Source organism: Capricornis sumatraensis, chromosome 4 (assembly GCF_032405125.1).
Source record: "Capricornis sumatraensis isolate serow.1 chromosome 4, serow.2, whole genome shotgun sequence".
NCBI classification, from domain to species: Eukaryota; Metazoa; Chordata; class Mammalia; order Artiodactyla; family Bovidae; genus Capricornis; species Capricornis sumatraensis.
This window is the reverse complement of record NC_091072.1, coordinates 164,105,655-164,176,347: the sequence shown is the minus strand read 5'-3', so window position 1 is coordinate 164,176,347 and position 70,693 is coordinate 164,105,655. Positions and strand designations below refer to the sequence as shown.

The following is a 70,693-nucleotide window of genomic DNA, read 5'->3' as shown; positions in this document are numbered from 1 at the left end:
AGGCCCTTTGTTGTACAGAATCCTGTGCTTTAATAAATCATGATGTTGTTAAGAAAAAAAAAAGCAAAGGAGAAAAGGAAATGTATAAGCATCTGAATGTAGAGTTCCAAAGAATAGCAGGAAGAGATAAGAAAGCCTTCCTCAGAGATCACTGCAAAGAAATAGAGGAAAACAATAGAATGGGAAAGACTAGAGATCTCTTCAAGAAAATTAGAGATACCAAGGGAAAATTTCATGCAAATATGTGCTCAATAAAGGGCAGAAATGTTATGGACTTAACAGAAGTAGAAGATATTAAGAAGAGGTGGCAAGAATACACAGACGTGTACAAAAATGATTTTCATGACCCGGATAATCACGATGGTGTGATCACTCACCTAAAGCCAGACATCCTGGAATGTGAAGTCAAGTGGGCCTTAGGAAGCATCACTACAAACAAAGCTAGAGGAGGTGATGGAATTCCAGTTGAGCTATTTCAAATTCTAAAAGATGATGCTATGAAAGTGCTGCACTCAATATGCCAGCAAATTTGGAAAACTCAGCAGTGGCCACAGGACTGGAAAAGGTCAGTTTTCATTCCAATCCCAAAGAAAGGCAATGCAAAATAATGTTTAAACTACTACACAATTGCACTCATCTCACACACTAGTAAAGTAATGCTCAAGATTCTCCAAGCCAGGCTTCAACAGTACTTGAACCATGAAATTCCCGATGTTCAAAAAGGCAGAGGAACCAGAGATCAAATTGCCAATATCTGCTAGATCATTGAAAAAGCAAGAGAGTTCCAGAAAAACATCTATTTCTGCTTTATTGACCATGCCAAACCCTTTGACTGAGTGGATCACCACAAACTGTGGAAAATTCTGAAAGAGGCAGGAATACCAGACCACGTGACCTGCCTCCTGAGAAATCTGTAGAAAGCAGGTCAGGAAGCAACAGTTAGAACTGGACATGGAACAACAGACTAGTTCAAATAGGAAAAGGAGTGCGTCAAGGCTGTATATTGTCACCCTGCTTATTTAACTTCTATGCAGTGTACATCATGAGAAACACTGAACTGGAAGAAGCACAAGCTGGAATCAAGACTGCCAGGAGAAATATCAATAACCTCAGATATGCAGATGACACCACCCTTATGGCAGAAAGTGAAGAGGAACTAAAAAGTCTCTTGATGAAAGTGAAAGAGGAGAGTGAAAAAGTTGGCTTAAAGCTCAACATTCAAACAACTAAGATCATGGCATCTGGTCCCATCCCTGCATGGCAAGTAGATGAGGAAACAGTGGCAGACTTTATTTCTGGGGCTCCAAAACCACTGCAGATGGTGACTGCAGCCATGAAATTAAAAGACGCTTGCACCTTGGAAGAAAAGTTATGACCAACTGAGCATATTAAAAAGCAGAGACATTACGTTGCCAACAAAGGCCCATCTTGTCAAAGCTATGGTTTTTCCAGTAGTCATGGATGGATGTGAGAGCTGGACTATAAAGAAAGCTGAGCACCAAAGAACTGATGCTTTTGAATGTGGTGTTGGAGAAGACTCTTGAGAGTCCCTTGGGCTGCAAGGAGATCCAACCAGTCCATCCTAAAGGAAATCAGTCCTGAATATTCATTGGAAGGACTGATGTTGAAGCTGAAACTCCAGTGCTTTGGCCACCTCATGCAAAGAACAGACTCCTTGGAAAAGACCCGGATGCTTTGAAAGTATCAAGGCAGGAGGAGAAGGGGACGACAGAAGACGAAACGGCTGGATGGCATCACTGACTGAATGGACATGAGTTTGGGTAAACTCTGGGAGTTGGTGATGGACTGGGAGGCCTGGTGTGCTGCAGTCCATGGGGTCTCAAAGAGTCAGACACGACTCAGCGACTGAACTAAAATGATGAAGAAATGCTGCCCCCCGTGGCCATTTTCCATACTAACAGCGTTAAAAGCTGTGCTGATGGACACTTCATATTCAGAAGGCCTGTGTGGTTGTCAGCTGCCCTCAAGAAATGTTCTAGGAGCGTTCATCGAAAAACAGGGCAGACATTCAAGAAGTCAGTTGCAAGAGGTTTCACTCATACCCTTTAAAAAAATCACAGGAAATGATGTCAGGCTTGCTAAATACTAGAGAAATCCAAATCAAAACTACAATGAGGTATTACCTCACACCGGTCAGAATGGCCACTGTCAAACACTCTACAAAGAACCAAGGGTGGAGAGTGTGGGGAGAAATGAGACCCCTCCTCCATGGATGCTGCAATGTCTACTGAGAACAGCCACCATGGAGACAGGGTGCATGCTACATCACTTCAGTTGTTTTTGGCTCTTCTCAACTCCGTGGACTGTAGCCTGCCAGGCTCCTCTGTCCATGGGATTCTCCAGGCAAGAATACTGGAGTGGGTTGCCATCCCCTCCTCCAGGGGATCTTCCTGACCTGGAGATCGAAGCCAGGTCTTCTGCACTGCGGGCAGATTCTTTACCATCTGAGCCACCAGGGAAGCCTGAACAGGCCTGTTTCCATAGATTAAAACTTCACCAGCTTTGCAGTTTGGAGAGACACTGCTCTGGAAACCTCCCTGGTGTTTTCCGTACTTTGGCAAGTAATACACCTTTCCTTCCCATGAGCCTTGGGTGGGTTGTATCTTCTGGTTCAACACCCCCCAAGAGGCAAACCCACTTTTCTGTTAACATCTCTCCATCCAGACTCCCAACCAGCACTCCTGACCCGCCTTGATAATAATTCTACAGTCAGTTGTCTTGCTTCCGATACACAGAAATCATGTTATTTTTCTGCGAGCAAAGCTGGGTAAGGGTCAGAAACAGTGTCCCCATTTTATCTCGTGGAGCCAGTAAGTGTCAGGCAAACTCTCCTCTGTGGATCCATTGTCCTCCAATTTGATGCCTCCTTTTATGGAAAACACAGGGCTTTGGGGGTTTATTTACAGTTCATTTCTGCAGCCTTTTAATACTTACATCGTGCTTAAGTCACTCAGTCATCTCTGTTTGCAAACCCATGAACTGTAGCTGGCCAGGATCCTCTGTCCATGGGGATTCTCCAGGCAAGAATAGTGGAGTGGGTCGCCATGCCCTCCTCCAGGGGATCTTCCCAACCCAGGGACTGAACCCAGGTCTCCCGCACTGCAGAAGGATTTTCCATCAGGGAAGCCCATACCTACATTAAATATACAGATTACTCATCAGTACTGCTTCAACAGCTGTGAGGTTAAAAATCCTCCAGGTTTTTCCTAATATACTTATTATTCCATGCGTTGCGTTTAAATCTTTTACCAATATGCTGTTTATCTTGTGTCTTGTCAGAATTTAATTACACAGTTTTCCCCTGATACTCATCACATACAGCTCTTGCCAAAACTGGGTTTTGGCACCACTGGGCCCAGGAGAAAGTTCGAGAGCAGGACTACAAGTTGGGTGGAGCCCAGGTTCTAGTTCAGGGAACTGGAAGGAAACATCCAGCCTCAGGACCCACTGCCCACGTGAGGCTCCAGGACTAAGACGCGACGCCTGAAAACAAGCAAAGAAAACGGCCAAGATGCGCCTGCGCGCTGGAGGCCTCTTGACAGACACGCGTGGAACGCAGAGCAGCCAATCCCCTAGCGGTGGGGCGGGGCCTTCTGCGTGCTCCCCGCTATCCCGGCGGCTATTGGCCGGACTGCTTCGGTGGCAACGCCGATTGGAGGCTTGCGCCTGCCAGGCCTGTAGAAGTCGGCTGCTCGCCCTTGGCTTCGCCACAGCCGCAGAGGACGGGACGAGGCTCGGCTAGAGGCTGCCCAGCTCCGAGCGCCGGAGGACAGCGGGGAGACCGACGGGAACGCACCCTGAGAAACCCTCATAAACCCTTAGCCTGACGACTTCCAATTCCAGGCTGGGAAGCCCCAAGTCCCGGCAACTTTGAGGAACCCGGGTCCTACCTGAAGGGAGCTCGTGTATAGTCAGCTTAGGCACTACAAGTCCCTTCACCCACAGAAACACTGAATCCCCTTGTGCTGCGATCCCCAAATACCTAGAGGAACCACAGTTCCCTTCAGCCTGAGGCACCCTAAAAATGGCACCTGCAGAGAGACCAAATTTCCTTAACCTCAGAGACCCTGAATACCTCAGCCTGGGAACTCTTAATCCCGTCCTCCTTAAGACCCCAACTGTCCTGCATGTTGGAAACCTAAAGCCCCTTAATGAGACCCCCCAATTTCCTCAGCCTCAAAGATCCCACGTTTTCTCAACCTGAGCATTCTACATCAGCCAAATGACTCCCCCAAACTCCTCTTTCTGAGGAACCCCAGTTCCTTCAGCCCGTGTGACCCAGATCTCCTCAAGCCGAGGGACTTGTCCCTTAGACGTGGAGCCCATGTTATGCCCAGATTTTCCCAGAGTATCCAGGCGGAGATCCCAATAATGCTTTTTGGAGAAATCCTCCCTCTCCTGCACTGGAACAGAGCCCTGACTTCAGCCTGACCCCAGTCCAGCAGTTGGGGGCTCCCGGGTCTCCTCCGGACTCCCTCCGCCACCCACAGACACGGCTCTCCCACTGCCTTTCCTCAGAGGGGCTGAATTGTAAGGGAGTCAAAGAAGCCAAATCTAGTTCACATCAGGCTGGTCTGTGACAGCTGGTCATCCCGCCCATCCCACCAGTACCCCCACCCTGACTTTCCCTGCACTTTCCTTCCCTGGACACTCCACCCAAGGAAAACAGACCTGGCTCTAGACAGTGGTCTGGGCTATCTTAGCATCTTCTTCTTCCACAGGCACCTTGGCCTTGAGGTGGTGGCATGGCCATCAGCTCCAACAGATGCCTGGAGGAGAGCACTGAGGGTGATACTGGGAGAACAGAGTGGAAGCCCATGGTGAGAGGCGGAGGTGGCAGAGCTGGGCTGTAAGCCGGCTCTACAGGAAGGACATGGAGCTGGTCCCTGAAGGACCACAGAATGCTTGCCTGCGCCACTGAGTAATCTCTGTGACATACACAGGATGGGCGAGCCTGGGCCTGTCTGAGATGGTGTGGTGGAGTCGGGTGGAACAGGACACTAGCATCGTCAACTGCTCTGTGTCCAGGGAGAGTTAGGAAAAGGCTCTGTTTTTGCTCAAAATTCTCCAAGCCAGGCTTCAACAATACATGAACTGTGAACTTCCAGATGTTCAAGCTGGTTTTAGAAAAGGCAGAGATCAAATTGCCAACATCTGCTGGATCATAGAAAAAGCAAGAAAGTTCCAGAAAAACATCTATTTTTGCTTTATTGACTATGCCAAAGCCTTTAACTGTGTGGATCACAATAAACTGTGGAAAATTCTGAAAGAGATGGGAATACCAGACCACCTGACCTACCTCCTGAGAAATCTGTAGAAAGCAGGTCAGGAAGCAACAGTTAGAACTGGACATGGAACAACAGACTGGTTCCAAATAGGAAAAGGAGTACATCAAGGCTGTATACTGTCACCCTGCTTATTTAACTTCTATGCAGAATACATCATGAGAAATGCTGGACTGGATGAAGCACAAGCTGGAATCAAGATTACTGGGAGAAATATCAATAACCTCAGATATGCAGATGACACCACCCTTATGGCAGAAAGTGAAGAAGAACAAATGAAAGTGATGAAAGTGAAAGAGGAGAGTGAAAAGTTGGCTTAAAACTCAACATTCAGACAACTAAGATCATGGCATCTGGTCCCATCACTTTATGGCAAATAGATGGAGAAACAATGGAAACAGTGGAACACTTTATTTTGGGGGCTCCAAAATCACTGCAGATGGTGACTGCAGCCATGAAATTAAAAGACACTTACTCCTTGGAAGGAAAGCTATGACCAACCTAGATAGCATATTAAAAAGCAGAGACATTACTTTGCCAACAAAGGTCCGTCTAGCCAAGGCTATGGTTTTTCCAGTAGTCATGGATGGATGTGAGAGTTGGACTATAACGAAAGCTGAGTGCCAGAGAAATGATGCTTTTGAACTGTGGTGTTGGAGAAGACTCTTGAGAGTCCCTTGGACTGCAAGGAGATCCAACCAGTCCATCCTAAAGGAGATCAGTCCCAAGTGATCATTGGAAGGACTGATGTTGAAGCCCCTGATGTGAAGAACTGACTCATTTGAAAAGACCCTGATGCTCAGAAAGATTGAGGACAGGAGGAGAAGGGACAACAGAGGATGAGATGATTGGATGGCATCACCGGCTCAATGGACATGGGTTTGGGTGGACTCTGGGAGTTGATGATGGACAGGGAGGCCTGGCATGCTGCGGTTCATGGGGTCGCAAAGAGTTGAACACAACTGAGCGACTGAACTGAACTGAACTTGCTCAGTTAAGCAGGACACAGTCGGGAGGGAAGTCTTCATCCCTGTCTCACGGAGACCATCCTGTAGCTTCAGGCTACTCCCTGCACACAAAGTGGAGGAGAAGGCCCAGTTCTAAGGTCTTACTTATGTTAGTAAGTCACTGAAGTCACTGATTTCCTTAGACCAAAGGTGCTTTCAATGACATTTCCATATACTTCTCCAAGGAAGAATGGGCAGAGATGGGATAATAGGGGGGAAGTCTGGTATAGGAATGTGAAAAGGAACTGTGGAGCGCTGATTGCTGTCGGTAACAGGAAGTGCTGGCTGCCTGTGAGCCTGGGAAACATGAAACAGGTCTGCAGCCTCAGTGTTAACTTGGCCCTCTCTTAGGTGGCTTCATCTGCTCATGGTTCCCTTTTATGTGGAGATGAACCTGGAGGAAATTTTCATTTTTTGCTGGGTATGCAGATTTCTACCCCTGGCTGCCTGCCAGCAAGAGGCTCCTGAGACGCCTCAAACTGGGGTTGGCGATGGGTGAGCTGGACACCGGGGACCCAAGACCCTGCAGCAGGTCAGTGCACTGTGGACAAGGGCCAGCCTCACTGAACGGTTAGGCCCTGTGCATCCAGGACACCCTCTCTGGACTCCAGGTGGAGGTGCTGCTGCCCCCAGCACCCACCTGGGTCTCAGGAGGTGGAAGAGAGACCGGGCTGTCCCTCCCACCTCCTGCCCAGAGAATGACAACAGCCAGTTCCCAAAAGTTGGAGCAGAGTGGCCAGAGTGAGTCTTGGGTCTCGCAGGTTCCCTGTGAAGAGGGCTTCACTTCTGACTGGATCCTTCTTGGATGGTTCTCTGTGTTGTCTTCACATCAGATCTCACAAGGACAAGGCAGTCAGCTGTTCACGGCGTCACTGGCCTCCTTATGGTGTGTTTATTTTGGGCAGGGACTCAGGGAGACAGGGTGGCTGGTGTGACCCTCCCCTGGACAAGAGAAGAGACCCCCTAGGTTGTGTCTCTTCCACCTCCTGATACCCAGGTGAGCACTGAGGGCAGCCCCTTCACCTGGGGTCCGGAGAGGGTGCTGAGTGGGCAGGGCCTAACTGTTCAGTGTGGCTCCAGGGGGCACTGGAAAGAGGAGCACTAACTCCTTTTCTACGTATTTCAGACAACCACTGAGTTCTTTTTGGTTTTTGATTTCAGATCTTTTTAACATGGTCCATTTTTGGAGTCTTTATTGATTTTGTTACATTATTGCTTCGATTTTATGCTTTCGTTTTTTTACCACAGGCATGTGGGATTGTTACCAAGTCAAGTTCGCTCTGCTTGCTGCACAATAGTCCAATAAATCAGAGGCGAGGTGCTGAGGCATGGAATACGACTTTACTTGGAAAGCTGCAGACCGAGAAGATGGCAGACTCATATCTTGAAGAAACCGTCTTGTTGGGGTCTGGATGCCAGTGTCCTTTATAGAGGTGAGGAAATAAAGTAAAAAGGCCATTCTTCTGGCAAATATCTCTTGGAATGGCCAGCCTTGGGAGGAGATGTGTCACTTCCTGTAGCCATCCACAGGTGGACAGGTCCTGAACAAAGGCAGAGGGGCAGGGTTTCCTGAGGCAGGCCATTATGTATGGACAGTATCCTCGTAGCAAACAAACCAACAAGAAGCAAAGGTTAAAGTAAAAGATTTAACTTTTAATAAATTTTTTAAAACATGGAGTCAGATTTTGTCCTTCCCTGTGACAATTCCCCACTCTCAGTGTCCATTCCTCAATCTATTGGAAGAAGGGGTGATGGGATTGTTCTAACTGCTCCATCAGTTGCGTCTTTGGGGGAGTGTCCACCATTGGTGCCAGTGTTCCAAATGTTGAGATTTGTCTTCTTTTGTTGTTCTTTGGAAAGTGTCTACTTCATATGTGTAGACATTAAAATATTTATAACCTAGGTGTTGAGAGTTAAGTTTTATTCACCGAGAATCTAAAAGGACTTCAAAACTGGAGGCACCATCTAAAAGTAAGGAATTTAGCACCTCTGTATGTATGGGAAGATACGAGAGTCATTGAAATTATTCCTTCTGATACATACCTCACCATTTGGGGCCAGTATCCTGTCTTCTCTTTCCCGAGTTTCCTCGGGGCTCACTGTGGGGTGTGGTTGTAGTCTGATGGCTGCTAGAGAGCAGGAGGGGGAACCTGGGTCCCCCCTGTGGTCATCTGAGCAAAGACAGTGAGCATGTCCTGTGATTCCAAACAAGCTTCCAGTGTTCAGGGTTCAGCGTTCAGCTTACAGGATCCAGAGCCACCAGCTCAGCCGCCATGCTCTGCACTCAGTTGCTATGTAGCTCTGAAACCTACACTGCTCTGAATGTGGCGTCCTGTCCAGCAAACTCTTGGTCACACCCTCCAAGCCCGACCCAGGCCCAGCCTGGCTGAGAGGGCCTGGCTGGGGACCTAGGCTCCCCCTCCTGCTCTCCCACATTCGCTTCAGTTCTGTGTGATATTAACTGTTTTTACAGCTGCATAATAATGTTGAACACACTACCTTGGTGCTGGCAGTCTTGGTCTTTTGTTATCCCACAGAGGTTCTGTGAAAACACACCAGAGGCTGGGCTGGAAGAGGAGGGGCAGGTCTGGTCTCTGCTGAGTACGGACGGTCTACTAGAAGGAGATCACAGCAGCAACCTCGCCTGCTGCTCATTGGCTTTTTGCCTGATCCATGTACCCTGCAATCAACTGTCCAGGTAAACCTGCTCCCTCCTCGCCACGCTCCTGCTGGTGAATTGGAATAATTACCAGGTAGCTCACCTGAGGAGTCTGCAGGAGCCTAAAGGATGGGGAACTGATCAGGAGCAAAGAGGGAATAAGCCCAGCCTGTATAAAATGATACTGTAAAGCAATGATTTCTAAACGCAAGTCCGGGGAAGCCCACATGTACTCTCCCCTTTTTCTTCGCTTTGAGTGTATGGTCTCCCTCTGTACACGATTCTGGCCCAGGCAGATGGGGTGAGACTCACAGGCCCCAGACCCCCACCTGGGGTCACACAGTCCCTTGGTCAGGACACCATGGCTGTGGTCAGCAGGCCCCCAGTGTGTAAACAAGCCAGGTCCATATGGTCAGAGCTGTGGTTTGTCCAGTAGGCATGTATGGATGTGAGAGTTGGGCCATAAAGAAGGCTGAGCACCGAAGAACTGATGCTTTTGAACTGTGGTGCTGGAGAAGACTCTCGAGAGTCCCTTGCACAGCTAGGAGATCAAACCAGTCCATCCTAAAGGAGATCAACTGTGAGTGTTCATTGGCGGGACTGACGCTAAAGCTGAAGCTCCAATACTTTGGCCACCTGATGGGAAAAGCTGACTCATTGGAAAAAGCCCTGATGCTGGGAAAGATTGAAGGCAGGAGGAGAAGGGGACGACAGAGGATGAGATGGTTGGATGGCGTCACCGACGCGATGGCCGTGACTTTGACAAACACCAGGAGATAATGGAGGACAGGGGAGCTTGGCGCGCTGCAGTCCATATGGTCACAAATAGTGGGACACGACTTAGAGCCTGACTGACAGCAAACAGGTAACGCACCTGAGGGTCTTGGTGAGCCCCAGGGGAGGTGAACGCACCATAGGGAAAGACCAAGAGCCCTGCCTCAGCACTGACCCCTGGGAGGGCCATGGAACCCCACGGTCACCCAGAGAAACCCACCTCAGCTTCAGACCCCAGATATCTGAGCATGGACTTCAGACATGGGCACGGAGTCTTCCAGGACCGAGGTGAGGCCAGGCCTCTGCCCAGGTCTCCGTGTCCTACTGCACAGAGAACCTGGCCAGGCGTGAGCATGCTCACTGTAGAAGCACAGGGGCTCACCTAAACATACTCAGTGTAGACAGGATGGAGAGGTCTGAGTCCACCATGTAGATAGAACCTGGCCAGGTTCAAAGTAGCTGAGGGCTGCGCTCCCAGGAGGCACAGGTCATTCCCCCAGGATCTCTCATCTTTGGACAGGGGCTCGGCCACGCGTGAGAATGAGGACCTACCTTCCTTGAAGAAGAAATCATCACTGGCTGCACACTTCACCCACATCAGGAAACAGAACACACGCTTTGTCACTAAACATTTCCCCAGGCAAAACAAAACTGTGACCAGGTTCTGCAGCCACGTGGTGGTCAGGGCCCGGGGAGAGCCGGGAACCTGGTGGAGCGCCGCCCACGGTCCTGCGGACTGACCGGAAGTGGCCCGGCGGCAGCGTTCCAGGCTCCCAGCGGGAGGCGCTGCCCGCATCACCCAGGCAGGACAGTCCTGCAGGGTCCATGGGAAGAGCAGGTCCGTCCATCCTGATGGTCAGTTAGGGGTGGAGTGCGCTCAGGTCCTGCTTCCCCACAGAGTGGGAGATGGGCCTTACACCTCCTAGGCTTCCGGTCAGGTGACTTCGTGCCGGGGCTGACGCCCACAGGGCACCGTGCTGCATCCAAGTGGAGAATGCGGGCAGATGCGGGGCATAGACGCCATCAGAGCAGAGCACCTGCCCACCTCGGGCCCCAAGCCCCCACCCCATGACCCATTACTGCACACACACACACTCCCACGCCGCACACATATGCGCTGTGCACCTACGCCGTGCAACATAAACAGCGCGTGTCCACCAACAGATGCACACACACGCACAGCACCCGCACGGGGAATAAAATGAACACCCTAAGTGCTCGTTCCTGAACACAAGTGATGCTCACGTGCGTTCTCCCCTTCTTCTGAGCTCTGATGGTTTCCAAACTAAAAACGTTTATAAAGTAGCTAATGGTGAATGACTCTCAAATCATGGGATTTTCTGACGTTATCCCACAAATAGTACAAGACGTGAGAGATGAATGTAGATATTCCCTGTGTCCCTCGACAGAAGAATGGACAAGCAGAACATGGTCCATCCACACAACGAGTGTTGTCCAGCCTGAAAGGAAGGCAGTTCTGCCACAGGCTGCAGCGTGGATGGGCCCTGAAGACATTATGCTCAGTGGCATAAGGCAGACACGGAAGAGCAAACGATGTCTGAGTCCGCTCATACAAGGCCCCTAGAGCGATCGGTTCCGAAGACACAGAAAGCAGGATGGTGGGTGCCAGGGGCTGAGGGAGGGGAATGGGGACTGAGTGTCTCGCGGGGACTGTCTGGGTTTTGCAAGGTAGAAGTAGCGACTGAACACCACCACACACAGGCATGCGCTGCAGCAGCATCCACAGCAGCTGAGACATGGAGGTAACCAGGATGTGCACGGACAGACGGATGAAGAAATCATATATGCACAGAAGGGATTATGGTTCAGCCATGAGAAAGTAATGCCGTCTGCAGGGGTGACCCAGAACTGGGACAATTACAGTAAGTGAAGCACTTCAGAAGGAGAAACTGGTACTAGTGAGCTATTTTGTAAAAGTGAAATACGCGCACAGTCAGGAAACAAACATGGTTACAGAAGGAGAGTGCTGGGTGGAAGGGATAAATTAGGAGGTTGGGATTCATCCATCCTCACAAATACATAGAGAATATAGAATCCACACGGACCTACTGTGCTGGGAGCCAGCACAAGGAGTCCCGCCCGTGGCAAAGGTCATGAGGTTAAGGGGTCCAACAGGCAAAGGCGAGTCGGGCCTTAAGGGAGCCTCGCTGAATTGTCTCGAGCATCTACCCCCAAAACCAGAGTCTGCCTGCCTTATTGTACTGTGCTTTCCACTCTCCTGACATAACAGGGGGCCATCCCCGACCACCTTCCTCTAAAAGGAATTAACTTAGAGCTCCAATTAACAGTCTCCCGCATATAAAAGGAGTGTCTCAGCTCAAACCCCTCTGATGGCTCTCTAACTTGCCTGACAGTTAGAGACTTCTACAACTTGTGATTGTTTACAGCCCCCCAACTGTGAGAGGCACAGGAAGCCTAAAACAAAGAGCCTTTCAAAGAGTTAAAAGTTATTAGAGTAGTGCTGGTGTAGGATTTCATTATTGGGCCAAAGCTCGTTGCTAAGTTCCCATATCTCTTACCCACTGTGCACCTGGGAGCACATTCATTAACATAGTTGGAATGTAAGAAAAACAAGTGTAGCCTGGAAACTGACCACGTCAGACTTTTGAGCTGATTGGTTCTTTCTTTGTTTAACTCGTTGCACCTTTGCTCCATGAAAATGTAACTTTGTTTGATACTTTCTGAGGCTGACATAGATTAGAAACATAAAGAAAAAACACTTCAAGGGAAAATAAGTTTTCTGGTTGAGCAGCCTTTATCAAAAGAGGGTTTTAAAATGTTTCACAGGCCTCCAAGTCCAGAAGATAATGTACACGACATCACTTGTGGGAAAGGTATAAAAGTCCTTTTAAAAATAAAGTTATTGGGGCCTCACTCACTGAAGCAGCTTGGTCTCCCCATGTCTTCTTTACTCTATTTTCTGGCTGAATTCCCATCTGGGGCGTGGAGGCTCGCCATGTCTACTTACTTGCCCTGGCTTCTAAGACCCACGCGAGAGGGAGCCCAAGGCGGGGCACCCTCCACTATTCAAACGGGTGCTGGTGGCCTAATGTAGATGGTGAAAACCCCTTGTCTCGAGGTTTTATTAGTTCTCCACGTAAACCAAGTTATTCAGCCTCTTTTCTCACTAATTTTCCTACTACACTATTCTCTCCTAATCTAATCTTATATTTCTAATTAAATAAAGCTCTCCTCGCCGACTCTGTCCACCCTTCATATTCCCTGGATCCACCGGGGCTGGACCCCAACACTACTGTAGAAAGGGTGGTGTACTACACACTCTATAATAAGGCGTATGTGAAAAAAACAAAGATGAATCAGAATGTGTATGGGGATAACTGATGAAGAATCTCTCCAAACAAACACAACACTGTAAGTCAGCTATCCTCCAAAGGAAGTAAACACTAATTTTAAAAAAGAAAAACAAGGGTTAATGAGCCACAGGCTTCTGGCAAGTGCCAGAAGAATCCCCGGGCTGAGTCACCCTGAGGCTCTGGTTACTGTAGTAACAGGAGTAGGGCATGGAGAAATCCTGCCCCCTTGTGGCCATGTCCTGCAACAGAAACTTTAAAGCTAGTGCCTGTGCTGCAGTGAAATAAGGAAAAAGCTTCTTCTCTTTGGCCTTTTGGCTCCTTCTCTACTTTAGCTGCTCCTTATCTACCGTCTGCACTGATAACTGTTTCCTTCTTTTCAGAAGATTAACCTATTGACTGTTTTGAAACAATGCAAAATGGAACAAGAACATAGGAACCTTATACCCCTGTGGAAATAAATGTTTTGGGGGGAAATAGACAGATGGCTTTAACCCCCAAGCTGGCAGAGGACAGAACACAGTAGGCTTGTGCCTCAAGAACTGTGTTTCCCCTGATGGGGAATCAAGGGGACCGCACAGTTGGGGCTCGTGGTCAGAGGTTAGAGAGAAAGAGAAAACATGAAAGGATCCTACATGCTTTCTTTTTGCTTTGTTTCAAAACAGTCAATAGGCTGGCGTCAGGGAGCCCAGTAACTTGGGTCCGGCAGGCAGTCACAGGAGCTGGGGCCATTGTCTCTTGCAGATTGCACTGTGGCTTTCTTCCCGTAATGCAAAAAGAGAAAAACAAACTGTAAGAAATGCTGCGGGAAGAAGGAACCACTCCTATGGACTGTTGAACAGGGCCTTTTATTGGGCGGTCGCTCTCGAGCAGAACTCCCGGGGGCGGGTAAGCAGGGGACCGAGGCGGGGTCTGGGAAGCAAAGGGAGTCTGCGGGGTAAAGGGAGTCTGTGGAGTCTGCGAGGTGTGAGGGGTGGGAAAGGGGTTTTATAGCCTGGGCCGGGGCTCCCATATAAGGAAGAAAACGTGGGCTCAGCGGTGATTGGTGTCCAAGGGCTCCGTGTCAGCTCCTGATTGGACGGCGAGGGCTTCGTGTTGGCTCCTGATTGGTCGGCTTGGTTGCCAGCCCGTCTCCGGGGTGTGTCTGCAGCGCCCTCTGCTGGGGCATGTCCCGACATGCCCAGGCATGCCTCAGCACGCCTGACCTTTCTCTGACCTTTCATCCTGACCTCACCCTGACCTTTCACAAACCATAAGGGGAGATTTGCAGAGAGCACCATAAAGTTAAGCATCAGGACGTGACTAGCATAAAATTAAAAGACAATAGATGCGAACTATGGCTCATGCAGAGTTAGAGGGCGACAGGCACAGGAAATCCCTGGAGAAGGACATGGCAGCCCACTCCAGTATTCTGGCCTGGAGAATCTCATAGAGGGAGGAGCCTGATGAGCTACAGTCCGTGCAATCGCAAAGAGTCAGACACGACTGAGTGACTCACACACACACACACACAGGTGCAGAATATAGCTCACAGAACAGGCTAGTCTTCCGAAAAGAAGGAAACAAGCATCAACGCAGGCTGTAGATCAGGATCAGTTACAGTGGAGAAGGACTCAAAAGGCAAAAGAGGAAAAACTCCCTCATTCCACTGCCACACTTATAAGGTAAGGTAAAGTCGCTCAGTCGTGTCCGATCTTTGCGACCCCATGGGCTGTAGCCTACCAGGCTCCTCTGTCCATGCGATTTTCCAGGCAATAGTACTGGAGTGGATTGCCATTTCCTTCTCCAGGGGATCTTCCCGACCCAGGGATCGAACCCGGGTCTCCCGCATTGTAGACAGACGCTCAACCACCTGAGCCCCCAGGGAAGACATAAACACTTCATGTTCACAAGGAGTGCTGGGCTCTAAATGACACGGGCACTTTAAAATTTTCGGTAACTGAAAATAAATAAAAACTGGGCAGACTGTGAAGAAGAAAATTCGTAGTCATTTTCATACACACTAGTTAAAATCAAAGCCGTGAAGATGTGCTGCAAACCAGGACCTGTTAGAGGCGTGCAGACCAAGACCACAGCGAGAGCACACTGCCGCTGCTTGAAAGGCCATCCTCAGTCTACAAAGGGGACGGTGGAGAAGGCGCGGGGGAAGACAGCACTCGTGGTGCTGATGAGACGCAGACGCTGAGGATCACTGTGGAGGGGGCATGGAGCTGCCTTCGTTAACCTTTAGTAAGACAGACATGTTGATCCCAGCCCAGGTCACAAGAGGACGTAAAATATGCCCTGCTCAGCACTCCCTCATCATCAGCGCCAGCGAGGGAAGAAGGTGCTGAACAGCAGCTCCACCCGAAGAGGCAGACAGCCTCGGTGGGGGACACACAGTCAGGTCTCTGCCTCATCGGGCGGCTAATGAGGCTCCCCCCTCACAGCAAAGGGCTCCTAACTCCAAACTCATCTTGCCAGAGAAGAGAAAAGAATCAGACATAAACTGTAAACTAAATCAAGTATCTTTATTTTTAAATATGAACATAAAAAGTGAAGGATAGAAGCAGTAAAAACCTTACTTCAAGTGAATAAATTACAAACCAAATCAACTATATATTCTGACGGAGGAGGAGGATGGAAGCCACACAGACTAGTGAGTGAGCGGCCCTTGACTGTGTGGGTACCCCCCGAGCGCTCCAGTCGACTCCACCCCCAGACTCCGCTGCAGAGCCCGGCTGGAATGGGAGCTGCCCTGTCCGTCACACCGGGAGGAACCCAAGTCTGTGCCTTCAGGCGCCTCTTCTGCCAGGCTCCACGCAGACGGCGCAGCCTGAGCTGCGTTCTTCACGTTATTCTCCTGCAGGTTAATGGTGATAAAATGAGGCGAAGGAAGTGCCTAGAAGCTGGGCACCTCCTCTTTTTGCAGTTGTTTTTTTTTTTTTCTTCTCCTTCTCTAAGTGACTTTTTTGAATCAAACAAGAAGGGGCATATTTCCACAGTTCTCACCAGGATTTGGGCTTGAAAGGTCCTCCATCGTGGGGCCATTGTTGGGTTCTTATCACTGTTGGCCTCTTCTCATCCTCGTCCTCATGGGTTGGTTTGGGTTCTCTTCTTCCAAACCAAGGCAGGAGTCCTGGGGACAGTGAGTGGAATTTCTGTTTATCGGGAACACGCACAGCACCTAACAAGATGCGAGAAGGGCAAGGCTTTGCGTAAATTTAAACTGCTCATCCTACAATACGCTCTTTGCTTCTCGCTGTTTGATTCTTTTCTCCATTTCAAAATCAAAGCCAGTAGGCATGGTGTGTGTCTCCTCTGGCAGTTTCTTCGGGAAAATGTGTCCACTGTAAAGAATTCCAGAATCCAGTTCCTGTGCTTTAAATTTGTAGAGCCCTGCTTCTACAGGATTACATTTCTTGGATTTTCCGCTTGCTTCCAACACCTCTACCACCTCCTGCTGCATGTTAATTCCCTGCTCTTACTCTTGCTTCTCACTACTTCTTAGGATCTTCTGTATATGGGAAGAAAAACCTGGAAAAGAATAGATATGCATTTATGCATGGCTGAATTAAGTTCCTGTACACCTTAGACAAACACAGCATTGGAGATCACCTCTATCCCAATGTAAGATCAAAATGAAATTGCACAGAAAGGAAAAGATAAAAGGGGCATGAAAAATGCTGCCACCTTGTGGCCGTTTTCCATAACAACAACATCAACGTCGAAAGCTGTGCTGATGGACACTTAATATGCAGAAGGCCCATGGGGTTGTGACTAAACAACAGCCGCCTTCAAGGAATGTTCTAGGAGTGTTTATCAAAACACAGGGCCGACGTTCCAGAGTCAATTGCAAGGGGTTTCACTCATGCCCTTTAAAAAAGTCACAGGAAATGATGTCAGTCTTACTAAATAGTTAGCCAGTCAGTTCAGTCGCTCAGTCGTGTCCGACTCTTTGCAACCCCATGAACTGCAGCACGCCAGGCCTCCCTGTCCATCACCAACTCCTGGAGTTCACTCAGACTCATGTTCATCGAGTGGGTGATGCCATCCAGCCATCTCATCCTCTGTCATCCCCTTCTCTTCCCGCCCCCGATCCCTCCCAGCATCAGGGTCTTTTCCAATGAGTCAACTCTTTGCATGAGGTGGCCAAAGTATTGGAGTTTCAGCTTCAGCATCAGTCCTTCCAATGAACACCCAGGACCGATCTCCTTTAGGATGGACTGGTTGGATCTCCTTGCAGTCCAAGGGACTCCCAAGAGTCTTCTCCAACACCACAGTTCAAAAGCATCAATTCTTCGGCGCTCAGCTTTCTTCACAGTCCAACTCTCACATCCATACATGACTACTGGAAAACCATAGCCTTGACTAGACGGACCTTTGTTGGCAAAGTAATGTCTCTGCTCTTCAATATGCTGTCTAGGTTGGTCATAACTTTCCTTCCAAGGACTAAATACTAGAGAAATCCAAATCAAAACTCCAATGAGGTATCACCTCACACCGGTCAGAATGGCCATTGTCAAGCACTCTACAAAGAACCACGGCTGGAGCGGGTGGGGAGAAATGAGAACCGTCCTCCATCGAAGCTGCAGTGTCGACTGGGAACAGCCTCTATGGAGACAGCGTGCATGCTAAGTCCCTTCAGCCATATCTGACTCTTTTCAACCCCATGGACTGTAACCTGCCAGGCTCCTCTGTCCATGGGAGTCTCCTGGCAAGAACACGGGGGTGGGTTGCCATGCCCTCCTCCAGGGGGTCTTCCTGACCCAGGGGTCAGGGGCCCTCCTCTCTTACATCTCCTGTGTTGGCAGATAGGTTACCATTAGTGCCACGTGGGACACCCATGGAGACAGTGTGGAAGTTCCTTAGACAGTGAAAACGAGAGCAAGAGTGCGATATTCCTGTCGACTTAAAAAAGATGCACAACCTGCAAGTTGAGAGTTACGTTTTATTCAGTGGGGATTTTTAGGGCTTCAAGCCCAGGAGACACCATCTCAAGTAACCCTGAGAGAACTGCTCCCAGGAGGTGAAGGGAGAAGACAGGTTACAAAGAACTCTGCAACAAAGGGCAGGTAGTCTGAACATCAAAAGACTATTTTTAAAGAAAACCAGACATCCTGAGTCAGGGATTTGGTGCGTTTGTGTGTCTGAGAAGATGCAGGAGTCTGGGCTCACTCCTTCCGCAGGCACCTCGCCTGTCTGGGGCCACCACCCTGCTTTCACATCCTGAGCTTCCTTTCCTCAGGGGTCACCTTAGGCAGAGTCTGCAGTCTAGAGAGCAGACCCAAGACGGGCCAGCATGGTGGAGAGGTCTGACAGAACATGGTCCACCGGAGAAGGGAATGGCAAGCCACTTCAGTATTCTTGCCTTGAGAACCGCATAAACAGTATGAAAAGGCAAAATGATAGGATACTGAAAGAGGAACTCCCCAGGTCAGCAGCTGCCCAATATGCTACTGGAGATCAGTGGAGAAATAACTCCAGAAAGAATGAAGGGATGGAGCCAAAGCAAAAACAACACCCACATGTGGATGTGACTGGTGATAGAAGCAACGTCCGATGCTGCAAAGAGCAATATTGCATAGGAACCTGGAATGTCAGGTCCATGAATCAAGGAAATTGGAAGTGGTCAAACAGGAAATGGCAAGAGTGAACATTGACATTCTAGGAATCAGCGAACTAAAATGGACTGGAATGGGTGAATTTAACTCAGATGACCATTATATCTACTAATGTGGGCAGAAATCCCTTAGAAGAAATGGAGTAGCCATCGTGGTCAACAAGAGTCCGAAATGCAGTTCTTGGATGCAATCTCAAAAATGACAGAATGATCTCTGTTCATTTCCAAGGTGAACCATTCAATATCACAGTTATCCAAGTCTATGCCCCAACCAGTAACACTGAAGAAACTGAAGTTGAATGGTTTTATGAAGACCTACAAGACCTTTTAGAACTAACACCCAAAAAAGGTCCTTTTCATTATAGGGGACTGGAATGCAAAAGTAGGAAGTCAAGAAACACCTGGAATAACAGGCAAATTTGGCCTTGGAATATGGAATGAAGCAGGGCAAAGGCTAACAGAGTTTTGCTAAGAGAACACACTGGTCATAGTAAACACCCTCTTCCAACAACACAAGAGAAGACTCTACACATGGACATCACCAGATGGCCAACACCGAAATCAGATTGATTATATTCTTTGCAGCCAAAGATGGAGAAGCTCTATACAGTCAGCAAAAACAAGACCGGGGGCTGACTGTGGCTCAGATCATGAACTCCTTATTGCCAAATTCAGACTCAAATTGAAGAAAGTAGGGAAAACCACTAGACCATTCAGGTATGACCTAAATCAAATCCCTTATGATTATACAGTGGAAGTGAGAAATAGATTTAAGGGAATAGATCTGATAGACAGAGTGCCTGATGAACTATGGAATGAGGTTTGTAACGTTGTATAGGAGACAGACCATCCCCAAGAAAAAGAAATGCAAAAAGGAAAAAATGGCTGTCTGAGGAGGCCTTACAAATAGCTGCGAAAAGAAGAGAAGCCAAGAGCAAACGAGAAAAGGAAAGATATAAGCATCTGAATGCAGAGTTCCAAAGAATAGCAAGAAGAGATAAGAAAGGCTTCCTCAGTGATCAGCAAAAAGAAATAGAGAAAAACAATAGAATGGGAAAGACTAGAGATCTCTTCAAGAAAATTAGAGATACCAAGGGAACAATTCATGCAAAGATGGGCTTGATAAAGGACAGAAATGGTCTGGACCTAACAGAAGCAGAAGATATTAAGAAGAGGTGGCAAGAATACACAGAAGAACTGTACAAAAAAGATCTTCACGACCCGGATAATCATGATGGTGTGATCACTCACCTAGAGCCAGACATTCTGGAATGTGAAGTCAAGTGGGCCTTAGAAAGCATCACTACGAACAAAGCTAGTGGAGGTGATGGAATTCCAGTTGAGCTGTTTCAAATCCTGAAAGATGATGCTGTGAAAGTGCTGCACTCACTATGTCAGCAAATTTGGAAAACTCAGCAGCGGCCACAGGACTGGAAAAGGTCCGTTTTCATTCCAATTCCAAAGAAAGGTAATGCCAAAGAATGCTCAAACTACCGCACAATTGCACTCATCTCACACACTAGCAAAGTAATGCTCAAAATTCTCCAAACCAGGCTTCAGCAATACGTGAACCGTAAACTTACAGATGTTCAAGCTGGATTTAGAAAAGGCAGAGAAACCAGAGATCAAATTGCCAACATCCACTGGATCGTTGAAAAAGCAAGAGAGTTCCAGAAAAACATCTATTTCTGCTTTATTGACTATGCCAAAGCCTTTGACTGTGTGGACCACAATGAACTGTGGAAAATTCTGAAAGAGATGGGAATCCCAGACCACCTAACCTGCCTCTTGAGAAATCTGTATGCAGGTCAGGAAGCAACAGTTAGAACTGGACATGGAACAACAGACTGGTTCCAAATAGGAAAAGGAGTACGTCAAGGCTGTAGATTGTCACCCTGCTTATTTCACTTCTATGCAGAGTACATCATGAGAAACGCTGGGCTGGAAGAAGCACACACTGGAATCAAGACTGCCGGGAGAAATATCAATAACCTCAGCTATGCAGATGACACCCCCTTATGGTAGAAAGTGAAGAGGAACTAAAGAGCCTCCTGATGAAAGTGAAAGAGGAGAGTGAAAAGTTGGCTTAAAGCTCAACATTCAGAAAACGAAGATCATGGCATCCGGTCCCATCACTTCATGGCAAATAGATGGGGAAACAGTAGAAACAGTTTCAGACTTTATTTTTGGTGGCTCCATAATTACTGCAGCCATGAAATTAAAAGACGCTTACTTCTTGGAAGAAAAGTTATGACTAACCTAGACAGCATATTAAAAATCGGACATTACTTCGCCAACAAAGGTCCATCTAGTCAAGGCTATGGTTTTTCCAGTGGTCATGTATGGATGTGAGAGGTGGACCATAAAGAAAGCTGAGCGCCAAAGAACTGATGCATTTGAACTGTGGTGTTGGAGAAGACTGTTGAGAGTCCCTTGGACAGCAAGGAGATCCAACCAGTCCATCCTAAAGGAAATTAGTCCTGAATATTCATTGGAAGGGCTGATGCTGAAGCTGAAACTCCAATACTCTGGCCACCTGATGCAAAGAACTGAGTCATTGGAAAAGGCCCTGATGCTGGGAAAGATTGAGGGCAGGAGAAGGGGACAACAGAGGGTGAGATGGTTGGGTGGCATCACCGACTCAATGGACATGGGTATGGGTAAGCTCTGGGAGTTGGTGAGGAGCAGGGAGGCCTGGCGTGCTGCAGGTCGTGGGTCACAAGGAGGCAGACACGACCGAGCAACTGAACAGGCCGCACAGGCAATGGTCTTTTGTTGCAGCCGCCTCAACAGTCTCTGACGGCAAAAGAATTGGAAATTGCTCATGTAAGCACCAGGGAGCACGCATGCACGTGTATGAGCATGTTCACAGCAGCATCATGCCCGACAGCTGAAAGATGGACACCACAAATGTCCGTCAACAGACAAACGGACAAACAGCCCGTCATATAACACAACGGAACGTTATTCCGCCATAAAAAGGAGTGGACGAGTAAGACAGATACAGAAGGTCACAAGTTTTATTCCATTTATATAAAATATCCAGAATAGATAAAATCCATAGAGACAGAATGTGGATCCGTATCTGCGAGGGGCTGAGGGGAGGGAATATTGGAAAGAAACTACTTAATGAAGGTGTTTTACTTCCATGATGGGAATGTTCTAGAACTAGAGAGAAGTGATGGTTGCCCAACAATGTAAGTGTCCTAAAGGGCACAGCCTTGTGTACTTTAACGTGGATAACTCTGTTATGTAAGTTCCACGCCAGTAACATATTAAAGAAGATTCAAGGATGGTGTTCGTGTGCGTCATAATGAAATGACCCTTCAGAAGCAGGTGGATCTGAGCAATGTAGGGCTATGTGGCCGTGGATGTTGCTGGCACCCCACCTGAACACTTCTCCCCTACCTGCTTTGAGTGTTGAACTCATAGCTGCCTTTTCCCCAGAGACCTCCTGCTAAAACAGCTAGACGCGACATGCCACCCCTTCCACCTCTTCCTCTTCACACACTTTGCTAACTGGCACAAAAATCCCCCTGGTCTCAAAGTGGGATCACCCCTGCGGGACAGTCTGCCCTCCAGAGCTCCCTTAGGGAGAGGCAGGCTGAAGCTGGTCCCCAGCAGAGACAGAGAGCCGCCCCAAGAATTCACCCAACCAAGATTTGCCGTCTTCTCAGGCTTCGCTTCTGTGAGGACTGATGCAAAATGGTTATGTGAGCCCAATACTCATAGTGAGTTTTATGGTATTCGAATCATATCTCAACGAAGCAGTTCTTTTCTAAACACATTATTCATTTATAATAAAGGTTTGTTGTTGTTGTTCTTGTTTTTAAAAGCCCATCTCAGCAGGGTAACGCTGAATTCAGTTTACATTTCTTAAGTTGAAACTCTAAGCATCAATAATTTAAAGGGTAAAAATGTTTGTTCTTGATTCCCAAACAAACACCCATTCTTTTAAACCCTAAATTCCACTGAAATGATCTGTGACGATAAGAGCCCCTGCTCGACAGTCGCAGCTGTCTCTCCGTTAACGCAGCTGTTGGTCCACCCATTCTTCTGTGACTTTTTGCTTAAAAAAAATCCACCCCCACAAAGCAGGCGATCGACTCAGTGTTTATGTAATTCAATCTTTATTGTAAAAAAAGTTTTTTAATGGAAATGATGTACAAGATGATCATAAAAGCATTCTAGTGAGCGACAAGTCCTGGAGATAAATGGAAAAGGCGGCAGGACGGTTCTCAGCAGCCCTCGCCACCCAAGGAGGCTCCACATCAGTCCTCAGAAAAATGGCGACAAGCCTATGTTGAAACATGGGTTTAAAAGAAGCTCCCTAAAGCCCCTCGCCTGCCCCGCACACCTTGCGTGTGGCTGCACTGGCCCCTGGTGCTCACAGCAGTGATGCCTGCGGGCCAGTCTGCGGCCAAGCCAGCCACCTGCTGTCACTTGATGCTAACAGCAAACTTGGGCCTGTGACCTCGGCCTCGCTGTTCATCAAAGTGCTGGCCGCACCCAGGAGAGCTCTAGAAAAACTTACAGAACAGCTCTCTGCTCAAAATCATTCTTAAGATGACCGGCTTAGTTGGGAGCCTAAAGAGGAGGAAAGTCAGGAATTAGAGATCATGCTCTCAGTGGAAATGCGGTGAACAGGCCCTGACATCAGCTCTTGGGGAGGGGTGAGGGAAGACCCCCAAATATCCTTGATGAGACACACACAGAATATTCCGATTCTCTTTACTGTCCCATGCCCTGGAGGGTCCGTCCCTCCTTGGGCTTCAGGGTCTGCTATGGGCCTCACGCCTGTTAGTGGCAAGTACTGAAGGGTCAGCTTTCCCGGGCCACGGAAGTCAGGGTGGGGGCTGCAAATGGGACAGCTGGGTTTGTAGGTGGTGTGGCAGGGAGGGCCTGGGAGAGCGCCTCCCCGGAGAGCTGAAGCGCTGCCGGGGGAGGTGGGCCGTGAAGAGGGCCCCTGTGGTCACGAGGGAGTCGGGCTCTGGTGGCGGCCCGGCTGCTCTTTGTCCGGCATCTCCTCCTCCTCCTCCTCCCGCTTCAAGTCGATGTTCTGTGAACAAGCGGCAGGTGAGGTCTGGCCTTGCGTGTGCCCAGGTGAGGCTCCGACACCTCCGGGGCCATGCCCGCGAGAATGTGCTGCTTGCCAAGCCGGGTCTGCGGGGCTAGCTCTGCACCCCTACAGGGAGAAGCTGTTCTCTCGACGCCACCTGACATTTGTGCTGGACCTACCTCCAGCTCCTGCAAAACCTCGTCCATGAAGTCCCGGGAGTTCTGTTTGTAAGACACGGCTAGTCGAATCGCATCACTGAAGAGCTGCGGTGGTGGGAGGGGAAATGGGGCTGTGGGCACCACTGGCCGGGGCTCTGCCCGCCCTGCGCCCACTGGCCCAACGTCATCAGGCGTCCACACAATACTCCACCCTGAAGTCAGCACCTTTTCCCCGTCCCCTGACCCCATGCTGGTCAATACGCCTTTTCTTCACCAACCTCCCCTTCTGTCGACACTCACGATGACCCCTTCCTGTCGCTTCCAGGGCCCCCAGCAATGCCATCCTCGCCTACAGCCCTGAAGCCAGCCCTTCTCCCCAGCACATCCCCGGAAACGCCAGGCCTCCCACCTCCGCAGACTGTCCCTGCAGCCTCCCATTACCTTCACAACGTTGGTACCGTCAGCAGCCGAGACAAAGTACAGGGGCAAGGAGAACTTCTTGGCAAAATTGAAACTTTTTTGGGTCATCTTCCTGTCTGCTGTAGAGAGAAGGTAGGACATTGGCCTGTCTACCAAGGGAAAAGGAGTTTTGAAGGGTAGGTCACTGGAGGTCCCCATTCCAGGAAGTGGGACAAGCAGGGACAGTCAGCAGACACGTCATATAAAGAGCTCATTCAACTGGGATCTGTGCCTCAAGGAGGCAGGCTGGCTCACGTGGATACTACTGCAAGGGGAGTGATGGCAGGCCGCCAAGGGATCTATTTTGGGAGGAACAGATCTACTGGTGGTTTGAGGGCCAGGAAAGGAGGACGAAACGTGTGATGGTGGGCTCCCCCGTGAATTGCTGGCACCCAGGTGTAGGGGTGGCCTCACCATCGATTTTATTGGCCACCACAATGCATGGAATCTCCGGCCTGAACTCCCGCAGCTCTGTATACCAGGTGCTGAGATTCCTGTACGTGATTTTCCTCTGCACATCAAATACCTGAATCGGCAGAGGAAGGAAGTCAGCCCAGGTGCATCGATGTCTCTGCACATCCCCACAGCTGACACACACACAAGCCGGCAAGCACGGGCTTGGGAACTCAGACCACAGACCATTCTGAATGTGGCCGCTCCAACCACAAGCGTTACCCACACTTCTCAGAGAATCCCTCCAGAACCTTCAGCTTGTCACCTAATTTACCTATTTCAACCAAAGAGTATCATTTTACTTATTGTACCATTGATAAGTCTGTGAACATCGAAAGTTTGTTGTTTTTTTCTTAGTCTAATTACTGCCTATCCATTTTTTAAAAGCTCTTTCATGATAATCTTAAATGTTTGCAGAATACCCTTTCAGTTGTTTTACCTTTAATTATAAACTGTTAATTTTATATTTTAAACTTTTATAAAGTAACTTTTATTATTTTACAGCTAATCATTTTATGAACTGTTTATAATTTATACTGTTTACCTATTTTAAAATATCAGCAAGAAGCATGAACACTGACTAGCTCTAAGGGCGAGGAGGCCAGAAATCCTAAGATGCTTCAAGTGGCCGCTACAAGGATCCTGCCGGCTCCTCAGAGGAACTCCCCAAAAGGTCAGCTGCCTGCCGCCAAGCCACCTCCCAGAACAGACTAGCAGGTCCAAACTGCCTCAGCACAACCATGGGTTGAGAGGGACAGCCCTGTGCCCTGCTGGAGTGGCAAGTCTTCCTTCCCGCTGACACAGCCCTTCGCGGAAGCAGCCATGCCTGGGGCCGGGCGCCCCCCCGCACGGCGGCGGGCTCCAGACAGCAGCTGGCCGCCTGAGGCAGCAACAGGCCTGCTGAGAGGCTCTTGTGTGGTACCCCCAGGCCCAACTTCAACGAAGATCATGTTTTACTGAATTTCCAAAAAAGACGTCTTCTACAATATGCTTTTAGTGAAACCCTGGGATCCGCCTCACTCCTGCTATGAGCACCGTCAGACCTTTTGCCCAGGTCTGGTTTCCTGAGCTTCCTTTCCTTGTTTTGAGCTGAGGAGGCACTGGTTAGGCCGAGCAGCACAGCCTTCGCTGTTTCAAAATGACAGGCAGAACCCCACCTCCCTCTGGGGCGATCAGGTCCCACGTGGCCAAGGCCCCTCCAGCAGGCTGGGGCTGTGAGAGGCACGGGCAGACACAGGCTCGCAGGCAGGCTGGCAGGCCAGAAGCGGGCCACGGGGGCTGAGAGGCGCGCGTCTCGGGCAAGAGCCCACGCCTGCCGGCCCGGCCTGCCCCGTCTGCCTCGCCCTCGCCTGCTCCTTCCGTTCTGTCCCTGCACAGGTCGTTGCTGTTTAGCCAGGAAATCGTGTCTGCCTCCTCTGCCACCCCATGGACTGTAGCCCGGCAGGAACCTGAGGACGCCCTGAACCTGCTCCTCCTGGAGGAAGGGTCGCTCCACACACCCCCTTCGCCCTCACCGCAGACGAGACGCAGGCCCAGGCAGGCTCTCACTCAGAACCTCTGCGGTCCGAAGCCCGCCCTGACCCTTGCCCCGGCACCCAGCCCTGGGGAGGGGGGCTCAGGCCCTCCCCGCTCCCCCTCAGGCCAGGCCTGCCCGAGCCCCGACTCCCAGCAGGCCCATACCAGGACGCAGGCGTGGGCCTTGTGGTAGTAGGAGGCGTGCATGCTCTGGAACCGCTCCTGGCCTGCCGTGTCCCAGAAATCTGCAACAGGAACACAGCGCTGACTGCCCGCGGGGCGGGGACGCGCAGAGCCCGGGCGGAGCACCTCCGCAGCGGCCGGGCGGGCGGGCAGGCGCTCCGCTCACGGCGTGCGGGCGGGGCGGCCGAGGGAGACGGGGGCAGGAGGCAGGAGGACGCAGACAGCAGACCCCACGAGGGGCGGGCTCGGCGCCCGCCCTGCCCCGCCCAGTAAGACCAGGGCCCTCCACCAGCAAAACTAGGCCCAGTTCCCAGGAGCGCCCACCACAGGCAGACGCGTGGCCTGGCCAAGGGGGAGGCTGTAGCCCCGCCGGAAGGCAGACCTCCGTGGAAGGCGACACTCGGCAACACCTGTCATCTTCCTGACTGAAGAGCACCGGCACTGGGCCTCGTGGGCTGCTTCCTCCCCTCGCGCCGAGCGCCCCTCCTCTGAGCCTGGGGCCTCGGTCCCGCCGCCTGACTCTCGGCCTCCGGCCCTCCCTCCCGAGAGCCGCGGCGGCTCAGCGTTGCGCTGCTCACCCACAAGGACGGTCCTGCCGTCCACCGAGGCCGTGTGCTTGTACAGGGTCAGGGCGTACGTGGACAGCTGCTGGGGCTGACTGCGTTTAGGTTAAGGAAGACAATAAAGAGACATAAGAAAGGTGCTGGGGGTGGTTGCTGGCGTGACGGAACGGAGGCTCCCTCTCCTTTTTTAGAAAGTTATTCAGATTTTAAACTGAATGAGTGTTGCAGACAGAGGGCCAACCTGAACCTCACACACCACGGGCACAATCCCCATGAAAAGTGAAGGGCAGGGGAGGCTGGGGTTGTGTCCTGGCCACCTGAGAACAAGGGAGTGCACGGAATGGGCTCTTACAGAGCAGCTGTCCGAAGCGGCATCCGTAGTTGCAAATGCCACTGTGGATGCCCCAGCTCTTTATGGATGGGGCTCTTGCAGGCAGAGGGCAAACCCAGCCATAAGAAGCAACCTAACAGTTCCAGGGAAAACCAGCCTCCTCCTCAGGCCAGACAGCTAACTGACAAGCCGCTTATGAACTGCTGTTTGTGTATGAAGCCCTATCAAAAAGCATGGGGAATTCGAGTTTCTCAAGTTGCAAGAAGCTGTGTGGTCCAACCGTCAGCGTTGGGTGGGTGAGTGCACAGAACTGAGGAGAAGGCGAAGTGAGATATACTCAGACTCTGCCCTGGGAGCCTGAGGCCCAGGGCTCTTCTTACCCATAGTTCTCAGTGGGCTCACTTGGGACGATGTTTACAAATCATCTCAGTTGTCTCATTCCAAACTCGCATAATAACGACAGTTCAGGAAAGGAGGGTGGGGTGGCAGATCCTTCTTCAGAAAGTTGATTCACACCAGAGAATTTTTAAATTGTAGCGAGCTCAAGCTCTGAGGTCAGAGATGTTAAGTGACTTAGCCACTGCCAGAGCTACTGAGGAGGAGGTGGGGTGTCAGTCCAGGCATCGGACGAGGTACGGTTAGCCATTCCACTGCCTTCCTAATATAAAGCAAATCCAGATGTGAGCAAACTTCAGAATAGACTGCAGCACGCCATGTAGCTCAGCTGGGGAGAGATCAGCATGAAAGAACCGTCTGCACTTGCTCACCTGCCCCTCCCTGGACCCCTAGAACAAAGCAGGGGCAGGGGCGTAGGGGGGCTGAGTCGGCATGGGAGCGGAAAGGGCCACCAGGAGCATTTCAAACTTGAAGGATACAATCCATCCATGAGGAACCTCTCCATGAGTCTGTAGGGAGAACGTGCGAGGCGGTCAGCCGCATCCCTCGGCGCTCCTGCCTCTTCCTCACGCGGCTGCACCGCCCAGGGGCGGCTCCCCCCAGTTCCTTCCTCGGCTACAAGCTGCTGCACCGCCCAGGGGCGGGACGCTTGGAAGCCAGCTGTGGCTCCCCCCAGTTCCTTCCTCGGCTACAAGCTCCCTGCAAAGGACAATGCCCAGGGACCACCCATCCACCCTCTTCCTGACTCGGGCTCAGTTCTTGACACCCTTTGGCTGTCACACTGACCAGCACCCACAGGTGCTTTTCCTGTGAGCAGGGACCCCAGTTTACTCCTTTTAGGGAATAAACAAACTGTGGTACATCTGCAACAGGGACTACCACTTAGCAATAAAAAGGAACAAATTACTGATCTACCCGACAATTTAAACGAATCAGAAGGGTATTACGCCGAGTGAAAAAGGCCACATGTCATATAACTCCTTTTATACAATGTTGCCAAGACGACATCACTACAGAGATGGCGTATGTTAGCGGAGGCAGGGCGGGGCTGGTAGAGGGTGAAGTGGGGTGGGCGCGGTGCAAACACGCAGCAGGACCGCGGCCTCCACCGTGCTGGGATAGCTGGGTATCTCGACTCCAGTGATGCTACACAGATCTACACGTGATGAAATGACACAGAATTATACACAGGCATTGGGCGAGAGCTGATTTCCTGCACTTGGCCTTGTACTCTGGTTACGTAAGAGCTAACCAATGGGGACGGCAGGTGAGGGACACACAGGCCCTCTCTGGGGACGGCGGGTGAGGGACACACAGGCCCTCTCTGGGTTCTCTTTGCAACGTCCTGTGAATCTGTTCTTTCAGAATGAAAAGGTAAAGAAAAAACAAACAAAGAAACAAATCCCCTCACAGACTGGGAGAGACACGTGCAGTGCCAATCACTGATAGAGAATCAGTACACAGGAATCATGAACAGCTCTGATGCGTAAGAGGACACACTTACACCTGGCCCTAAGCCTATGAACAGGCAATTCAGATGAGCGGCTGACAAGACACATGAAAAGGTGCCCGATCTTGTAATGATTTCATGCAAATTAAAGACAGTGAAGTCCCACACTCGTCCGTTAAGAGTGACAAGACTGAAAAAGTCACATGACAGCCACAAAGCTGGGGATTTCGTGAAGCAGCAGAAATTCCTATACTGTGCTGCAGCAGTGAGAATCTACCACACTACTTTGGAGAGAAAATGGGATAACTCAAAATTTGAGCTAATGCTAAAACTGGGCAGTTTCACCCCAGCTGTGCCCAAGATGATTTGTGCCCAAGATGATAGGCGTAAAATATTCACTGCAGTACTGTATCTAATAACCTAAAAATGATAATTTTTCATAACTGCTCTTCAACAGAACAGACAGATACAATTTAGTACAAAAAAGTAAAAAAAAAAATTCCTGAGTGCCTGCCATATGCTGGATGCTAGGCTAGGCACCAGGATACAACGCTGAACAAAACAGATGAAAATTCCTGTCTCTGTGAAACGTACATTCTAGAAGGGAAGACAGACAATAAACACACTCTTAAAATATGTATGGCCATGTCTATGGTCAATGGATTTAGAACAAAAGCATTACTGCAATTCGGTGGGGCAAAGGATTGTTTTTGGAGAAGGAAATGGCAGCGCACTCCAGCACTCCCGTCTGGGTAACTCCACGGACAGAGGAGCCTGGTGAGCTACAGTCCCTGGAGCTGCAGGGTCGGGCGTGACTGGGCACCTGAGCACACGCATGCACAGAGGGCGCCTCAGCAGTAGATGCTGCGGGGACAGCTGAACGCCTGTGCACGGAGACGTAAACCTTGAGGACACTACACAAAGTGCGGCAACAGGAAGTTCAAGGGGTCACTCCCTCAACTGGAAACTGGAAACAACAGCCGGAACCAACCATCTCAGAGCTCTGGAACCCGACTGGACTCAACAGCCAGGAGCACGCTAGATGCAAGGCGAGGGCTGGCCTCGTGCAGAAGAACGGCACGCACAGACCAGCAGCAGCTGCGCACACCACAGGCCCGCCCAGGCGCGCAGTGCCCGGTGCGCCATGCGTCTGGCTGGCAGTGGGGACTCTGTCCTCAGAAAGCCTGCCGCGCATGCTGTTATCAGCTGGCAGATCCCCAAGGAGCCAGACCTGAGCTCTCTCAGGCTTCAGAGGTTTCCCCTGCAAGTGCTGGAAATTTAACAGGGTAGGACTATCCCGTTTTTTCTTTCCCATTTTGGAGCCAAATATTTAAGGAAATTTTTATCAGGTCACTGTCTGAGCACAGATAATGGAATAGAAATATCAATGACCACACATAATGAGGAATAAACACTTTGTAAAAAGTGTGGAAAAGCTACAAGCAGACACTCGAGCCCTAAACAAGCAGAAACCAGCCATACCCAAGGAATGGGAATATCTGAGTTTCAAAGTCGCCACTGGAGAAGGGAATGGCAACCCACTCCAGTATTCTTGCCTGGAGAACCGCACAGACAGAAGAGCCTGGAGGGCTACAGTCCATGGGGCTGCAAAGAGCCGGACACGACTGAGTGACTAACACATAGACAGTCACCACGGTAAAACACTCAGAATGCCTAATTCTAAACCGGAAGACCACAGAGAGTACAACCAGGAAGGCAGTCTATACCCATGGTAAAAAAGGTTTGACAGAAATAACACCTGAAGAGTCCAGATACTCGACTGTCGAAGCTCTTAGAGCAATCACCTTAAGTATGCTCGAAAAGCCAAGGGAAGCCACGGACAAAGAGCTGACGGAAACTGGAAAGCGCCGCATGAGCAGAACGAGAGCATTGACAGAGACAGGAAATACGAAAAGAGACCGGTCTCTGGAACTGAAGGGTACAATGATTTAGGTGAAAAACTCACTAGAGGGTTCCAGCACCACTTGAGAAGGCAAAAAACAGTTCATCTTCAGCAAACTTGAAGGAAAGGCAGTGAAAATCATCGAGTGCGAGAAGCAGAAAGAAAGCAAGTGAAGCTGACCAGTGCCTAAGGATCGCGAGGCATCATGAGTCACCCTGACAGGCGTCACACACAGAGGACAGGAGGGGGTCCTGACAGGCGGCACACACAGAGGACAGGAGGGGGTCCTGACAGGCGGCACACACAGAGGACAGGAGGGGGCCTGACAGGCACCACAGAGGACAGGAGGGGGTCCTGACAGGCGGTGCACACACAGAGGACAGGAGGGGGCCTGACAGGCACCACAGAGGTCAGGAAGGGGTCCTGATAGGCGTCACAGATAAGAGGACAGGAGGTGGTCCTGACAGGCATCTAGAGGACAGGAGGGGATCCTGACAGGCGTCACAGATAAAAGGACAGGAGGGGGTCCTGACAGGCACCACAGAGGACAGGAGGGGGTCCTGACAGGCGGCACACACAGAGGACAGGAGGGGTCCTGACAGGCGTCACACACAGAGGACAGGAGGGGGTCCTGACAGGCATCACAGACAGAGGACAGGAGGGGGTCCTGACAGGCGGCACACACAGAGGACAGGAGGGGGCCTGACAGGCACCACAGAGGACAGGAGGGGGTCCTGACAGGCGGCACACACAGAGGACAGGAGGAGGTCCTGACAGGCGGCACACACAGAGGACAGGAGGGGGCCTGACAGGCACCACAGAGGTCAGGAAGGGGTCCTGACAGGTGTCACAGATAAGAGGACAGGAGGTGGTCCTGACAGGCATCTAGAGGACAGGAGGGGATCCTGACAGGCGTCACAGATAAAAGGACAGGAGGGGGTCCTGACAGGCACCACAGAGGACAGGAGGGGGTCCTGACAGGCGGCACACACAGAGGACAGGAGGGGTCCTGACAGGCATCACAGACAGAGGACAGGAGGGGCCCTGACAGGCACCACAGAGGACAGGAGGGGGTCCTGACAGGCATCACAGATAGAGGACAGGAGGGGACCTGACAGGCGTCACAGATAGAAGACAGGAGGGGGTCCTGACAGGCGTCACAGATAGAGGACAGGAAGGGGTCCTGACAGGCGTCACAGATAGAGGACAGGAAGGGGTCCTGACAGGCGTCACAGACAGAGGACAGGAGGGGGTCCTGACAGGCGTCACAGACAGAGGACAGGAAGGGCCCTGATAGGCACCACAGTGGACAGGAGGGGGCCTGACACGCGTCTCAGACAGAGGACAGGAGGGGGTTCTGACAGTCGTCACAGACAGAGGACAGGAGGGGGTTCTGACAGTCGTCACAGACAGAGGACAGGAGGGGGCCTGACAGGCGTCACAGACAGAGGACAGGAGGGGGCAGAGAAGGTATCTGAAGTAGTAACGGCTAAACCTTCCTGAACCTGATGCAAGACATGGATATACACACCTAGGGAGCGCAACACACTCCAGGCAGGATAAACTCACGCTCTCCGCATTTCAGGCAAACTGTAGGAACTGAAAGACAAGATCGTCCATAAAATAAATTTCTCATCAGATGCCACTGAGACCAGAAGGCAGTGGAAACATAACTGAAGCCCTGAGGGGGAAAAACTGGCAACAAAGAATTCTATGCACAGCAAACTATCCTTCCAGAATGAAAGCAAAATCGGGACAACTCCCAGATAAATATAAGCTGATGTGGCTCATAAGCAGTAAATCTGTCCTAGAAGAGACAGTACAATGAGTCCTCCAGGTTGAAATGAAAGGAATAAACAGTAATTTGAAGCCCTATAAAGAAATAAAGATCTTCAGTAAAGGTAGCTACATAGCAAATATAAAAACAGTACTCTCATACTTTCGGTTTGTAACTCTTTTTTTCTCCTATATGATTTAGAAGACAAATACATAAAACTATAGTTATAAATCTATGTTAATGAACAATTAATGTATAAAGATGTCATATGTGACAAAACAATATAAAGGGAAGAGACAAAGTGTTTGTAAACTATTATAATTAAATTGATATTCAAATACACTGTTATAAATGTTAGATATTAATTATAATCTTCAAGGTAACTGTTAACAAAAAGTTTTAAAAATTATACATGAAAGAAAGAGACTGAAAACAGTATCCTACCAAAAATCAACTTAAAAAAAAGTGTGATGGAGTAATTGAGAGATAAAACAGAAGCCATGTGAAACAAATAGTTAAATGGCAGAAGTAAATTCTTCTTCGTCAGTAATAACTTTAATTACTGTTGTTGTAAATGGAAATAGATAAAACTCTCCAATTAAAAGTGAGAGACTGGCAGAGTATATTTTGAAAATACGTACCAAGTACGTGCTAACTGTAAGACACTTGCTTTAGATACAAGGTCAAAAAGAGGCTGAAAAAAAAAGGATGATAAAAGATATTCCCTGCAAACAGTACTCAAGAGAGAACTAGGACGGCCATACTCCAGCCAGACAAAGCGCACTTTTAAGTGACAAATGTTACAAGAGATGAAGGTCGTTATATAGCGACGAAAAATTCAATCTGTCAAGAAAACGGAAAAGTTATAAACATATATGTAAAGAACAACAGAACCGTTCCAAAATAGATGAAGTCAACACTGACACAACTAAGGGAAGACATAAACAGCTGCACAATAATACATTAAGGTTCCAAGGCCCCACTGTCAGTGATGAACAGGACAGTGAAGCAGAGGCCTTGAACTACACTGTAAACCAAGCAGACCTGCATACACAGCATGCTCGATCTAACAGCAGTGGAACACACATTCTTCCCAAGGGAACTCAGCTTAGGCTACAAGAATGTCAATGAAAAGACAAAGTATCTTTATGAATAAGTATCTTTACAAATAAAATGGAACGCAACTAGAAAAACAGAAGGAAAACCAGACAATTCACAAAAGAGCGCAACATAACTGTACATTTCAAGGTCGTAGAGATGAAAGACCAAACTAGGCTCAGAGCTAGCAGAAGGAAAGGGGTAACAGAGACCAGAGCAGAGAGTCGCAGAGTACTGACCAGACAGACAGCAGAGAGCGTCAGGGCAACTGGAAATTAGCTCTCTGAAGAGATCAACATCAACAACCCTTTAGGCAGACTAAGAAAAGAGAGAGCACACAAATGATCAAAATCAGCACGGAAAGCTGGGAGAGTAACATCAGTCTCTCAGAAACGAAGAGGCTGCAGGCGAACGCCACGAACTACCGCATGCCGACAAGCTGGGTAACCCGGAGCGAGTGCACACATTCCGAGAGCCACGTGCGCTTCCAGGGCCAAAGTGAACAGAAAATCCGAGTAGGCCTACACCAAGTAAGGAGACTACATCAGCACTCAAACACTCCCCGTAACTAAAGGTCCAGGACTGAATTACTTCCCTAGTGAATTCTACCCACCGTTTCATGAACACACACCAGTTCTTCTCAAACTTTTCCCCAAAACTGAGGGAACACTTTATAATCCTTTCTATGAGGCCAGTGGTACCCTGATTCCAAGACTAGATGACACTATTAGAAAAGAAAACTACAGGCTGATATTCCTCGTGACTTTAGTTGTAAAAATCCCCCCAAAATCCACCAGCAGACTTCCCTGGTGGTCCAAAGGTTCAGAATCCACCTGCCACGCAGAGAACACAGGCTTGATCCCTGGTCCGTGAAGATTCCATGTGCTGTGGGACAACTAAGCCATGCGGCACGGTGAGCCTGCACTCTAGACCCCACGCTGCGCGACAAGACGAGCCACCGCGAGCAGAAGCCCGCACAGCTCAGCCAGAGAGCAGCCCCTGCTCGCTGCACCAGAGAAAGCCCACGCACAGCAACCAAGGCCCAGGACAGCGCAAAAAAAGCCACCAGCAGACCAAATCATATTAAAGGGATTATGCGTCATCACCAAGGGAGATCTATTCTCAGAATAGAAAGGTGGTGCAACGTAAGAAAATTAATCAAACATATATAAATAGGATGACGGGAAAATTCCACATATTCATCTCAATAAATGCAAACAAAGCAACTGACAAAAACCAAACACCATCTCATGACGAAAACACTCTATAAACTAGGAAGAGAAGGCAATCACCTCTAGGATAAAAGGCCACATAAGAAAACCCCAATGCTGCAAAGAACAATATTGCATAGAAACATGGAATGTCAGGTCCATGAATCAAGGTAAACTGGAAGGGGCCAAACAGGAGATGGCAAGAGTGAACATCGACATTTTAGGAATCAGTGGATTAAAATGGACTGGAATGGGCGAATTTAATTCAGATGACCATTATATCTACTACTGTGGGCAAAATCCCTTAGAAGAAATGGCGTAGCCATCTTAGTCAACAAAAGACTCCAAAATGCAGTACTTGGGTGCAATCTCAAAACCAACAAAAAGATCTCTGTTCGCTTCCAAGGCAAACCACTATCACAGTAATCCACGTCTACGCCGCAACCAGTAATGCCAAAAAAACTGAAGCTGAATGGCTCTGTGAAGGCCTATAAGTCCTTCTAGAACTAACACCAAAAAAAGAACTCCTTTTCATTATAGGGGACTGGAATGCCAAAGCAGGAAGTCAAGAGATACCTGAAGTAACAGGCAAGTTTGACCTTGGAGTACAAAATGAAGCAGGGCAAAGGCTAACAGAGTTGTGCCAAGAAAACACACTGGTCATAGCAAACACCCTCTTCCAAAAACACAAAAGATGACTCTACACATGGACATCACCAGATGGTCAATATCGAAATCAGATTGATTATATTCTTTGCAGCCAAAAATGGAGAAGCTCTATACAGTAGCTGACTGTGGCTCAGATCATGAACTCCTTACTGTCAAATTCAGACTTCAATTGAACAAAGTAGGGAAAACCACTAGACCATTCAGGTATGACCTAAATCAGATCCCTTACAATTATACAGTGGAAGTGACAAATAGATTCAAGGGATTAGATCTGATAGACAGAGCGCCTGAAAAACTATGGCCGGAGGTCCGTGACATCGTACAGAAGGCACTGATCAAGACCATCCCCAAGAAAAAGAAATGCAAAAAGCCAAACGGTTGTCTGACGAAGCCTTTCAAATAGCTGAGAAAAGAAGAGAAACTACAGTCAAAGGAGGAAAGGATATGCCCATTTGAATAGAGAGTTCTAAAGAACAGCAAGGAGAGACAAGAAAGCCTTCCTCAGTGACCGATACAAAGAAATAGAGGAAACCAAGGGAAAGACTACAGATCTCTTCAAGAAAATCAGAGATACCACAGGAACATTTCATGCAAAGATGGGCACAATAAAGTACAGAATTGGTACGGACCTAACAGAAGATATCAAGAAGAGGTGGCGAGAATACACAGGAGAGCTACACAAAAAAGAGCTTCATGACCCAGATAACCACGATGGTGTGATCACTCACCTAGAGCCAGACGTCCTGGAATGTGAAGTCAAGTGGGCCTTAGGAAGCATCACTACGAACAAAGCTAGCAGTGATGGAATTCCTGTTGAGATATTTCAAATCCTAAAAGATGATGCTGTGAAAGTGCTGCACTCAATATGCCAGCAAATTTGGAAAACTCAGCAGTGGCCACAGGACTGGAAAAGTTCAGTTTTCATTCCAATCCCAAAGAGAGGCAATGCCAAAATGTTCACACTATCGCACAATTGCACTCATCTCACACACTAGCAAAGTAATGCTCAAAATTTTCCAAGCCAGGCTTCAGCAGTACGTGAACCGTGAACTTAAAGATGTTCAAGTTGGATTTAGAAAAGGCAGAGGAACCAGAGATCAAATTGCCAATGTCCACTGGATCACTGAAAAAGCAAGAGAGTTCCAGAAAAACATCTATTTCTGCTTTATTGACTATGCCAAAGCCTCTGACTGTGTGGATCACAACAAACGTGGAAAATTCTGAAAGAGATGGGAATACCAGACCACCTGACCTGTCTCCTGAGAAACCTGTATGCAGGTCAAGTAGCAACAGTTAGAACCAGACATGGAACAACAGACTGGTTCCAAATTGGGAAAGGAGTACGTCAAGGTTGTATATTGTCACCCTGATTATCTAACTTCTATGCAGAGTACGTCATGTAAAATGCTGAGCTGGATGAAGCACAAGCTGGAATCAAGACTGCTTGAAGAAATATCAATAATCCCAGATCTGCAGATAACACACCCTTATGGCAGAAAGTGAAGAGGAACTAAAGAGCCTCTTGATGAAAATGAAAGAGGAAAGTAAAAATGTTGGCTTAAAGCTCAACAGTCAGAAAACTAAGATCATGGCATCTGGTCCCATCACTTCATGGCAAATAGATGGGGAAACAATGGAAACTGAGACTTTATTTTCTTGGGCTCCCAAATCACTGCAGATGGTGACTGCAGCCATGAAATTAAAAGATGCTTGCTCCTTGGAAGGAAAGCTATGACCAACCTAGACAGCATGTTAAAAACGAGAGAGACATTACTTTGCTGACAAAGGTCCATCTGGTCAAAACTAGTTGGAACATAAAGAAGGCTGAACGACAAAGAATTGGTGCTTTTGAACTGTGTGTTGGAAAAGACTCTTGAGAGTCCCTTCGACTGCAAGATCAAACCAGTCCATACTAAAGGAAATCAGTCCTGAATATTCATTGGAAGGATGGATGCTGAAGCTGAAACTCCAATATTTTGGCCACCTGATGTAAAGAAGTGACTCAATGGAAAAGACCCTGATGCTGAGAAAGATTGAAGGCAGGAGGAGAAGGGGACGACAGAGGATGAGATGGTTGGATGGCACCACCGACTCAATGGCCATGAGTTTGAGCAAGCTCCGGGAGTTGGTGATGGACAAGGAAGCCTGGTGTGCTGCAGTCCGTGGGGTCGCAAAAAGTCGGACATGACTGAGTGATTGAACTGAACTGAACTGATGAAAACCCCAGAGTTAGCACCACACTCAGTTGTGAAACACTAAAAGCTTCACCTCAAAGTGAGAAATAAGAGGATGCCTGCTTTTGCCACGTCTACTCAACAGAGCACTGAGAGTTCCAGCCAGAGCCCTGTGGTAAGAAAATCGTTAGTGTGAGCTCCATCCTAGGCATTTCACAGTGACAGCCCTGCGCCCACCTGAAGTCTGGGCGCTGAGATGAAGGCTTAAGTCGAGGCTCCTGCTACAAGTTCCTGTTTTGCTTTTCCCAAGGCATCTTTTAAAATAAACAGAGTTGCGGTTGAGAAAGGTTGAATTACCAGTGTGCCCACCGGCAAAGCCCCTAGGGAATCATTCACAGCTCCCTGATTCCAAGGATATGTTAATAACAGATGAAAGTGGAAGACAAGGTGGAGCTCCTGGGATATAAGACTGAACAAGGTATCTGGTCAGGGGCAGAAATGGATGTGTGCCCCACAGCCCCAGACACCGACCAACAGGCTCACCCCCTATGGAGACAGGCGGCTGCACTGCAGAGCCGCGCTCAGAGTCTCGGGCGAGCCCCACTGTGCACAGACGCACTGGAGCTACGAGCGAGCCCATCTCTGTGCTGCTTACAGTCAGTCACCATTTCCATCCACTCTTCTCCGTGAGTTCTTCCAAGAAACTTTCCTCACCACCTTTCTTCAGCCTGCTGCTGGTTATGCTAGTCACACTTCTCACACTTTCCTCTCCCCGTTCCCACTGTCTGCACCTTGAAATCTCTCAGCCGACACACCACATACAGGAAAACCCCAGCTCTCAGCTGAACTGCTCCAGCAGTCTCTGCCAGGACTCACGGGTAAAGCTCACCTCTCTCAGTTCTGACTCAGCCCTCTCCAGCCTCCTCCCCAGACACACACAGCCACTGATGGGAGGCTCCCTTGTTCCCCCATGCCTGGGCTCCCTCACCACACTCACAGAAGCCATGCTCCTCTGTGCCTCTGGAGGCACCGAGGCACAGGTTCTGCCTCTAAGAACCCAGATCTGTTCTGGGCGTGGCTTTGCTCCCCGAATCCTCCAACATACTTGGACTTGCCCACGGCGCTGTCTCCGAGGCAGATGATTTTCACATTGTCATCAGCATCATATTTCTCCTGGTCCAGCTCACAGGGTTTGGCTTTGTCCCTAGCCATCAGCTCCTGGCTGTAGAAAGGGCATCAGCTCACTGGAAAGATCAAGAAGAGGCTGTTGGTAAAGAGATGAGAAGTCCCCTCAACCAAATCCCCTTCCTCTTCCTGGACAGGGGAGACAATGACCTGATGAGAGAGGAGCCCCAGGAAACACTATTCTATTCTATTCACTACCAACCTGGCTAGCACTTGCTGAACCATGGCGCTGTGATCTTGTCCCCAACAAGATCTCCTGCCCCATCTCTTTACTACAGCTGTGCCCAGGATCGCAGCTCCCGCTCCCACCTGGAGAGACTGTTCTAGAACCACGTTGAAGTTTTACAAGTTTTATGTACAAGCATTTGCTCACTTGTAAAGCAGGAGCAAAAATCAATGCCTACATCACATGATCAATCTGAGACATTGTGTGGGCCTGAACAATCATCGCAAATGACGGGCCACACAGCCAGAGGCGTCTCTTCCGGACCCTCTACTTCATGCTTCTCACCTCCACCTCATTCTCCATCCTCCTGAAATCAGTAGCTGTTTTTCCCTTTCCCAAACCTGGCATTCCCAGGCCCTCTTCTCTAGGGTTGTTTCAACCTCTATTAGTTTCAAGGATCTCCTAAATGCTGATGATGCCAAATCTGCATCTCCACAGAGACCGCGTGCCCCTCAGTGCCAGACTCAAGTATGCAGTTGCCTACCAGGTTTCGACTAGCAAACTACTGCACACAGGCAAAAATGACCTGTGAAATCTAAGCCCCGCCCACCCCAAACTCACTCTTCACATTCCTGTCTGTACATCACCAGACAACCAATGCCAGCACCGATGTGTAACATAATCTCTAGCTCTATTCCACTATCCCCAGGTCATCAAGCCCAAATATATTAATAACTTTACAAACATTACTGAGAATGTGCCACAGTCCACACTCTGAGCTCAACGATGCGACAAGGCAGCAGCAGCACCCACACTTAGCCTTTAAATACGGGCAGATCTTGCACAAGAAACGAAGTCAAACTCTACCGTGGCAAGAGCTATGACCGAGGTGCACACAAGGGTGGAAAATACCAACAGGACCCCTCAGGTAGGGAGTCAGCCTTGTTCACCGAGGCACCCTCAACCTCAAGAGCAGGGACTGGGAAGTGGCAGATGCTTAATAAGCATAATAAGCGGCTGCCCCTTCCACCTCCACCCTGCAGCTGGAGCCAAACGCAGCCAAATCTATTGTCGAAGAACTTCAATGCTTGATATTCTCGCGACCCACTGGATAAGCTCTCTTTCACTCAAGCAGTTTTCGAGCACCTCAACCTCTTGGCCAGAATGGGCTCCCTTCGCCTCCCTCCTCCCACCGTTGCCAGAACCACTGCCCCGTTCTTTCCCCCCACCGGGCCCTCCGTCCAGCTGAGGGCCCGACGACGGCCTTGAAGGGGCGCTTCCCACAGGCGAGGCCGCCACTCGCGCGGTTTCGTCTCGGCCGTTCCCGAGCGAGGACGAGGCTAGCGGCGCCGCAGGTCTGTCCGCCCGTGGCCAGCCGCCCTCAGGGCCCCCAGCCGCCCTCGGAACCCGCCCGTCCCGGATTCCCTCCAGTGTCGGACCCTGACAGTCAGCCCAAGGCCCACCGGCCCTCACTCGGCGTCCAGCTCTGCCCGCGTCCCCGCAGCTGCTACGCAACCGCTCAAGGACTGCAGGAGGGCTGCCCGGCCGAAGGCCTGAAGGACCCCGGGAGGCTGGCTCGTGCGATGCCGGGCCGGAGTACCGCCGGTGAACGAGCATCCGGATCAGGCCGGTCTGGGGTTTCCAACTGTCAGAGTCTGGGTGGGCTTCACCTGGGGACTGAGCCAGGATCCGGGTGGCTTTAGGTCTCGGGGAGTGACTGGAACGCGGGAGTCCAGAGTCTAGGGAAGTGGGCCTGAGGCGCGGGGCGGGGCCTGAGGCGCGGGGCGGGGCCTGAGGCGCGGGGCGGGGCCTGAGGCGCGGGGCGGGGCCTGAGGCGCGGGGCGGGGCCTGAGGCGCGGCGCGGGGCCTGAGGCGCGGCGCGGGGCCTGAGGCGCGGCGCGGGGGCCAGGCGTTGGCCCCTGGCAGGCACCTGAGGTTAAGAACAGGGTCTCCTGCGTTGCAGGAGGACTTTTTACCAACTGAGTTATGGGAAGCCCTGAACAACCCTAGAATCTCTATATCCATATGTATACATAGAGGACTGATTGTACAATGGATAATGCAAGCGACAATCTTATAAAACGGGCAAAATAAATGATACAGATCACTAGTTGTCATCCGGTCGAAATAAACCATCAAGTCCACAGGAGAGCCAACTGGAGAATCCACATTCTGGATCAGGTAGTGAGAAAAACATGTATCATCTTTGTTTTCGAAAATATACTGTAGAGATTTGTTGACACCTACTTAAGCATGTATCAGCCTATACATACTCATGTGCACTGGTCTAGCCTATTTCAAGTCCAATCATTCCAAGCATAACCCCCCAATGTGTTGCAATTCTGTCTAGTCATTTGTCTCAATTTTATAGCAAAAGGACAGAAACCCGAGTGCATTCATACCAACCAAAGATGCTAGGACGGCTCAGTCTAACCGGCTGAAAGTACATATTTTGTCCAAATTTCACAAAACGTCATGCCAATGTCCATTATTTGTTTTCATATCTCATTCAAGATTCCATATCGTATTTAGTTGCATTGAGTAGCATCAGCTGCATGCAACAAGTTCTGATAAATTCTTTTTTCATTTTTATTCTGTTACAAATATTTTCTAATTTTCCTTGTTGTGGCATCTTAGATACACCCATCATTTACCAGTGCACATTTAATTTCCAAATACATGTGTTTAAAGTATCTTTGACATTGATTTCTCATTTTGGGGTATGTTTCTCATTTAACTGCTTTCTTCTCTGCGGTCACTCTCTGTGTTTTTTCAGTCTTTTAACTTCATTGAGACTTTCAATGGCTGAGTCAAAGATCTCTCTTGGTAAATGTCACCTTGCACTTGAAAATATATGGGTTGTTTTCAAATATCTTTTGACATTAATTTCTAACATAATTGCACAATGATAATAGAACAGACTTTGTATGATTTCAGTACCTTTAAACCATGAAATTTTTGCATCCAACTTTATGTCCCTGTACGTTCCGTGTCTCCTGGTTTATAGTCTTTGGGAACTTGAATAGAGTCTGTTGTATGCACGCATGCTAAGTCGCTTCAGTCGTGTCCAACTCTTTGCACCCCTATGGACTGTAGTCTGGCAGGCTCCTCTGTCCATGGGAGTCTCCAGGCAAGAATATTGGAGTGGGTTGCCATGCCCTCCTCCAAGGGATCTTCCTGACCCAGGGATCAAACTCCTGCATTGGTAGACGGATTCTTTACCACTGGCACCACCTGGGAAGCCTGAAAATTTCTCTGTCTGGTTGCATCAGGTCTTAGATACAACACACGGGACCTTTCGTTGCAGCAAGGACTTTTAATTGCAGCATGTGGGATCTAGTTCCCTGACCAAGGATTGAACCCAGGCACCCTGCATTGAAAGCAAGGAGTCTTACCACTGGACCTATAAATCTTAATTATGTTGAATTGGTTCATAGCGCTTTTCAGGTCTATTGTATCCTTCTATTTTCTGTCCATGCATTCTGTCAAATTTTGAGAGTTTGGTATTGAAACTCCAACTAATTATCTACTTTTAAAAAATAATTTTAATATACAGTGGAATTGTGTGTAACTTTGTTCTGTATTTTCCAAGTCTCCTGTAAATCTGTTACCATACTTTCATAATTTAAAACGTTTAAAAAATACATTTACCAAAAAAGAGCAATTGAAAAATGGGCAGAAGAACTCAATAGACATTTCTCCAAGGACAAAACGCACATTAAAAAAAACGCCATCAGGCATGTAAAAAGATGTTCAACATCACTAGTCATGAGGGAAATGCGAATCAAAACCAGAGTGAGAAATCACCTCGCAGAAATCAGAACGACCGTCATCAAAAAGAACACGAATGACAAACGTTGGTGAGAATGTGGAGAAAAGGGAGCTCTTGTGCCCGTAGGTGGGGATAAAAAGTTGGTGCTGCCACCGTGGGAGACAGAATAGATATAGAAACCAAACATGGACCGCACGGCCTGGTGCTTCCTCTTCTGCGAGCCTTCTCTGTTCAGCAGCACAGTCTATGCAAGTACATACCTTCTTGGTTTTGCAGTGAGAATTGTGGGGCTCATCTCAAATTACTGACTTGCCTTTACAGCTATACTTGTATTTATTTTATTTCCATATAAGGCACTTTAAAAATGGCCTTTCTAGTGGTATATTTTAGAAAATGTTGAAAGTGATTTTAACATGATACACTAAAATATTTTTTATTTTTAAAGATAATGTCTTTTTAATAATATCTCATGATGAATTTAACTTGACAGTTGAAGCATGATGTGGTAACTATGTTATACTGTTTAATTCACAGACTTAGGAAAATGTTTGATTCTAAAAATATAACTAAGCTGAAAATGAAATTAAATATAACCAGGTGAGATTGCATAGTTATGAGCAGTAAAATACTAGGAAACAGTAACTGAAAATATAAAATTATCTCTCACCAGTGGTCATTCATTATTTTGCTTTCAGAAGCCTAGAAGAAATTGTCTTCATGGTTTCACATCTAGTCTGGTAAATCTGGTAGATCTGGCATTTCTTAGCTTACTCAGTATAACCTTAAATTGCTGAAATAAGTGAATCTAAAGAGCCAAAGGTTTTTCCTGTCTGAGACAGCCAAAGATGAACATACTGAGGATTTCCCCACGGAAGTCTACTGTCCGGGAAAGGGAAATGGAAGTGAAATCGCTCAGTCGTGTCCGACTCTTTGCGACCCCATGGACCGTAGCCTACTGGGCTGCTCCGTCGATGGGATTTTCTGGGCAAAGGTACTGGAGTGAGTTGCCATTTCCTTCTCCAGAGGATCTTCCTGACCCAGGGATCGAACCCAGGTCTACCTGCATTGAACGCAGACGCTTTACCCTCTGAGCCACCAGGGAAGCCCGATAGACTACCAGGTACGCCTGAAATCAGTTTCCACGGGCATTTTATATTCTTGTAGTGTGAGTTCCAACCTACGCTCACCACTGTCTAATGGACATCTCCACTTCCAGCACTGGTCCAATGCTAACCAATGTCAGTGGATACATAAACAGAAAGAAGGCTGCTTGCTCAGGAAAGTTAACTGTGGAGATGCCTAACTACTTGGGGCTGCAACCAAAGTCCCACGCGACGTAGCCACGGCAGAAATATGGCAGGTGCCTCAGAACACCTCCCGCTCAGCGCTGTGGCCCTGCCCCACGCTCCAGCCTAGCCCGGGGACACACCATGCGGAGCTTGTCCACAAAACCAAGCCAGCAGCACCGGCAACAAGCCGATCTGGTACTTTTCTGCCCCTGCTTTTCTCCATCCTGCATTCTTTTGGATTTAGTTGATTTTTTGGTACTATAACTTTTTTCACTTTTTTAATGTTAAAATGTATATAACAAAATTAACCATTTTAACTCATTTCTAAGTGTGCACTTCAGTGACACTAAGAACATTCATATGTAACTTTCAGTTCAGTTCAGTCGCTCAGTCGTGTCCGACTCTTTGCGACCCCATGAACCGCAGCACGCCAGGCCTCCCTGTCCATCACCATCTCCCGGAGTTCACTCAGACTCACGTCCATCGAGTCCGTGATGCCATCCAGCCAACTCATCCTCTGTCGTCCCCTCTCCTCCTGCCCCCACAAAACTCCCAGCATCAGAGTTTTTTTCCAATGAGTCCACTCTTCTCATGAGGTGGCCAAAGTACTGGAGCTTCAGCTTTAGCATCATTCCTTCCAAAGAAATCCCAGGGCTGATCTCCTTCAGAATGGACTGGTTGGATCTCCTTGCAGTCCAAGGGATTCTCAAGAGTCTTCTCCAACACCACAGTTTAAAAGCATCAATTCTTCGGTGCTCAGCCTTCTTCACAGTCCAACTCTCACATCCATACATGACCACAGGAAAAACCATAGCCTTGACTAGACGGACCTTAGTCGGCAAAGTAATGTCCCTGCTTTTGAATATGCTATCTAGGTTGGTCATAGCTTTCCTTCCAAGGAGTAAGTGTCTTTTAATTTCATGGCTGCAGTCACCATCTGCAGTGATTTTGGAGCCCCCAAAAATAAAGCCTGACACTGTTTCCACTGTTTCCCCATCTATTTCCCATGACCACTGTCAATTCCAGAATTTTTTGAGATCCCAAATAGAAACTCTAACCATTAAACAATTGTTCCACATTCTGTCCTCCCCTAAGCACTGCTAATGCTAGAAAAGTAATGCTCAAAATCCTTCAAGCTAGGCTTTAGCAGTATGTGAACAGGGAACTCCCAGATGTACAGGCTGGATTTAGAAAAGGCAGATGAATCAACGATCAAATTGCCAGTTTGATCAACTGGACCATAAAAAAAGCTAGAGAATACCAGAAAAATACCTACTTCTGCCTCACTGACTACGCTAAAGCCTTTGACTGTGTAGATCACAACAAACTGTGGAAAATTCTTAGAGACATGGGAATACCAGACCATCTCACCTGCCTCCTAAAAAAGCTGTATGCAGTCAGGAAGCAACAGTTACAGCTGGACACGGAACAACAGCCTGGTTCAAATCGGGAAAGCAGTATGGCGAGTCTGTATATCATCACCCTGCTTATTTAAGTGCTAGGCAGAGCACATCACGCGAAATGGCGGGCTGGGTGAGGCACAAACCGGAGTCGAGACTGCCGGGAGAAGTATCAATAGCCTCAGATACGCAGATGACACCACCCTGATGGCAGAAAGTGAAGAGGAACTAAACAGTCTCTTGGTGAAAGTGAAAGAGGAGAGGGAAAAAGCTGGATTAAAACTCAGTATTCAGAAAAGGAAGATCATGGCATCTGGTCCCATCATTTCATGGCAAATAGATGGGGAAACAGTGGAAACAGTGACAGACTTTATTGTCTTGGGCTCCAAAAGCACTGCAGATGGTGACTGCAGCCATGAAATTAAAAGACTCTTGCTGCTTGGAAGAAAAGCTATGAAAAACGTAGACAGTGTATTAAAAAGCAGAGACATTGCTTTGCCTACAAAGGTCCATGCAGTCAAAGCTATGGTCTCTCCAATCAGTTCAGTTCAGTTGCTCAGTCGTGTCCAACTCTTTGTGACACCATGGACTGCAGCACACCAGGCCTCTCTGTCCATCACCTACTCCCAGAGTTCACTCAAACTCATGTCCCTTGAGACAGTGATGCCATCCCACCATCTCATCCTCTGTCATCCCCTTCTCCTCCTGCCCTCAATCTTTCTCAGCATCAGGGTCTTTTCCACTAAGTCAGTTCTTTGCATCAGGTAGCCAAAGGACTGGAGTTTCAGCTTCAACATCAGTCCTTCAATGAATATTCAGGACTAATTTCCTTTAGGATGGACTGGTTGGATCTCCTTGCTGTCCAAGGGACTCTCAACAGTCTTCTCCAACACCACAGTTCAAAAGCATCAATTCTTCGGTGCTCAGCTTTCTTTATGGTCCACCTCTCACATCCATACATGACCACTGGAAAAACCATAGCCTTGACTAGATGGACCTTTGTTGGCAAAGTAATGGCTCTGATTTTTAATATGCTGTCTAGGTTGGTCATAACTTCTCTTCCAAGGAGTAAGCATCTTTTAAATTCAAGGCTGTAGTCACCATCTGTAGTGATTTTGGAGCCCCCAAAAATAAAGTCTGTCACTGTTTCCACTGTTTCCCCATCTATTTGCCATGAAGTGATGGAACCAGATGCCATGATCTTAGTTTTCTGAATGTTGAGCTTTAAGCCAACTTTTTCCCTCTCCTCTTTCACTTTCATCAAGAGGCTCTTTAGTTCTTTGCTTTCTGCCATAAGGGTGGTATCATCTGCATATCTGAGGTTTTTGATATTTCTCCTGGCAATCTTGATTCCAGCTTGTGCTTCATCCAATCCAGCATTTCTCATGATGTATTCTGCATATAAGTTAAATAAGCAGGGTGACAATATACAACCTTGACGTACTCCTTTTCCTATTTGAAATCAGTCTGTTGTTCCATGTCCAGCTCTAACTTGCTTCCTGACCTGCATATAGATTTCTCAAGAGGCAGGTCAGGTGGTCTGGTATTCCATCTCTTGAATTTTCCACAGTTTGTTGTGATCCACACAGTCAGAGGCTTTGGCATAGTCAATAAAACAGAAATAGATGTTTTTCTAGAACTCTTTCTTTTTCAGTGATGCAACGGATATTGGCAATTTGCTCTCTCATTCTTCTGCCTTTCTAAATCCAGCTCAATCATCTGGAATTTCACAGTTCACGTACTGTTGAAGCCTGGCTTGGAGAATTTTGAGCATTACTTTGCTAGTGTGTGAGATGAGTGCAATTGTGTAGTAGTTTGAACATTCTTTGGCACTGATTTTCTTTGGGATTAGAATGAAAACTGACCTTTTCCAGTCCTGTGGCCACTGCTGAGTTTTCCAAATTTGCTGGCATGTTGAGTGTAGCATTTTTATGGCATCATCTTTTAGGATTTGAAATATCTCAATGGGAATTCCATCACCTCCACTTGCTTTGTTCGTAGTGATGCTTCCTAAGGCCCACTTGACTTTGCATTCCAGAATGCCTGGCTCTAGGTGAGTGATCACACCATCGTGATTATCTGGGTCATGAAGATCTTTTTTGTATAGTTTTTCTGCGTATTCTTGCCACCTCTTCTTAATATCTTCTGCTTCTGTTAGGTCCATACCATTTGTGTCCTTTATTGAGCCCAGCTTTCCATGAAATGTTCCCTTGTATCTCTAATTTTATTGAAGAGATCTCAAGAAAATGAGCTTACAGTAAAACAAGCAACACAGAAGACACACAAATACCTTGAGAGATGCTGAGGAACTTTGTCTTGGGTTTGACTGTTGGAGTCAAGTAACTAGCGGTTGCAGCAGTCAGAGACTTCCTAACCCCGCTGCTGCAGCCTCTCTTGCTAAAGATGTCCCTGTGTACCTTTTTTCAAAATAACTTCCTACACCTCGTAAGTACCAGATGCAGTCCAGGACCTCAAAGCAGTTGGAGGTGTGATGATTATTGCCCTTTGCAATGGCAAGGACGACAGTAGACAAAGGGTGCTGGGAAACTGGTGTTTAGATCACATCTCATGGTAACGCGTGTGTGCTCAGTCGTGTCCGGCTCTCTGGACCCCGTGGACTGTAGCCCGCCAGTCTCCTCCATCCATGGATGTTTCCAGGCAAGAATACTCGAGTGGGTTGCCATTCCCTTTCCCACCTCATGATAAAGAAAATCAAAAATGTACAGGGGGTTGTGTGGAGCCCTGGAATGGTTCCTGGAATGATAATTTAGAGGGTGCCAGCTTACTGGAGAGAGACCCTCTACAAGACATTTATAAGAGACAAATGGGAGATCTGAAAACACAATGATTTTCACAGGGAATCAAACTCAAAGACCACCATGAAATTTGGTCATGTATCATTTCATCGGCCAGACATGACTATGTGCAAGTTGACTTTGCAAGTGTTTGGTTCAAAGTATCCAGTTCCATGACCAGAACAAAACATCCTGATTCTAAATTTTCCACCACTTAATGCCCAAATAGGAAGAAGAAGAATTGGTGCTGGGAATTTCTCTGAGACTGGCAGAGAAAGAAAATGCTCAGATAAGCTATCCACAGCTTCTGATGCAGACGGGCCGACAGAGGCAGAACTTCGGGAGGATAGTCACTGGAAAGTTTCCACAGGAAATGAGTTAGCAACTTTCTTTGTGGGGAGGGGTGAATATTTGGTTGCTGGAGGAAAAATCAATCAAGAAATTCTGATGTGAATAATTATATATTAGCCACCACAGTCACCTCCAAAATTTTGAATCAATTGCACTTTTTTAAAAATTTATTTTGAAAAAACATTACCAGATTTTAAATGGATTAGAAGTAGGATAAATGACCTAGAAAATGGGAAAGAAATCATTTTTGAACTTTGAGAGTCTTTTGGTTTTCTGTGTGGAACTTCAGTTTTCAATAAAAATGGGGTGAGTACAGCTGTTGTTTTTGCTGAGATGTTATATTAACTGGAAACCATAACTGTAACATTGAGCCAGTAACCCATTAAGGTTTGTGAAAGACAGTCATATTTCCAAAACTTCATATTTCTTGTGTTATGCCCTGACTACCAACAAAACTATATTTGAAAGTCTTCACAATATTGATTCTCCAAAAGAATACCTACTATATTGAGTACATGGGACATTATTTCTTAATATGACAGCAGACAGCCTAATAAGAAATCTGTGCTGCCTGGGAATAAAAATAACCAAATGACTACATTTGTTACCAAACTCAGGTTCAGCCGTTCAGTGTTCAAAAGACAGTAATCAAGAAGCAAGTGTCAGCAGACAAGAAAGGTGTTTTAATTGGAAAAGCCAGCAATTGCGGAGTAGACTCATGTCCCAAGACCAAATCCGAAGATTCTACTTGGCCATGACAGCTTCTACAGGGAAAGGATAATCTTTCCGGAAGGGGAGACACTCTCGGTGATTCGCTGAGGCAGGAGGCTGGGCTCCGCGGTGCTGTGTGCCGACTGCCTGACTCCCCTCAGCTCTTGTCTTGCCTACCTGACCTACCTGCAGGATTGCTAATGGAGCTTTTGGAGGTAGAGAGTTAGTCATTCTTTAACTACTTAATTCTTTATTCTTACTTCTCTTTATCTAGGAAAAGAATAAACAGGTTGACTGAGTTCTTTACAGGTTAGAGGGGAACAGAAACGGGCAAAAGAGCTGCTTTCACATTTGCTTTTCAGATGTCTTCAGACAAGCAGGACAAAACCAATGGTCTCTGTGCAGAGACGCACACGTCACCCAACCAGAGTGACTCTGCCTTACTGAAAGAAGGGTTGGAGAAACTCACTGAGGCTCTTCAGTTAATTAATCAAGTAATCAATAGTTGATCTAAGAAAGAAAGGGACAATTTTACTTGAGCCAATTTCAGGATTATAACCCAGGAGAGAGTCTTTCAGAAAGCTTTGAAAACTGTTCTGCCCACTAGAGGCCAAAGAAGAGTTACATATATTTTTGAGACTAAGGGTCATATATCGGGTGACATGTTCCTAGTTTACACAGTCCAGATCTCCCTGTAGCAGGCAGTGGTGGGTCACTGTTGCTGTTTACAAGACGAAGGAAGAAGCTTCTCACCTAAGGAGGTCCACTTGATGCAGACACATAGCACACACTGAAGGGGAGGAAGATGCCCAGATTGGGAGAAATTTTCATCTTTTTCTTGTCTTACAACAAAACGTGAACTTTATTTCATCACTCTGATTAAAGCTTTAGTGAGCCCAGGAAGAAGAAACCAGCCTGGCACCCCTTTCAGGTGTGAACCAGTCAGTCACTGCTGCCGCTGGCACAGCGGGCAGGGCCACGGAGGCGCCTGGGCCTCGATCAGCATCCGTCTCTGCCTCATCTCCCCGAGGGTCTCTTCTCACGTTATTTTATTCAGTTTCAGTCAACTAACTAAACAAACTGTGTAAATTTGACATGAAATGATCTGAAGGGAAATTACTTAAACTTTTCATAATCTTGACCAGAAGTCACTACATTTGAAGTATCATAACAACATGTTGTTCTTCCTTTAATAAAAACATAACAATACAAAAGTGAGTTTACTAATTAAAGTATGATTAAGTTTAGTTTCAGTCTTATAATTGTGTATAGCACACTTTAAAAGAGGTATGTGTTATGTGTAATTGCAGAGTTAGTTAAGGAAATTAGTCCAATTAGCAACTGATGCTTTTGAACTGTGGTGTTGGAGAAGACTTTTGAGAGTCCCTTGGACTGCAAGGAGATCAAAGCAGTCCATCCTAAAGGAAATCACTCATGAATATTCATTGGAAGGACTTGATGCTAAAGCTGAAGCACCCAAACTTTGGCCACCTGATGCGAAGAACTGACTCATTGGAAAAAATCCTGATGCTGGGAAAGACTGAAGGCAAGAGAAGGGGATGACAGAGGATGACATGGTAGGATGGCATCACCAACTCATTGGGCATGACTTAGAGCCATCTCCAGGAGCTGGTGGTGGACAGGAAAGCCTGGCAGTCCATGGGATCACAGAGAATCGGACAGGACTGAGCGACTGAACTGACCAGCAAGAAAATAGCACTGTTCCCAGGTCACTGTGGAAAGGCGTTAATGTTACATCACAGGTAGTTATTTACAAATGAGAGTATCCACAGTAGAGCATTTAGCGTTTCTCCATGTGGTTTCAGCACCAATACAAGGCTGTAGACTGCCCCCCTGCTTATCTAACTTATATGCAGAGCACATCATGAGAAACACCGGGCTGGAGGAAGCACAAGCTGGAATCCAGATTGCCGGGAGAAATATCAATCACCTCAGATATGCAGATGACACCACCCTTATGGCAGAAAGTGAAGAGGAACTGAGGAGCCTCCTGATGAAAGTGAAAGAGGAGAGTGAAAAAGTTGGCTTAAAGCTCAACATTCAGAAAACGAAGATCATGGCATCCTGCTCCATCACTTCATAGCAAATAGATGGGGAAACAATGGAAACAGTGACAGACTCTATTTTGGGGGGTTCCAAAATGACTACAGATGGGGCTTGCAGCCATGAAATTAAGACGCTTGCCCCTTGGAAGAAAAGCTATGACAAATCTAGACAGCACATTAAAAAGCAGAGACATTACTTTGCTGACAAAGGTCTGTCTAGTCAAGGCTATGGTTTTTCCAGTGGTCATGTATGGATGTGAGAGTTGGACTATAAAGAAAGCTGAGGGCTGAAGAATTGATGCCTTTGAACTGTGGTGTTGAAGACTCTTGAGAGTCCCTTCGACTGCAAGGAGATCCAACCAGTCCATTCTAAAGGAAATCAGTCCTGAATAGTCATCGGAAGGACTGATGCTAAACCTGAAGCTCCAATACTTTGGCCACCTGATGCGAAGAACTGACTCATTGGAAAGGACCCTGATGCTGGGAAAGATTGAAGGCAGGAAGAGAAAGGGTCTACAGGATGAGATGGCTGGATGGCATCACTGACTCGATGAACATGAGTTTGAGTAAACTCTGGGAGTTGGTGATGGACAGGGAGGCCTGGCGTGCTGCAGTCCATGGGGTCACAGAGAGTCAGACACAACTGAGCGACTGGACTGAACTGAGCTGACATAGTGCTCAACACTTGGCTCACAGGACGAGTTCAGTGCCCAGGCCAGCCAGGAGAGATGAGCTGTAGCTAGCAAGTCCCAGCCTTGTTTTGTTTCTACTTTTCTCTAGGAATAACACCATGGGAATGAATATGTTCTCCCTGACTGTGCATGTCAGAGCTCAACCTTCTGGAATTTGGGGGAAAGGGATGATGACTGGGGCAAGATCAAAGCATATATTAGAAGGTAACAGTGAAAACCGAGAAGACAAAGGTTAGCAAGGCCACACAGGACGTGCTTCTTGAGAAGGCTGAACCTACCGCCCACCCAAGCGCAGGGGACAGGCGGACTGCGGGCAAGCTGTTGACTCGTGCTTCTTTGCTGTTGTAAGAGCAGGTAGCGCGTCGATTGTTGTCCTTTATTAGCAATCGTCAGAGAGAGACCTAGCTTTAAGAGGTAGGTTTTTTGTAGTTCAGTCGCGTGGTCGTGTCCGACTCTTGGCAACCCCGTGGACCGCAGCACACCAGGCTTCCCTGTCCTTCGCCATCTCCCAGAGTTCCCACTGAGTCGGTGATGCCGTCCAGCCATCTCTTTCTCTGTCGTTCCCTTCTCCTCCTGCCCCCAGTCTTTCCCAGGGTCTTTCCTAGTGTGTCAGCTCTTTGGATCATGTGGCCAAATTAATGGACCTTCAGCATCAGCAACGGTCCTTCCAATGACTATTCAGGGTGGGTCTCCTCTGGGAGGTCGTAAATTATGAATCCAGTCCCTGCTGGCATGTCGTCCGTGGCTTAGGGTCCTATAGGAACTCGGAAGGAGATTTAGGAGAAATAAAAAGGAATGAAATAGAGATTGTAAAATAAGATCTCTGAGAAAAAAGATCAAAAAGTTAAGACCATTTTGTTCCAGAGAGGAAAAAGCTGTAGATGTGGTTTCATGCCTTATTGAGACTTCTAGTAAAGGACTCAAAGTAAGAAATAATAAGATAAGCTGTGCTCTGTCTCCAGTGAGGACAGAAAATGAGGGAATCCGGATCTATTTTACGGAGGGGAGAAAAAAAGCGTGAAAATTAGAGATTTAACTTAAGCGGGAATTGTCACGAAGTCTTCTATTTGAAGTCTTTTTTATTTTAAAGACAATAAACAAATTAAGAACCTTCCTGGTTGTCCAGTGGTTAGGAATCTGCCTTCCAATGCAGAGGACATAGGTTCAATCCCTGGCTGGGAAACTGAGATCCCACAGGCCACAGGGCAACTAAGCCTGCCTGCTGTAACTACTGAGCCCACACAGCACAACCAAGAACGGGAGGAGCCAAAAACAAATGAAAAACGTTTTTAAAAAGCAAATAAAACATTTAAAACTTAAGAAACATACTGAATGACTTTTGAAGTTTCCTTTCAACTCTTGCTGTTTTAAAAACCCATGTGGGAACAAAGATGCTGTTATAAAGAGCGCTGCATGTGTTAATAAACTTTTAGCTCCACATCTAGAAGAATTAACCCACAAAGTAGGTTTTGTATATTTTGCATAGTAGGTGCATGAGTGCAATGAATTAAGGCCTGCTTGGATGTTGTTTTTGATTTAAGCTGGCAAATTGAGACGTGAACACCATTTTGTTCACCTTGGAAAATGTGAAGCATTAAAAGGACACCTGAGGATTTAGTTTTAAATATAAAGTGTTATTTGGATGTAGTAACATCAGCAGACAGAGGTTCCAAGAAGTTGGATATTTTGGAATATCTGTCTTTATAAGAAACGGATCTCTCATTTCTTAAACAGGTTGCTTCTGAAATTAGTGTTGTACTGTGAACTGTTCCTATCATTATTTCTTTCAGTCTTCCACTGATGTTTGTGATGCTTGAAAAATCTAAGTTCTGTTTGGATATGTTTACTTTATGCCTTTCTCTACCCACCTCTTTCCCGAGGAGTCCTTCCATATTTTGCTCTAGCATCAAGAGTTATTGCCCTATCACAAATCTTAGCTGTGTTCATTTAGAATGCTTTAAACTTATTGATAGACTACATTTGTTTATGGGGAAAACTCCCCAGATGAAATATTACTACACATCTCTCAGAACACCTACAATTAGAAGAACTGATCATACTGAGAGAGTTAACTTAGGCAGGTTAATAAGGAGTCCAAGCCTAAGGCCCCTTTAAGGAGGAGGCAGACATTCTTTCTTTTTCACATTCTTTGCCTTAGACAGGTAGGCCTTGTAGGCAACAGTATCTCTTGTCCAAAGGCATGCCTTTTTTTGAACTTTATATATGTTATGGGGAAAGCTCTGGGTAAAAACTTCCACAGCCTTGAGCTCGGGGTTTACCTGTTCCTTCTGACTGATCTCATGCTGATGTCTTCCCAGGATGTATGTTACAGGAAAGGGTTGGAACAGCATGCTCACAACCTTGAAATATTTTTCATCTATTCTCAGCAACTAGTTGAGAAGTATCAGCCACTTAAACTAGTGAGGCGGGGACTCTCCTGTCCCCTTCTGATGTCTATGTCAAAAGCTTTTTCTGTCACTTTCACTTTAAATAAAATCTACAAAAAAAAAACTCTGAGTGACCGAGAATGTCTTTGGTCCCAGAGTTAAATCTTCTCTTTCAGAGACCACAAATCCGGTGACACCGCTCACCATTCACCACTAAGCTGTCAAGACCAGGTGTTGGCGAGGGGCTCAAGAACTGAAACGCTCTCCCACTGCTGGTGGAAAGCGAAATGTTTAAACCGTTAAAAAAACCCGCTAACCATACACCTACCATAAGATGCAGCCGTTCCACACACACTCAGCAGAGATATGAAAGCGCGTGTCCATACCCAAACGCGCGTTGCTGCTCCATTTAACAGGACCAAAGATCCAGGGACAGTGAGCGGAAAGCTGCGCTCTAGCTGTGTGGTGAACAGGCCAGCGATAAGAAGGGACGAGCTGCTGCACACACTGCCGTACAGAGGGACCTCAGAGTGACTCTGCGGAGTGGAGCTAGACAGAAAGAACGACTTGGTGTGTGATTCCATTTGTGTAGAATCTTTAGAAATCCAACTTAACACATAATGAGAAAAAGCAAATTGGAGACTGTCTGGAGCCAGGGAGGAAAGGGCTGGAGGGATTACAAGGTCCCACAAGGAAACTTTGGGGGAGTGGTGGATATGTTCACTGCGTTGATTGCACTGACACCTTTGGGGTGTAGTCATAGAGCAAAGCTTACACCTATCGTACCGCCCAGCCATTCCACTCTGAAAGCACGTCTCCACGCAAAGACTCATCTGTAACCAGAGAGGGGGGTCAGTGATGATTCTTTACCAAGAATGCAGTTTCTTCAGAAAACATCAATAAGCTAGCTTCTGTTTCTTGATCATATTAAGAATGAACTACCTCCATTTTTTACACTTCCATTTGAAACGTACTACAGTTATATTCACCGGTTCATTCAGCTTTTCCTTTGTGAATATTAGGTTTCATGTACCAATCAAATTCACAGCTAGAACTTCTGCCCCTTTACATGTTATTCCTAATATGCCTGGTTTTCCAGTGTCTGAGTTGTACCATGTGTGGGTTTAGCCATTGTTGAATCATTTTCTGCTATTCTTCCGAGCAATAAGTTTCATTACGAATTCTAACTTTTGAGAATATTGGTCATGCCTAACAATCCCTAAGGAAGCAAGCATATTCCTCAAATGCCCGAACCCTTTTGGTGGTTCTGCACACACACAGCTGGCCCGTTTCCTCCCTGCTCGTCCTGCCCCTGTGCAGAGGTTTCTGCTCCAGGATCTGCGAGCCGTTCTCAGGGCCAGGGTGTCCACGGGAACATGAAGGCAGATCAGAGTCTCACTCCACGCACAAACAGCTTCATTCATAATTTTTAAAATGAAAATGTAAGCATCAATTAGGTTGGCAAGGATCAATGAATTTGCTGTGAACCAGTGTTGGCTTAGAGGTGGGGAAGTGTGTTGAAAGACTGGCAGGCCCCTTCCGGGACACCACGGCCTCGTAAATGCCCCTGTTGTGGAGCGCAGGGAGAGAAAGGGCTGCGCGCGTGCTGGTACGGAAATGTCTGCATTTGATAAATGGAAAAGGGAGCCAAAGAGTAGCATGAGCAAGGAAAATAGAAGAAGGGGATCAGGTTCTATTCACGTGTGTGAGAAGCTTGCAGAAGGCGCACTGGAGCCCGCTGCCTGCTCTCTGCCAGCTCCCGTCAGAGTGTGTCTTGAGCTTAGCCCTGTCTCTCCAGGAAGGAGACCCAAGTGTCACCTGCAGATCACAGGCCCAGGGAAAAATGTTCCACCTCAAGGAGGAGAGAAGAAACAACTAAAGACAGATTCCTCTAGTGGGTCTGTCTCTCTGCACCAGGAGAGCATGGCCTCCAGCAGACTTGGACGCACACCCTTCATTTTCAGTCAGCTCACCTCAAGGGAGCTGTCCGGCCCCTTGATTTAATATGCAGATACACCAGCACTTAATAATCACCTGGACTATGACCCCAGGTCATCTTGTTCTAGTTAAAAAACACAACTGACTTTGTCAGCTACAAACTGGCAGTTGCCATCCACCTCTACAAGAATGAAATCAGGTGCCGCTCCAGCTGCTGACTTTCAACACCCTCTGAGAAGAGTTCAGGGTGAAAAGCAGACAGACATGAGGCTCTTGGTGCTCCAGGAAAACTGACAGGACAGGTCTTCAGACAGTTAGATATTTTCAGGAGCTAGCTTTACGAACCCAATTCTTCAATCTCCTCATATCTAGAAAGCACTAAAATCCTTCAGGATGCTGTCTGCTCCTCAGGACCAGCAGTGGTCTTCAGGAGACCAGCAGAAACCTCTAAAAACAAAAGTGTGCTTGATTGCGTGTATTCCCCCTTCACCAGAAGTCTCACATTTACTGGCCTTCCCCCGCCGCCTCTTTGGAGCACTTTCTCAGAGCTATGTGAAGTGCCGTTTCTCATGCTGGAGTCCTTCATTTTACCCCAAATAAAACTTAACTCACAACTCACGTTGTGCGTTTTTTTTTTAGTCAACATCATTAATACAATACAAGGGCGAATGGAGGCAGGGCGGATCTGATGAGGGATCAGGTTGGGGAGGGCGTATTGGAAGAAGTCCAGAAAGCGCCTCTTAGTGCATATATCTTTATATTTGTATTTATATCCATTTATTGCGCCTTTTTTCCCTCAGGAGTGAGGGCTTCACTGGGTCCGTCGAGAATGGGCTCAGATCAGGAGGCATGTCGTCCTGGAGGGTCTGTGGTTTCCATTTCATAATTGCTCTTTTCGTTCAGAAAGGCCTTTCCCTTCAAGACCTCTATGAGCTGCTGCAGTCGCTTGGCAAAGGAGAGTGCCTGGGGAGGCCTAGTGGAAGGCTGCGGTGGGGGTGGTCGTTGGGGGGGGGCGGCAGACGGGACTGAGGGTTGGAGGTTTGAGGGATTTAGGGGTTGGGCCACGGCAATAGCTTGCTGAGAGGGAGGTGGTCGAGGAACGTGTTGGAAGAACCAAGGCGGGCGAACGGAAGGCTGGACGGAGCCAGGGCTCGCTTGGGCCGCTGGAGCAGAAGCAGGGGAGGCGGTGGGCAACTGAATCATGTGCACCGCGGTAGAGCCTATCTTGGAGGCAATCCAGTTCAGATAGGACCAGGTAGACGTGTAGACTCCGGGGCGCTTGGCTCGGGCACAGCCTACCCCCCAGCTTGTGATTCCCACGACCACATAGCTGTTTTCCGTGCTGTCTTTGCACATGAGAGGCCCGCCGCTGTCCCCCTGCCCAGAAGGATACAGAAGTCACGTTCTGCCCGAGCCACTTTCCCTGCCCAGAAGGGCCGAGGCCTCTGGGCAGGCAGTTTCTGCAGTCACGTGGCCTCCTGCTGCCATGAACACGGGCAGTTATGGCAGAGTTTGAGGTGGTGCCAACAACTTCTTTGGGGCTGTGAGAAGGGTAGGGATTTCCATGGGTTTCTTGCACTGGCAGGGAGGAAACACAAACCCGCGTGTCTCTGTGCATGGTTTACGTGGGTGCAGGAGCATGTGTACCAGTGGGTTTGGCCCTTCTGCATTCTGGTGAAGAGAGGTAAGCGTTCTCTTCCAGGCAGTGTTCGGGGGACATGCTCTCTGTGTGGGGGTGGAAGAAAGCTCTAACTATGGTGTCTGAGTCGTCGTTGGGCAGCATATGCGTGTCGCCACCCAAGCGCGTAGTGACTACAGACAGTGGGAGACGGGACCAGGGAGGTTTGCTCAGGGATCCAGAAAGGAAGTGTCCACGAGCGCACCCGGCGGAGAGTTACCTGGCAGGTGTCAATCTTGCCTTCAGGGTACCCTGCACACACGTTGGTTGAACGAATGCGCCCGTTGTACCATCTGGTCGAGTTACACAAGTCGAGGTCGATGAGGTCCACGTGCGCCTCCTGCAGCATAGGGGATGTCCTGCGGGCTACAGCCAGGCGACTCAGTGGTCAGTAAGCACAGAAGACGTCTGGAAAAGCCCTGCCTTCCTCCCGCCACTGAGCCCCCAATGGCCTCAAATGCTCCGCTTGAACCTAAGAGCCACGGAGGCCTATGGCGTCTCCTCATCCTCCTTCCAGCCTCTCCTTATCCACCCCTGCAGGGAAGGAAGCACCGCTGGAAGAGCACATGAGACCTGAGAGGTGGGACTGCAGGAGAGAGGAAGGAGGGCGACTTTGGACCGACGACAGACGGAGGGCGGTGGAGGCAGCTGAAGGGTCGTGTACATTAAGGGTGCATGCTGGCCTATGGAAGTTTGCCATGATATTAACAATTATAACAAGGACATGCTGAGCACTTACTTTGAGTCGCACAGGCTTCATCTCATTCACTCCTCACAGGCACTTCATGAGTTAGAAACAGTTATTCCCCTTTTCTCCAATCAGGAGATTGGAAGACCACTTCCCAAGGTCACAGTAGGGCACCCTGGACTCACACCGAGGGTTTTCCTCTCTAGACTCGAGTCCAGGACGCACCTTTCATTCTGGCTATAGGTCATCCCCTGCATTCTAGCCTCCATCCAGCTGTGGACGGGACCCGCAGGGCTTGGGCTGATGAGTCCCTCCCATGTGCCTCATATCTTTATTCAGATATGGAGGCAACAGACCTACGGTGCTGCCTCCACACACAGCAGGCCTGTCAGGGCACAGGTGGTTGAAATGAGCACTGAGGCCGGGTCAGAGCTCCCTTTATAGCCTCAGATGCTTGGCCATGACCAGGGGTTAAGAAAGCCCCAGCCCACACTGTGGCTGGAGCAACTGACACTGCATCTGGCCCGGAGCCCAAGCCCAAGGCCAGGTACTGAGAGATGATGCTGTGAAAGGGCTGCACTCAATATGCCAGCAAAGTTGGAAAACTCAGCAGTGGCCACAGGACTGGAAAAGGTCAGTTCTCATCCCAATCCCAAAGAAAGGCAATGCCAAAGGATGTTCAAACTACTGCACAATTGCAGTCGTCTCACATGCTAGCAAAGTAATGCTCAAAATTCTCCAAGCCAGGCTTCAACAGTACATGAACCATGAACTTTCAGATGTTCAAGTCGGATTTAGAAAAGGCAGAGGAACCAGAGATCAAATTGCCAACATCTGTTGGATCATACAAAAAAGCAAGAGAGTTCTGGAAGAACATCTACTTTTGCTTTATTGACTATGCCAAAGCTGTTGACTGTGTGGATCACAACAAACTGTGGAAAATTCTGAAAGAGATGGGAATACCAGACCACCTGACTTGCCTCCTGAGAAATCAAGGTCAAGATATTCAGGTCAAGAAGCAACACTTAGAACTGGACATGGAACAACAGACTGGCTCCAAATTGGGAAAGGAGTGTGTTAAGGCTGTATATTGTCACCCTGCTTATTTAACTTCTATGCAGAGTACATCATGAGAAATGCCAGGCTGGATGAAGCACAAGCTGGAATTAAGATTGCCAGGAGAAATATCAGCAACCTCAGATATGCAGATGACACCACCCTTATGGCAGAAAATGAAGAAGAACTAAAGAGCCTCTTGATGGGAGTGATAAAGTTGGCTTGAAATTCAAGATTCAAAAAAAGAAGATCATGGCATCTGGTCCCATCACTTCATGGCAAATAGATGGGGAAACAGTGGAAACAGTGACAGACTATTTTCTGGGCTCCAAAATCACTGCAGATGGTGACTGCAGCCATGAAATTAAAAGACACTTACTCCTTGGAAGAAAAGCTATGACCAACCTAGACAGCATATTAAAAAGCAGAGACGGTGCTTGGCCAACAAAGCTCCATCTAGTCAAAGCCATGGTTTTTCCAGTAGTCATGTATGGACGTAAGAGGTGGACCATGAGGAAAGCTGAGTGCCAAAGAATTGATGCTTTTGAACTGTGGTGTTGGGGAAGACTCTTGAGAGTCCCTTGGACTGCAAGGAGATCCAACCAGTCCATCCTAAAGAAAATCAGTCCTAAATATTCATTGGAAGGACTGATGCTGAAGCTGAAACTCCAATACTTTGGCCACCTGATGCGAAGAGCTGACTCACTGGAAAAGACCCTGATGCTGAGAAAGATTGAAGGCAGGAGGAGAAGGGGACGACAGAGGATAAGGTGGTTGGATGGCATCACTGACTCGATCGACATGAGTTTGAGCAATCTCCGGAAGTTGGTGAGGGACAGGGAGGCCTGGAGTGCTGCAGTCCATGGGGTCGCAAAGAGTCGGACACAGCTGAGCAACTGAACTGAACTGAACTGGAGCCAAGAGCCAAGGCGACTGCACCCTCTAAATCACGTGGTCCCACAGGCGGGAGAATCCCAACAGCCCTGCCACAGCAGCACCCACAGCCCAGCCACCGTCCAGAGGGTCTAAACACCGTGTGCAGTACGGGCGGGAAGAGGCAGACTCGGGGCGCACAGCCAGCAGGGAAGCCGCGGAGCACCGTGGCTGGGGAGGGCTCCAGCAAGCATCCGGTGGATGGCTGCTGAACGCATGTCTGCGAGGCTTCGGTCATGTCCCCAGCCTCCTTAACCCCCACTTTTCCTTCCCACCTAAGCAGGGAGGGGCTCATGCATCCCCTGCCCTTTAGGCACAGGTGACATGGAGCTAACAAGCGCAAGCCTGGCTTGCTGGCCATTAAAGTGACCCTTTAAATCTATGGCAGAGCCCACAGCCTCGGGAGCCATGCAATTCACTGTTGAGACAGGTGTCCTGAGACACAATAAGAGCTTTCTCAATCTCAGCACCTTGGCTTTAAATATCAAATGCCCAAAAGCCTGCAGAAACTAAAAGTCTGATGGAAAAAGAGACTGATCCCCAAAAGTACTCTTCCAGCCCCAAAGCATCTGAGTTCAAGAAGCGGTAGGTCCAGATAAAGAAAGCTCAGAAGATCACAGGAGCCTGGGGTTTCTTTAAGACTTGGCCCTGGGAGGCCCAGGTTCACTCGCTGGGTTGGGAAGATCCCCTGGAGAAGGGAGTGACTACTCGCTCCAGTATTCTTGCCTGGAGAATTCCAGGGACAGAGGAGCCTGGCGGGCTACAGTCCAGGGGGCCCCAAAGAGTGAGACACGACTGAGCGGCTAAACACTTTCACTGTTTAGGGGATGGGTTTGCAAAAACAAACAGAAAGGGATAGAAACTGAATTAAATTCAAGGTGATTCTAGAACAGAGAGGCCTTGTGTGACATCCAGGATATAGATGGGAGCCTACAATTCTCCTGAGCAAAAGGATAGCAGAGGTGGGGTTGAGGGGTGGAAACCCTGAGATCAGCCTCCCAGGGACTGCAAGAATGCCCCGAAAGCTGAGGACAAGTTTGGAGAGGTGGACAGAGCAGGGCTGGGGGTGGAGCAAGAAGAAAGTGTGCGCTTGCTCTGGGAGCCGCGGCAGAGCCACGGACGCCAGCAGCCAGACAGAGGCTGACACCCCAGGCCAGGGCAGAGGCTGTGAGACACCCTTCCCCCAGGGCGGCACAGGCAGCAGTCCTGCCGAAAACCAAAACCAGCTTTGAGAGAGGAGAAGAGTAGAAGACGCAAAGAACACTGAGGTTTAAAGCCCAGGAGGCCCAGATTTTCCATCAGTGAACAGAAAGGAGACTGAGCGCCAAGTCCATTTCAATCATGCGTTCACACCCCTGACACGGCTGGTGAAAATTCACGTGCCCGCCTACGGGAAGCTGAAAGTGCAGCTCATATACAGAGGCCTGTTCTACTCGGTCTTGCCCCACTGCCAGAAACACGCTGCCCAGGTTGCTGACCCACACAAAGTCCCGCCCAGCGGCAGCCCCTTTCGCGGTCTACAGAGGACGCGCAGTAACAGCTGGGTGGGACCGACGGCCGAGGGTCGGGGGCAGAGATGGCCAGGAGGGGCCACGGGCAGGAGTCGCAGAGCTTGGAGACCATGTGACCTGGCCCTTCCATTCACAGATGGGGAAGCCAGGGCATGGAGAGGGGAATCCCATCCAGAGCCCTTCTCCACATGCTGCCTGCCTCAAGGCATGACCCCCACCTCCAGAGGCAGCCCTGGAGCTCCAGGCCCAGCCTTGACCCCGTTCCAAAGATGCCGAGGGGCTCTTCCATGCGTGCCGCCCAGCCACCCCTGGTGGCCACACCAGCCACTGGCGAGGGGCCCTGGACACGGAGCTTCACTCTCAGTTTCTCCGGCTGTGAAAGGGGACAGCGACAGGATCCACTCACAGCACAGGGCTAGGGACTGGGTAGGGCTCAGGCATGCAACAACGTACTCCCCCTTCACCTAAGACCACGTTGACGGGGTTTGCCCAGCTGTACTCACCGTTCTCTTGTAAGAATCCCCAGCCAGCCACCCAGCATGTCTGGGGAACTCTGGGTGGGCCTGCCCTAAACTGAGGCAGGCATCCTGGGCCAATGAAGTGCCCACAGGTAACAGGAGGGGTGATCTTCACGAGAGCAATGTCGTTGGCCTCTGAGCTCGCCGAGTATTTCTCATGAATGATGATTTTCTCAACATATCTCTCCTGCAGAGGCGGCTTCACTGGCTTATTTGTCCCCCACTCAACTTCCTTAGCTCCGAAGATCAGCCTCCAGTCGGTCACTTTTCTGTGGGCACAGAGGTAGGCCAGGTCACGCTGGCTGCAGACTGGCTGATGGCCGTGACCCTCGGACAGCCCCATCCCCAGCAGGTCCGGGCCAGCCCCACGGGTCTGGTTGCCACTAGGCCCAAAGCCTCAGGGACCCTTGGCACTGAGACCCCTGGAGAATGCCCGGTTCTGAGAAGAGCCTTTCCGCAGACCCCTTCTGCGAGTTCCCGCACATACTTTTTGATCCTGAAGCAGTGAGCGGCCGTGAGCAGCCACTGGGAGTTCAGCAGGGAGCCCCCACACACGTGGTACCGCCGGTTGTTGTGGTACGTGAAGATCTGGAGGCTGGCCATCCAGGGCCAGGACCCGTGGGCGGCGTCTTGCCCACCGATGATCCGTACGCCCCCCTGCCGGTTCTGCCTGAACCGTATCCCACAGGGGCCACTGAGGAGAGACCATGGGCACGGTTCAAGTCGAGGCCAGCCCGGCGCCTCTGCAGTGAGGGGAGAGGGGCCTGAGGCCGGTCACAGGGGGAGCCTCCGTGGGGTCCCGGGCCAGCAGGGGCAGCCCCAGGGTGGCAGTCCAGCGGGGCACGGCTGAGCAGCGGTGCTGGGGGCCGTGCCAGGATAGGCGGCCAGGGGCTCCGGGAAATGCTCAGCCGGGGGGGTTTCTCGGGTCTTAGAGGGGCCACAGGCAGCCAGGACAGACCGACGGCCCTAGCAGAATGGGAGATGGCTGGGCAGGAGAGGGAGCCAGCGTGGGCGTGAAGCGGGTGACCCTGCTGGAGGCTCAGGAAGGAGCCCGAGGGGCTCGGAGCTGCAGGGCTGGGCTGGGCGGCAGCAGGAGGAGAGCGGCGCAGGCGGAGGTGACCCGGGGGGAGGCGTGCGGGCCGGGGCGGAGGCAGACGTCCAGGGCTCTGTGTCGCTGGCGAGAAGGAGGGAGTTTCTGGGACTGCAGGGTACCTGGGGGGCTTGGGAGTCTACACATGGAGTGGGGGTCCCCGAGGTGCTGCATGGGGATGCCCTGGGATCTCTGGGGAAAGCGCAGGGCCGGGGGGGGTGTTTCCCAGGCTCTACAAGACTCGATGTTCAAGAGGCAGTGAAGCCGGTCACTGGTGGGGACGGGGGGCAGTGGAGACCAGCCTGTGCTTTGCGGAAGCCCCCGAGTTCCTCTCGGGAGGAAACTCTAGATGCCAGGGGCCCTGGGGGCTCCGGGCTGAGGATGGTGGGAGGAGGGAAGGTCCGAATTGGCGATGTGGGGCACAAGCGCTGTGAGACCCAGGGGAGTGCTAAGGCCCTGGCTTGGCTTTCTGCAGAGCCCCAGACAGAGGGAGTCTGGACGGGGTCTGCTACTCAAAAGACACCCTCCCCCTCCCCAAGTTGTCTGACACTTACTCACACGTGGTGTTATCTCTGGCGACCACAGATACTGCCAAGACCAGCAGAACGGCAGTTGGCAGCATTTCTGCCAAACACCTGCCCCGGCCAGGCCTGGAAGCCCAGTGACCTCACAAAGCTTCACGGCCTTCCGACCAATCAGCAGGGTGACGTCCCACCCCCACCCTCCAGAAACCAGGCCAGGCAGTTCATGCTGCAGCGACTTCCCGATGTCTTGCACAGCCTCCCCCAGCCCTCACGCGAACTGTAGCCACGGTCAGCCCCTCTGTGAGAAGACGGTCCAGCATGCCAGCAGCTCAAGGGAGCCAGGCTCTACAGGCTGACAGACCCTAACCCTGTAGGAGGCGAACCCTCTCCCTCTTCCAAGGGCGTGCTCTCAGCACACTTCTGAAGACCATTTTGACTTTCCCTAGCTTAGAGCTCGGAGAAAGTGATGGCACCCACTCCAGTGCTCTTGCCTGGAAAATCCCATGGACGGAGGAGCCTGGTAAACTGCAGTCCATGGGGTCGCGAAGAATCAGACATGACTGAGCGACTTCACTTTCACTTTTCACTTTCATGTATTGGAGAAGGAAATGGCAACCCACTCCAGTGTTCTTGCCTGGAGAATCCCAGGGACGGGGGAGCCCGGTGGACTGCTGCCTATGGGGTCGCACAGAGTCGGACACGACTGAAGAGACTTAGCAGCAGCAGCAGCTTAGAACTATGAAGCCCACTTTTTGGTCCACAAAGTCTCGCATCTTCTGCCCGGCTGTCTCCAGGTCTCCTTCCTGGGAGAAACGCAACGCAGAAAATCGTCTTCTGTACCTGAGTGGCAGGAATTCTCAGCACAGATACCTGAGTGTCATGAAATAATGCTGCTTCTGCTTGTCAGGAGACAGCATCTCGTGTCCCAGAACAGAAAAACGCTCCACTCACCTGCCTGGATGGTAAAAAGTTCTACCTTCCCTGCAAGCGCGCGCTGAGGTCACATCTCTACCTGCTGGAGGAGCAGCCTCAGCACCTGTACCTGGGCACAAGGTCTCAGCTGGCCCATCCGAATGGCCAGGAGTCACTCCTCACTTACGTGACGGTCACGAGGCACCGCCCACCTCTCCTGCCCAAGTGTCAGGACACCTCCTGTCCTCTTTCCAGGTGCGAAGCGCTTCAGATATTCAGACGACCCCACTTCTCCTCCCTGGGCATCTTCTCTAACTGAATGTTCTAATTGCGAGGTGGGCGGATGGCATCACCAACCTGATGGACATGAGTTTGAACAAGCTCCGGGAGTTGGTGATGGACAGGGAGACCAGGTGTGCTGGGGAGTCCACGGGGTCGCCAAGAGTCAGACACGACTGAGCGACTGAACTAACTGAATTTCTCATCTCATGTAACTTTCACGTCACATCCCCCTCACTGAACGTGCTCATATCTTACCTGCTGATGGGAGCTATCTATCATCTCCTCCCCCTGACTGTGGGGATCTCTCTTTTCTTCCAGCTCAGGACCAAAGACCTCAGACAGGAGAGTGACTTTGTCCCATCTTCTCTACCTGAGAACCGAAAGGTCTCACGGCCACAGAGTGTCAAGAGGCTGCGTCTCACCTCTGTGAGTGCTCTGCACCTTCAACTGACACACTGAAGTGCTGGGGCTCCCGGGTCCCCACCTGACTGCCAGGCCGTCCCCCGGCTCCTGCTGGAGGAGGTCCTGGTCCCCGTCGGAATCCTAAGCTTCCGTCTTCTCCACCTGAGCACCTCGAGGTCTCCTCTCCTCTACGTAAGGGTCCGAATCTCCCAGCTCCACCCCGTCTGAAGTCTTTCCTGCCCTTCCTGAGTGTCTTGAGGTCTCATCTCCACTATCTGAGGGCCATGAAATCTCGTATCTCCCATTTGAGCACAAGCAGGTCTTACAGGCCCTGAGTGTCGGGGGGTCTTGTCTCCACCTGACACGCCTCATCTCTTCTGCTCTGTATCTGGAGGCCCTGCCTCTTCTCTCTGAGTGACCAAGGGGTCTCCTCTCTCCTGCTGTAGCACAAGCACACCTCATCTTCCCTCTGTGAGCCCTCCTCATCCCTGGGCATCAGGCATCTCCGTCTCTCCTATCTAATCGTCAGGACATCTCATTTCCCCTCCAGAGTCCAGAGACATCCTCTCATGCACTTCGTTGTCAGGAAGTTACCACTTTCTCTACATGACTGTCCCTAAATCTACTCTCCCTGCAGGCCAGAAGGTGTTGTCTCTCTTATTACAAAGCCAGAACACGCCTTTCATCTTTATTTACTAGGAAGTGACAAGGACTTATCCCCCTGGTGAGAAGCAGGGTGATTTAATTTCCTTACTTGAGTTCAGTATTCATTATTTCCCTTCCTGTCAGGCAAGAGGTTTTATTTCCCTGAGAAGAATGCAATCGGGTCTCAGCAGCACCAGCTATCTAAGTGGCACAAGGTCTTTATCCCTGCTGCTGCGTGTCGCGGTCTCCTTCTCCGCACCCTGAGTGTGGGGGGATTTGCCCCCCTCCACCAGCCTCGCTCTTAGGCACCGTGTCTGCTGGGGGTCTCTAACTTCCCATGCCTGAGTGTCACAAGACTTGTTTCTGCTACTTGAGTTTCAGGAGGACTCTTCTCCCATACATAAGTTTCCAAGGTGTCTTTCTGTCTCTCTCTCATGGCAGGTGGCCTCACCTCCTCTATCTGAAGGCCTGCAAGGTCCTATTTCACCTACCTGAGAACTTGCTTATTTTAACTCAGTAACAGATTGTGCCTAATAAAGTAATCAGAAAAGACTTTGAAAATATAGTTCAAGAAATGGCAGCAGGAATTCAATAAGTGATGTTACAGTTTCAACTGTTACAGATTATCCAGGTGTTTTTACAAGATTCTGATGGGCATAAAATTGAAATGGAATTTAGATTCCTGTGGATCATGTAACAGAATGATGTAACCATTGATTTTAAATGTTAATATGTACAATTTTCTGGAAGTCATAATGTTTGCAAGCTTGTTTACAAGCTTTTTAAAATATGAGATGAAAATGTAAAATAAAAGCTTTAAAACGGAAAGGGGTACCCGGATTTTCAAAACATTTAGGGCTCATGGAATAACCAAGTTTGAAGATCCGGTGTCTAGATTTTAGAAGAAAACTACTGTGTAGCTCTGCAGAGCAGCAGGCACTCCTGACGCTTAAACAGGTTCCAGCCCCTGCTCGCAGACACAGTGACACGCTGAGGGTCGCGCACCGACCAGCAGGCTCAGCTGTGCCATTAAGTCGAACGGGAGAGTGACTTCGTTCGCCTTCTCCACACTGTCCTGGAGAGCAAAGGGGAGACAGCAGGGTACAGGACAGTTAGGCTTCTGGGAGCACAGGATGGGGTCTCCATGGCTCCTGGCGGCTTCGCTCAGGCCAAGGTGGAGCTCCCAGCACGGGGGGGCAGGACAAGGGGTCCCCCCTCCTGAGGCTCCTTCTCCCCGTTCCCGAGCCCCACCCTCCCCAGCCCCACGAGCCCCTCTCGCTTCCCCAGCCTCCTTCCCGCCCTGGCTCCCTCTGCATGTCCCCACCTGGCCGTCCTGTGCCCACCCCCGGCCCAGCCCCAGCAGGCTCCCGCCTCACTTTTCCCAGCCTGCTAACTCCCACCCACCCGGTTATTCTCCAGCATATGGTGCTCCCTGCAGAGCAGGACCTTCCTCATGTGTTCAGCCTCAGCGCCCAGAGCTGCCCACAGGACCTGCAGGGTGGTCAGCGGTGAGGGCCACCCGCCAAGCGCTCCCTGCTCCATGCTGCAGACAGCGTGCTGGTGAGATGCTTAGGGCCCCTGAGGGGGTAAAGCTGGGACATTCTGAGGCCGTGAGGGGGCAGGAGGAGGCAGGGAGCCCACCGTCCTGAGTGAGAAAGTGTCTGCCCAGAGGCGCCGGGAGGCTGCAGCTCACTCAGCGCCACGGCCCTCTGCCATCCTACCACCTGCTCCTCTGACCAAGGCTCCTCTCGCCAAGTCCCGCTCTTGAAGGTTCTGACTCACTTTCTGAGGCACTGAGGTGTCTTTTGACCCGTGGGATATCCGTCTTCTCCCCAGGACCCAGGGTCAGTATGGCAATGCCATTTCCACGCCATGATCCCACTGCCATGCCTGCTGGACTGGCCCCCAGGTCCGGGCCCGGTTCCAGCTGGACGCAGGGTCCCACGTGCGGCTAAGAGGAGGCCAACCCACCGCTGCTGCAGCGCTTGAGCTCAGGGGACTCAGAGACCCCCCTGTGCCTCCACATTCAGACCCTCCCAGGTCCCCACTTCCTTCTAGGCCACTTCTGTGGGACGACCACAGTTTCCAACTTGAAAATGAAGCCAAAAATGCGAAAATATGAAACTTAGAAATTGTGGGGCTTTCTAGACAGAGGGCAAGCCTCTCTCAAGGTCCCACTGCCAGTGGTCACCATCTCAGCCTCAAAAGGGCCTTTGCCTTCCCGAGCAGGCCTTCCAGACATCCACCTGCTTCTCAGAGCTGCTCTGCCTTCCTGCCCGCCCCGGGTAAAGACACCTGAGTTCACTCCCTTTCTGCACACGAGGCTTCGCTCCATCCACCATTCTTATCCTTCCCGGCATCGTCTCGCTTCCCTGGAGGCATCACCCAGGCCCCATCCTGAGTGGAGGTCTACATTTGCCATGTGTGATGTTCACGCCCCACCTTGACCTCAGCATGGCGTGGCTCTGCACACACTGCCCTCCTAGAACCCCGCCAGGTGCCCAGCTGGTCTGATGGCCCGCATCCGCGGCTTCCGGCTGTCAGACCTCAGCGACGCAGCCTCCACCTCCCACGGCTCCCTCTGGGTCTCTTTTGTCACTCGCCTGACTACACTGCCCCCTTCGCTCTTTGAGGTGCCCCTGCCCGTCCTGGGAGCTACTACCCTCCCCACCAGGTCCCATACCGGCTTGGCCCCATCAGTGGCTGGTGGCAGCCGGCTCAAGGGGAGACCTGAACTTGGGCAGGAGCTGTTGGGGCAGGAGGACACAGGCGGACAGGAGAGGGCTCAAAGACAGGAGCAGCAGAATCTAGGGGCAGCTGGACACTAGCGGGAAGAGTGGACAGAGGCCACGGAGCATACCCAGACTTCTAGCTCAGGAGGGGTCATTCACTGGGCCGGTGAGCAGAAAGAGAAGCTTCCAGTTCGGGAAGCACGGGCTCAGGTCCAGCACAACTCAGAGAGGGCGAGCCACGAAGAAGCCAGGCACACGGGCATGGAGGTCAGCAAAGAGACCAGGTCAGAGACAGGATCCGTAGGTCATCAGTGTAGGCGGGCCAGATGCCTGCTGAGGGCCAGGGAGGGTTGTGTGACCTGTCCATAGGCGGGCAGAGTCTGCGCTTCCAGTATCTTCTCAAGTAGGCAACTGAGAAATGGTTTCATTTCTTATAAATTTATTACATAATAATATTATAATTATTATCAATAATAATAATATAAGAAACATAGATCTCTGTGGGGTGTATCACAACATCAGGGTCAGGAGGCCTCAGGGCTGGAGCAGGGGCAGAAACCCCCCAGGTGGAGCTCCGTACAAAAGGAGGGGCGAAGCGGAACTGACCCTGTAAAGTTAAAAACCCAAACTGAACGGAACCAAAACCCACAGGTGAGTGAGACGAGTGTGTATGCGGCAGCCTGTTACGGTGACTGCTGCATGGGTGTGACCTGGTCTGTTGGTGAAAGGGTTACTGGGTGTGAATCTGCCCAGGGCATGGGGCCGGTGGGCCGGGGCAGGGCGGGTGGGCACAGGCCGGCGTGCCAAGCCCCTGGGCTGTGAAAACTTTTGTTTTCTGGGTTTTTTAATTTTTATTAAAAAAAGCTAGAAATATAAACAGAAACTCGTGAG

At 49.4% G+C, this 70,693-nt stretch overlaps 2 protein-coding genes and 1 pseudogene across 7 annotated transcripts; 1 reads left to right on the top strand and 2 right to left on the bottom strand.

The window, feature by feature from the left end:
* Positions 1-22,861: 22,861 nt before the first annotated feature.
* RABL2B (RAB, member of RAS oncogene family like 2B) lies at positions 22,862-41,174 on the bottom strand. 6 transcript variants are annotated; one of them, XM_068970202.1, is made up of 9 exons: positions 40,870-40,939; positions 39,185-39,323; positions 28,277-28,306; positions 27,086-27,165; positions 26,490-26,569; positions 24,771-24,882; positions 24,339-24,436; positions 23,919-24,002; positions 22,862-23,739 (listed from the first exon to the last, which is right to left on the bottom strand). In XM_068970202.1, exons 2-9 carry the CDS (start codon positions 39,289-39,291, stop codon positions 23,653-23,655), a joined length of 678 nt encoding a protein of 225 aa, XP_068826303.1. In that variant the 5' UTR covers positions 39,292-39,323; positions 40,870-40,939; the 3' UTR covers positions 22,862-23,652. The 6 variants fall into 6 exon arrangements, with proteins under 6 accessions (XP_068826303.1, XP_068826304.1, XP_068826301.1 ...); XM_068970203.1 differs by having other exon boundaries at positions 24,339-24,433; XM_068970200.1 differs by lacking the exon at positions 40,870-40,939 and adding an exon at positions 41,101-41,174 and having other exon boundaries at positions 23,664-24,002.
* LOC138078838 (glucose 1,6-bisphosphate synthase-like) lies at positions 40,311-49,685 on the top strand (annotated as a pseudogene).
* A 7,986-nt stretch (positions 49,686-57,671) lies between these two features.
* ACR (acrosin) lies at positions 57,672-64,930 on the bottom strand. The gene is made up of 5 exons (XM_068972223.1): positions 64,860-64,930; positions 63,703-63,909; positions 63,201-63,484; positions 58,730-58,875; positions 57,672-58,208 (listed from the first exon to the last, which is right to left on the bottom strand). The coding sequence occupies exons 1-5, from the start codon at positions 64,925-64,927 to the stop codon at positions 57,672-57,674; spliced, it is 1,242 nt and encodes a 413-aa protein (XP_068828324.1). The 5' UTR covers positions 64,928-64,930.
* Positions 64,931-70,693: the final 5,763 nt, after the last annotated feature.

Coding starts and splice junctions, on each gene's coding strand:
- RABL2B (XM_068970200.1), bottom strand. CDS start 39,291: ATGGCTAGGGACAAAGCCAAACCCTGTGAGCTGGACCAGGAGAAATAT. Junction 28,307..39,184: donor AGCGCCGTGGGCAAGTCCAA/GTATGTTGGAGG, acceptor TTCTCCCTACAG/ACTCATGGAGAGGTTCCTCA. Junction 27,166..28,276: donor AGGTTCCTCATGGATGGATT/GTATCCTTCAAG, acceptor ACCTAAACGCAG/TCAGCCCCAGCAGCTGTCCA.
- ACR (XM_068972223.1), bottom strand. CDS start 64,927: ATGCTGCCAACTGCCGTTCTGCTGGTCTTGGCAGTATCTGTGGTCGCC. Junction 63,910..64,859: donor AGAGATAACACCACGTGTGA/GTAAGTGTCAGA, acceptor GTCTCTCCTCAG/TGGCCCCTGTGGGATACGGT. Junction 58,876..63,200: donor GGGATTCTTACAAGAGAACG/GTGAGTACAGCT, acceptor GCCTGGCTGTAG/CCCGCAGGACATCCCCTATG.